Source organism: Micropterus salmoides, unplaced genomic scaffold, assembly GCF_014851395.1.
Source record: "Micropterus salmoides isolate LMB-PRFRI ecotype aquatic unplaced genomic scaffold, ASM1485139v1 Ms_hic_scaffold_2, whole genome shotgun sequence".
Classification (NCBI taxonomy): Eukaryota; Metazoa; Chordata; class Actinopteri; order Centrarchiformes; family Centrarchidae; genus Micropterus; species Micropterus salmoides.
The window spans coordinates 17,903,306-17,975,394 of NW_024041150.1; the positions used below are offsets into that span (position 1 = coordinate 17,903,306).

At 40.2% G+C, this 72,089-nt stretch overlaps 1 long non-coding RNA gene and 1 pseudogene across 1 annotated transcript; one reads left to right on the forward strand and one right to left on the reverse strand.

Annotated features, from left to right (window-relative positions):
* Positions 1-19,375: 19,375 nt before the first annotated feature.
* Positions 19,376-32,938, reverse strand: LOC119912488 (annotated as a pseudogene).
* Positions 29,023-34,645, forward strand: LOC119912489. Its single transcript, XR_005446167.1, has 3 exons — positions 29,023-29,237; positions 33,589-33,688; positions 33,779-34,645. It is a non-coding gene; the product is annotated as an uncharacterized LOC119912489 (long non-coding RNA).
* Positions 34,646-72,089: the final 37,444 nt, after the last annotated feature.

Consider the following 72,089-nt stretch of genomic DNA (forward strand, 5'->3'; position numbering starts at 1 on the left):
ATCATGTTTAGGTAAAAAACTAATAGCCTATCTAACCGGAATTTTAAGGTTTTTAAAGATGTAAATGTGTTGTGCTTTGATATCGACAGAATGACTGAGGAAATGAGACGGTGTGTCAGACAGCCGCCTCAGACTCCGCAGGAGGGGAGAAGTTACAGAGAAACTGACGGTTTTCCAGCTTATCCTGTGAACCTAACCTCCTCCCGAGGAGGAAAAAATCATCAATAAAATCAGACACAGACTTCAGTGTAGACAATACAAATATACACACAAAAACAAACAAACAAAAACATTATAGACATATTGACAAATAGTGCAGTGAGCAGAGTGCAAAGGATGCAGGAGTATGTACATGTCGGAGGTGGATGTGATATACAGGTACATATACACGTATACATGTACACAGTGTAATGAAGCATAGTGCAAAGGATGCTGGAATAAATAAGTAAAAGTATATTGTGCAGGAGTTATGACTTGACGTAGGTGGATTGGTATATAGTATCTACAATATGACAATATAACAGTATGAACAGCACTGAAATAGAGAATGGTGAGTAAATAATAAGTGTTAGCCAGTAAACAGGTTGCTGATTAGAGACAGAGTTACTGGGTTATTGCACAAGAATTGAAATAAGCTGTTCTTCAGAGTGATGGCTTGTGGTCCTGACTGCTCCTGTCCTTTTTGGTGGCGGATCCAAACCAGACAGTGATGGACGTGCAGAGGACAGACTGGATGATAGCTGTGTAAAAGTGGATCAGCAGGTCCTTAGGCAGGTTGAGCTTCCTGAGCTGGTGCAGGAAGTACATCCTCTGCTGGGCCTTCTTGATGATGGTGTCCCTGTTGGGCTCCCACTTCAGGTCCTGGGAAGTCAGTCAGGAAGTTTGTGATCCACTGACAGGTGGAGGCTGGCACAGTGAGCTAGGTGAGTTTGGTGCTGAGGATGTCCGGTATGATGGTGTTGAATGCCGAGCTCAAGTCCGCAAACAGGATCCTTGCATATGTCCCTGGAGAGTCGAGGTGTTGCAGGATGTAGTGCAGTCCCAAGTTGACTGCATTATCCACTGACCTGTTAGCTCTGTAGGCAAACTGCAGGGGGTCCAACAAGGGGCCTGTAATGTCTTTCAGGTGGGCCAACACCAGTCTTTCAAAGGACTTCATGACTACAGGGCGACAGGCCAGCTGGTCTGCACAGATTTTCAGGCAGGATGGAGACACACCATTGGGGCCAGGAGCATTCCTGATCTTCTGCCTTTGGAGGAGGAGGCTCACATCCTCTTCACAGATCTTGAGTGCAGATGAGGGGTCAGAGAAGGGGGGTGGCAGTGTGTCAGAGGGGGAAGGTGACTGTTTGAAGATGGTGTTGGAGTGGGGGAGAAGTGTGACTGTGGGCTTTTCAAACCTACAATAAATAAGATGAACCAGACAGTGATCAGAGAGTCCCAAGGCTGCATGGGGAACAGAGCGATAGGCGTTCGTTACTGTATGTAGCAGTGGTCCAGTATGTTAGTGTCCCTGGTGGACACTTAATATGCTGTCTGTACTTTGGAAGTTCATGGCTGAGATTTGCTCTGTTGAAGTCCCCAAGAACAATGAGCAGGGAGTCTGGATGTTATTTCTCCATGTTAGTTATCTGGTTGGCCAGGTGTAGTAACACCTCACTAACACAGGCCTGAGGTGGAATGTAAACAGCGACCAGGACAAACGAGGAAAACTCCCGTGGTGAATAAAAAGTTTACAGTTATAAATAATGTCTCTAAGTGAGGGCTGCATGATGGATTCAACATAACATAAGGTGTTCAAAGGACTTCATAACCACAAATGTCAGGGCGACGGGTCTGTAGTTGTTTTGTCCTGTGGGCCTTGGTTTTTTTGGGACAGGAATGATGGTGGAGCCTTTAAAGCAGGCTGGCACAACATCTCCCGTGAGGTGTTAAAATGTCCACGAACACGGAGACAGCTGATTGGCACAGTGCTTCAGGGTGGATGGGGAGACAGAGTCCGGTCCAGCTGCTTTGCGGGATTTCTGCCTCACAAACAGTCTGCTGACATCCCTCTCCAGGATGGTAAGAGAGGGGGAGGAGGTGGAGGGTGAGATGGTGGACTGTGGCCGATCAGTGGTGGGACGGGGGATGGTGTCAGGTCTGTCCAATTGTCTTTCAAAGCGACAGTAAAACTGGGTCAGCTCAAAAACAAGATGCGCTGCAGAGTTCTGAACCATTTGTAGAGGTTTCACTACACAAGCTGGAAGACCCGCTAGGAGGGCATTGCAGTAGTTGAGGCGAGCGGTAACCTTGGCCTGTACCAGAAGCTGGGTGGCATTTTGAGCGAGGTAGGACCTGATTTTTCTGATGTTGTATAGAGTAAAGCGGCACGACCAAGAGACGGCAGCAGCATGGTCTGAAAAGGACAGCTGGTCATCAATCATGACACCCAAGTTTCTCACCACCCTTGTTGGAGTGAAGGTTGAGGAGCCAATTTGTAGTTTGATGTTATGGTGGATAGATTGCTTGGCTGAAATGACCAAGAGTTCAATCTTAGGGAGGTTTAGTTGAAGGTGGCAAGCCTTCATCCATGCAGATATGTCCGAGAGACAGTCTATGATCTGTGCCGAGACGGTGGGGTCGTCTGGCGGGAAGGATAGGTAGAGTTGCATATCATCTGCATAGCAGTGGTAAGAGAAGCCGTGCGAGTGAATGATTGGCTCCAGTGAGATGCTGTAAATTGAGAAGAGAAGGGGCCCTAGCACTGAGCCTTGGGGTACCGCTGTGGAGAGGCAGTGGGAGGAGGATAATTGTCCTTGCCACAAAACATTGTAGAACGCCCTGAGAGATAGGATTGAACCACAGGAGTGCTTTACCTGAGATGCCTATTGCTGAGATTGCGGATAGGAGGATCATGTTATTGACTGTGTCAAAGGCAGCTGATAGGTCAAGCAGGATAAGAACCGAGGATTGTGCTGCAGCTTTAGCTGACCTTAGGGCTTCTGTTACGGACAAAATAGCTGTTTCAGTAGAGTGGCCACTCTTATGGATCTAGGAGGTCATTCCATGAGAGGAATTCTGAGACCTGTTTGAAGACTGCCCGTTCGATAGTTTTGGATAAAATTGGTAGAAGAGAAACTGGCCAATAGTTCTCAACTTGAATTGGGTCGAGTGAGGGCTTTTTAAGCAAGGTGTAACCCGAGCCCTTTTGAAAGTGGTCGGGAGGATTCCTGAAGTCAGGAGTTCTGATACTTCGTTGTAAACGAGGAGAGTGAAGTGCCATTGTCCTGGGAGGGTAGAGGAAATGATGTAGTAGGACTGCTACATGATAGGTTTTCCTGTGCCGGGGTCACACAGTGGGAGCTGACCGGGGGGAATAGAATAGTTGATTTTGAGAGATTTAGAGAATTGGCTAGTTATAGCCGCCACTTTGCCTGTGAAGAAGGCAGCAAAGGTATCAGCAGACAAGTTTGTTGGTGGAGGAGGTGGAGGAGTATTTAGTAGCGTTTTAAAAGTGGAAAACAATGTCCTCGAGTCAGTGGCAATTCTGTTATTATAGCACTGATGCTTATTGAGAAGGAGGATAGGATCAGTTGGTATCCCTTAAGGTTGGGTCTTTGGTTTTTCGCCATTTTCTTTCAGCAGCTCTGAGATCAGTGCGGAGCCCACGGATGGTATCATTTAGCCATGGATACAGGCTATCCAGGCACAAACTCAGTGTAGAGCAAAGAGATTGTGTGGTGTCATTGACCTCGAGTGAGGAAAATGTGTTGAGGGAAGGTAGAGCGAATGCTACCACTGAGGCAAAGTGACAGGTTATGGAGGTTGTGGCGGTGTGAGACCAAGGGTGCTGGAACAATGGGCTGTTCCTGCAGACTGTAAACTGAATAAAAAAGTGGTCAGACATGCGTAGAAGAGTGACAGTTAGGCACTCGGTGGGACAGTTTTGGACAAGAACAAGGTCCAGCACCTTGCCAGCTTTGTGGGTTGGGGGGCTGTGAACTAAACTAAATGATGATTCAGTATCATCTGGCACATTGAAATAAGAACTGTAGCCTTCTTAATTCAGATCACCTTGTTTTTCACAAGGTAGCGTATTTGATCCAAATTGCGGCTTGCAGAGAGCACACAAATCCAATAACAGCCATGTTTCCTTTTGTTCTGTTATCCAGTTATGCATGTCACATTAATTAGCAACAGCAATGACCTGCTGCTGGCAACAGACTTTAACTGGAAAAAGCAAGGGTCAGTGTCAACTAAAATGAGAAGCTACTAGCTGAATATTTTGTGTCAGTCGGTACAACCACATCATTTTTCACATTCACTCCTTTACTAGCATGTGGATCAAAATGGTCATAATGTTAGGTCATTAAGGTGAGCAGTGTGCTGCAACACTAGCAGGCTGAGGTGAAGTCGAGTTCAGTAAAGAAAGGATCATATTTTTATCTGCTTTATTGTAGTTGATATGATCCTTTTTTTTTAAATGCTCACATGGGCCCCGATACCGATCCTCAGGATTTGCTTGGGACACCCCAAAGAAAATACAGTGAAAGTAAAACAATTCAACATTGCAAGCAGCAGTGGTAAGATGCCCCAGAGTTGGAATGTGCTAAAGCAGAGATTTTCAATGGGGGATTTAAGCCTCCCCGGGGGGGAACAAACTGTTTCAGGGGAGCCTTAGTGAATGGGGTCAAAAAATATTATACTTTTTATCAAAAGGAGACCACACAGAATAGCTCAAAGATACAGTAGTTTTGGGGAAGTTTACTGTCTGTCCCACTTTCCCAGAGTCCGAAATTAATACACCCCATAGACCATTTTTATGTATTTGGTGTACAATTTATGTCAAACAGCAATATTATACGATCTTTGTTAAATTGTTGAGTGTCTCAGATCAAAGAACATAATCATCGTCCCTCACGTATCCAGGAATTGAGCAAAACTAAGAAAGCAAACAAAGGGTGGGTGAGGGGTCTCAGACTTTGAAAACCTCTGTGCAAAATGTCTTTGGGATGTTTTTTTTAATCCCTACACACAGACCACCAGGTGGTCATAATGTTATAGCCGATCGGTGTATATAAAAGATTATGTCATTGCAAACCCAATGTAGTCCTCCCGAGAAGATCTTATCGGGAAAATAACTCAAAATAATAACTCATATAATCACCTTTGTGGGTGAACCACAAGTTTGTAGGAGCTATAATGTCAAACAGTTCACTTAATTGATATACTGTATGTTTTTTTCACAATGAGGTTTGTGTTTGCATTTATCTATATTAATCCTCTTTTACATAAAATAAGATTTTTTGGGAAGTACTTTTTTTATAGTCCTCACTACGTTTGTTTTTCTTTTACTCACTTATGTGTGTTTGTCCCTTCGGTTCTTCATAATCCTCCCTGCAACTGGTTGGAATGCAGCTGTCCACTTCACCAGCAGGAGTGTCCAAATGCTGAGAAACTGGCTCACTGCTGACATGAGGCACTGTGGAAATAACTACATTTTTAATGCCAATAATAATAATGGTTTTACTTAAAGCTACTCACATCCTGCACAACATTTAGTGGCGTTCTGCTGAAAAATAGATTACTAAAACTGACCTTTACCACTTGCATCGTCAGTCTGTTGACAGTCACCCTTGCCGTCATGCCATGGTGTTGATGGAGTGTCCTCTGCTTCCTCACAGTTAAGTCCAGCAAATGAATCTTCATCACTGATGTCCTTGATAAATAAGAAAAATGAAATGTGATAAATCAACTCATAATTCCATATACATAATAGCACAGTATCTTTATTGAATTTCATTTATCTTTTGGAACTAGCAGTTTAGCTCCATTGTGGATACACGCTCAGTCACCCCACACTTGTTCCAGATTATTGAAACAGCTTCTCATTGAAAGCAATAAGAGTTTATTGCCCAAGAACTTTAATAATAATAATATAATAATAATAATAATCCTTATTTGTAGAGCACTTTTCAAAAACAAGTTACAAAGTGCTTTAACAAGTGTAAAGAATAATACAAAAAAACAAGATAAGAGCATGAAAACATTGAAAAGACTAAAATACAGATTAATATAAAGTTAGTAAAATACAATCAAATAAAAGGGATAAAATAAAGTCAAATAAGATCGGGAAAGGCTCTCCTATAAAAGTATGTTTTAAGAAGGGACTTAAAAGAGTTCACTGACTCAGCCGACCTGATTTCCTCGGGCAGGCTGTTGCAGAGCCTCGGGGCCCTGACAGCAAACGCTCTGTCCCCTTTAGTTTTCAGTTGAGACTCTGGAACAGACAACAGACCTCTGCCCGAGGATCTCAAGGTACGTGCTGGTGTGTATGGGACTAAAAGGTCAGAAATATAACAAGGCGAGAGGCCACGAAGAGCTTTAAAAGTGATCAATAGAATTTTAAAGTCAATTCTAAAACATACTGGGAGCCAGTGTAATGAAACTAAAATAGGAGTAATGTGGTCATATTTCTTTGTTCTGGTTAAAAGCCTGGCAGCTGAGTTCTGGACAGTCTGGAGTCGATCAATAGATTTTAGGTTAAGCAGGTGAAAAGGCTGTTGCAATAATCCAGGCGTGATGAGATGAAGGTGTGTAAATGTCTCGGTGTCCTTAAAAGTTAACACAGATCGAATTTTAGCTATATTTCTAAGTTGATAAAAACATGATTGAACAAGCTTTGTGGTGTGCTGCTCGAAATTTAAATTACTATCAAACCAAACACCAAGGTTCTTTGCCACAGGCTTAATGTGATTTACTAGGGAACCAGCAGATGGCAGTATTTGTTTTGCCATCTGCTGAGACCCGATGACCAGGATTTCTGTTTTGTCTGAGTTCAGCTGGAGGAAATTATTTGACATCCAAATAACAAACAACTTTAAATTTCCCACAAAGTTTAAAATACGTATAGCCCAGACACGTGCAGAGAGTGGTGCTATGGGTGCTTGAGCACTGCCCTTTGATACCCAAAGTGCCCTTTTGTCAATGCAAAATGTCCTTCATTTATTAATTTTTAAAGGCTCTTTTGTGATAAGTAAAATGAATAAATCATCATTTCACAGTAAATAAAAGGACGGAATAAAAGTGACGAGCCCTCCCGTTCAGACACCGTTAGTGATTCAGCAGCTCTGATTACAGGACACCTGCGATTCCGCCGGTAAGAGGGATTTGCCTCAATGTGCGTATTGTGGGTTGTTTTACAAGAAAGACGCAAAGAGAGCAGCACAGTAGTTGTGTATTGCTGTGTGTCGCCTGTAGAAGTAACGTTAGCTGCCGGCTAACACCAAGCCGACACCATGCCGAATGTTACTACTACACATAGATAAACAAAAGTGCTCTGTTCACTTCGTTCTTGCTGTTTGGAGAAAAGTTTCACGGGCGTCGAGAAGTGTGGTCTTTTTATGTAATTTGACTAAAAATGTTTCACTTGAACTAGGATTATTACAGTAACTTTATAATGAGTAGACATATAGTCAATAAAAAATATATATATAAATATATATATAAATATATTCACAATGCAATATATCATTACATACATACATAATCACAATATTGCATCGGCTACTGTAGACACACAAGCAAGTAAGAGACAGACAGACAGACACACACACCTCTGTCTATAGACTTGTTAGTCTCACTCTTACCCCTGCCACCCTCATCCTTTCCCCCATTAATGTTTCCTTCTCAGATTATTTTCCACACGTTGTTGAATCTGGTATCTTATTTCCTCTACCTGCAGCTCTCAGTGTGTAGCAGTCTCTGTGAGCATCGCCCTCTTATTTTCTCGTAGCAGTCAGCCTTGACAGCGGCTGCAGCACTACAGCAGGTCAGTCACTCTAAGCCGGTCCCAAACACTCAACAATCTTTACCCTGTAAGTTATGTCAGCCCACGGTGTTTTAAAGCTAGAGATGGGTTTCTTTTTCAAAACTGCATCACAGCATTTGCTGATGTATCGCTACAGAAGCATCTCAGCAAGCAATACATAACAATATATTTCTGTATGATATTTTGAGAACAGCCCTAAATCATTGTGCCCACCTGCCCTTCCAAAGGTCTCTGCACGGCCCTGGTGTAGCCCACTTGACGGCATCATTTTCCTAATCACAACCATCAGCTTATCAGTTTGTAGGATTTGGAAATGTGTGACTTTGGAGACTGCTGGTGTTACTACAGTATTTCAAAAAACCCACTTCCACCTCTCACAGTTCTATTTTGCCTATCTTTGTTCAGCTTCGTTGTCCTTGTGTTGAGCTGTACGTCAATTTCTGTCTCCCTAAAAATCAAACTGCGTGTAAGCATATTGATAGCAATGAGCTAATTATGATTCTCATGACTGTTTCTTGAAAATACAAAACAACCTAAAGAAGGTAAAGAGTTGCTTAACCAAATATAAGCGATAATACTGATAATAAAACAAATGAAACGCATAGTGCATTTTATCATATGCAGAGTTTATTGATTATGGTTTCTTTGGAAGATTCTGCATTACAGTAACCCTACCAAGCAGCGCCTTGTGGGAAACCCCCTCAACCGTTGTCAAGAAGTTTGAAATAAGACACGGGGAACAATCCCATACATAGGCCTGCATCTGATACATGACCTTTGCACGTTCAAACACACATATATTTCACTTTTCTAAATCCTGCGTTGGCAAAGCTGTCTGACAAACAACCTAGGTTTCTTAAAAATGTCTCTATTGGCCGTAAAATACGGACTTCACTGGACGAGTTTGTCAGCGCAGGTGACCACCTGAGAAAACTCTTTCACTTTCTTTTGCTAGGGAAACTAAAACTCAGGGACCACTAACTCCCTCACTACACTGACAGTGCTTCAAAAAACCTCTCATGCTTGTTGAGGGAAAATATCCACATGCCAGCTAACATTTTTTACTTCCTAAACATTTTTAAACACAATTTAGACTAAGCCCTAAAATACATTTTCTAACTAACTTCCCTAGACATAACTTAACAAAGGACTAGACTAAAATGGGCTTGTATGTTCAAAATATTTCTCCATATGCTATACTAAACAATGAAAATGCTAAATGATCTGCTATTTGTTAATAAACATTAAGATCTTCTTCTATAGCTACACTGTTAAATCCACAGTAATTTACCGTGTTTGTGCACAGTTACTTACAGTATATTAATGCACAGTAACATTGTGTAATCAAAGAGTTACTGTGAAAATCACAGTAATGATCGTTGTACTGTAGATAATCACAGTAATGATTGTTGTACTGTAGATAATCATAGTAATGATCATTGTACTGTAGATAATGACAGTAACCAAAAGTGTGCTGTGAAAATCACAGCTGTCAGATGTTGCAGCCAGGAGGCTAGGGTGCACACCTGTCCCCAGTTTGCAATCAGCGGGAGCGCAGGAGCCGGTATAAGGAGCAGTGAGCACGCAGACGGCATGGAGAGATGGGTGAAACTGCAGTGCAGCGAGTGAAGTCTGAACCTCGTGGTGGGGTTCACTCCCTCAGTGGAGGGAGGGTGGTATTCATTATTGTATCTTATGTTATTTTCTCATTCGTGGCATTTGTTTTCCTGTGAGCTGCCCTTCTAGTTTGCAGTTTGCTGACGTGTTGTCCCAACAGTATCCGGACTGGGCGCTTCCTCGTTTTTGGGAAGTTGTTTTTTGTAGACCCTCCCGAGGATACCTTAGCATTTTTCTTTATTGTAAATAAAACGCCAAATGTACTGTAAAATCTGTCTCCTGGCTTCCTTCAACCTGGAATGATTTTATTATTGTCACTAACCTCCTCCTCCACTGGAGGTTCGTAACAGTACTGAACAAAGCACAGTATCAATTTTGTACTGCCGAATCACAGTAAATAACAGTGTCATGCAAAAACAGAAAATCACAGATATGCTGCACCCGCGAGGGAAGGGAAGGGGACGGGTGGACAGGTAGAGGGACTGTGGCCCACCACGGGGCTGGTGTAAATTGCGGTATGGAGCGGCGAGCCCTGGTGCAGAGGGAATGCACTGACATGATTGGCGGTGGATGTAAAGGCGACAGTGGAGATGTTGGAGGAGGTTGGGATTCCCTAACCAGAGGAGGAAAATCACCGAGGCTGAAGATGTCGTATCTATTTCGCTGCTGGATCTCTTGTTTAAGCTGAGCTTCTTTATATTTAAGGGTGTCTTGAATTTATACACAGTACTCATCCACCAAGATACCCAATTCATGGGCAATGTCAGCCATCTGCTCAATCCCCATCTTCATCTTTGTGTTCTCAACTACATTGCTGACTCCGCAGATGTTTGTTTCATGTGCTTTTCCTTCAACAGGATGATTCTGTTAGTTAAGCCCAACCTGGTTGCTACCTTAGTTAGAGCATCTAAACTGAAGCTCAGGCTTTGATGGTTACCCACCAAGAAGATCTGTGCCTTGTGGTGTTGGTTGATAAGCAGCTTGAGTCCAAATTGTCAAAGAACACAAACACTGCTGCAGATGTCTCATACAGAATAGAAAATTGTTTCAAATGAAGCAATGTCCCCACAAAGGTTAGCTACAACTATTGGCTATCATGCAGGGCCGGCCCTGACAGTGTTGGAGCCCTAGGTGAGATTTGAAATTTATATACATGTCTGTGAAGATTCTTAGTTATCCAACAAGGTTAAGTCAAGGGCAACTGGACTTGGTTGAAGAGACTGGAAGACGTTTCATCCCAAGGGACTTCTTCAGTTCTGACTGACTGGTAGGGAAACTCAGCTATTTAACCTCAGTGGAGTCATTTGGGGTCTCACCACATCCAAAACTCTTTGTAAACAAAGTTCAAGGACTAAAACTGGACCCAGATGAAACCATGGTATCCTATGACGTGACTTCTTTGTTCACCTGCATCCCTACCATAGAAGCAGTAGAAACTGTAAGGAAACGGCTAACACAAGACAACACCCTGGACAACAGAACTAGCCTCAGCCCTGACCAGATCTGTAAATTACTTTTTAAACCCAAAAACACGCTAAGACAGATGCTGGTACACCCCAAAGACCGCACACCCAAACACAAGAAAAGCAATCTAGTGTATGCGGTCCAGTGCAGTGAGAATGCACAGACCTGTATATTGGGGAGACTAAACAACCACTACACAAACGCATGGCTCAACACAGAAGGGCCAACTCCTCAGGTCAAGACTCTGCAGTCTACTTACATCTGAAGGACAGAGGGCACTCGTTTGAGGACCACCAGGTGCACATTTTAGACAGAGAAGATGGATGGTTTGAAAGAGGTGTCAAGGAAGCATCTACACCAGGGTTGAGAAGCCGTCATTGAACAGGGAGGGGGTCTACACCACCACTTATCCCCACTTACAATGCTGTCCTTTCATCACTTCCCAGGAAACTCAACAAACGTAACCTATTGGCCTCAGTGAAGATACCAACGATGGTCGTTCAGTCTTCACCTTCGTTGGATATATACATACATGTATATCAAAATCTGCCATTGTCCATTTGAATCAGAATTGTGCAAATTAGAATGTGCTAACCGAATTTGCTAAAAACAGCCTACTTGGAAAGGTGTGCTAATCAGTCTGCCAGACAGGTGAGTGAGCCAGCCCCATGCCTACCCACCAGTCACGCTTCCTGTCAAACTGCAAGGGTAGAAACTAGGTAGCCACAAGGAAGAGAGAGAGAGAAAGGCAGAGTGACAGAAAAACCAAAACACACGAGCCAGCCTCACACACTCAGAAACAGAAAGTAACAAAACACAGACAACCACACACAGACCCTCCCAGCATAGTCATAGTTGAGACATGACAATAACTCAGAGTCAATTAAATGTTTGTGCGCAGACTTCTTTGTTTATTGGGAAGATGCTGCATTAAGTTTTACCTTAGCGCAGCGCTCCTGTTGGAAACATCGCTCAATCTTCAAGCGGTGTTCTCAACCCACAGAAATAAGACATTTCCCCATAGAGATTATGACATGTTTTTAAATTCTAACAAAGACATGAGAGGGAAAAAGGTAAGTGTGTATATTTAATCAAAAACATTCCAGCCTTCTCTGCTGTGTTAATAGCACATAGGCCTGCTTTATTTGATCGACTTTAACTTAACAGATTTTATTTGACACTTGATATTTACTTTTCCAAACTTAAAAACCTTATATTTAACAACATTGTGTAGTCTATGACTGTTTGAAATGAAAACATATTGATTAAGAACACTAGAGTTTGCCTTCATAAACAGGCCCATAAGGAGATTAATCACAGAAACCGCACTTCAGACCAATCATATCAAGGAAATGCTACTTGGGAGTTGTGAAGTGAACCTCACCACAGCTACAATGACACCACTGGAGGTTAAAACAGAAACAAGGTATTTAGTTTGGTCTGTTCTTTTCCCCTTGTCTGTTTTATGAGCTAACACTGGAGGGCGCCATCGTGACAGGGAACTGGATGTGTGAAGAAAAATACCAAACTGGGAGGCAGGACAGAGACAGACACACAACGTCTGGAAGAGGACAAAACTGTACATTTTTATGTGTAAGAAACAAACAGACAAGATATTTGTCAATATTAAGTTTTTTGTTTGTTGTTCTTTTTTTTGAGTGAATGAATGCTTATTTTGTGACAACATATGACAACAGGTGCAGTTTGCCAAAAAAGGCCACTAACTTGGTTTTCATATTCATTGTCGAGTATAAAATCCTTGCCACTGGTCACTTTTCATACCATCAGAAAAATACTTTGTTGTTTTTTTCTTATCATGTGGGCATCCTGTAGCATCATGGTTTCTAACCAGTAAAGTCACTGTAGCAGAAATTCATCTCCACTGCAGCCGCAAACACGACAGAAGGCCTAAGATGCTGCAGTTGGCATTTGCTAGTTTCGTTGTTCTTTGTTCTGGGGTTAAGATAGAAAAATCAACTACCATGAGTTTTTCCTTCTTTTTTGTTCAGGATTTAGCAAACTTTTATTTAAAAAAATGTCTCCTGATGAATCTGTATTTATAGAAACATCCCAGAGGGTACGAGTACTGATAAAAGCCAGCTGTGGCCAGCTAACTAATGTGATAGTGGTGTATGAAAGTGTTTCATGGTCGAGACTTCTAAACTTAGACTTAGACTAAATTAAGTCAGTCAGTTAAAAGTTTTGTGCGTGTTTGCATAACACTTTTCCAACCTAACTTTTGACTTCAGCACCAGTTCATGAGGACACAGAAATTGCAGAGCTGTCAAAGAAGTCTTTCGAGGGGTGGAGATATTACTTCATATTGTTTAATGAAAGGACAGTGATACCCTGTAGTGCGCCTGTGGCGAGGCTCTTTAGCCTGGGCAGTCTTGTGCAGGTTGTCTCTGAGAAATGATTTGAGAGACTCCTGCGAACTAAAAGCATGATTTATGATATTTTAGGGGGTCTCGAAAATATTGACAGCTTGCTTTATTGCTATTAATCTCTATATTTCTCTATCATCATGGTTCACGCGGAGCATCAGACTTCATCCAGCCAGAGGGAACGATCACCGACCATCCGCAACGATCACGCTCCATCGCCCCACTCCCTCTCAAACCCTACGGGTTGTGTCGCTGCTCCGACCGACACGCTGTGGTTCGTGATCGTTCCCCTCTGGCTGGATCAATATTAAGCATGATCCATGCACTACTGCAGTTGGGGGGTCTCCACAGCACCACACAACTTTCTAAATATCCTCCCTCTCACTGTTTTTCCTTTGAAGTCTTGATGAGGGCCAGCATCTTATTCTTGTAATTTGTATTATTTTCAACAAATTAATATTTGCACTAGATGGTTAATGGTGATAATAAGGATTTGTGTTGATCTGGGCATATATGGGGTGTAACTTTATAATAATAATAATCCTTATTTGTAGAGCACTTTTCAAAAACAAGTTACAAAGTGCTTTAACAAGTGTAAAGAATATTACAAAAAAAAAGATAAGAGCATGAAAATTTAATATAAAATTAGTAAAATACAATAAAATAAAAGGGATAAAATAAAGTCAAATAAGATCGGGAAAAGCTCTCCTATAAAAGTATGTTTTAAGAAGGGACTTAAAAGAGTTCACTGACTCAGCCGACCTGATTTCCTCGGGCAGGCTGTTGCAGAGCCTCGGGGCCCTGACAGCAAACGCTCTGTCCCCTTTAGTTTTCAGTCGAGACTCTGGAACCGACAACAGACCTCTGCCCGAGGATCTCAAGGTACGTGCTGGTGCGTATGGGACTAAAAGGTCGGAAATATAACAAGGCGAGAGGCCATGAAGAGCTTTAAAAGTGATCAATAGAATTTTAAAGTCAATTCTAAAACATACTGGGAGCCAGTGTAATGAAGCAAAAATAGGAGTAATGTGGTCATATTTCTTTGTTCTGGTTAAAAGCCTGGCAGCTGAGTTCTGGACAGTCTGGAGTCGATCAGTAGATTTTTAGGTTAAACAGGTGAAAAGGCTGTTGCAATAATCCAGGCGTGATGAGATGAAGGCGTGTAAAATGGTCTCGGTGTCCTTAAAAGTTAACATAGATCGAATTTTAGCTATATTTCTAAGTTGATAAAAACATGATTGAACAAGCTTTGTGGTGTGCTGCTCGAAATTTAAATTACTATCAAACCAAACACCAAGGTTCTTTGCCACAGGCTTAATGTGATTTACTAGGGAACCAGCAGATGGCAGTATTTGATTTGCCATCTGCTGAGACCCGATGACCAGGATTTCTGTTTTGTCTGAGTTCAGCTGGAGGAAATTATTTGACATCCATTTTTTAACTTCACAAAGGCAGTTGTTAAGTGAACTCAGCATTCCAGGGTCTGTGGATCTGACGGGCAAGTATATTTGTGTGTCATCAGCATAAATATGAAAAGAAATGCCATGTTTATGGATAATATGTCCAAGGGGAAGCAGATACAAGGAAAACAAAATGGGTCCTAAGACCGACCCCTGAGGCACACCATATTTAACTGGACAGAATGAAGAGACATAGTTGTTTACAGACACGCAAAACTTCCTATTTGACAGGTAGGATGAAAACCATTCTAGAGCAGTACCAGAGATCCCCACCCAGTGCCTCAGTCTGTCTAACATGATGTTGTGATCAATGGTGTCAAAAGCAGCGCTAAGGTCCAGGAGTACAAGGACTGAGCACATACCTTCATCAGCAGACATTAAAAGGTCATTGGTGACTTTAAGCAGGGCAGTCTCAGTGCTGTGGTACTTCCTAAAACCAGACTGAAACTTTTCAAATAATTTGTTATTTTCCAGCACAGTGAGCAGCTGTTTGGACACAATTCTTTCTAGAATCTTTGCAATAAAAGGCAGTTTTGAAATTGGTCTAAAATTATGTGGGAGGGAGGGATCTAAACCAGGTTTCTTTAAAAGTGGGTTCACGCAAGCCGTTTTAAAATAATCAGGGACACAACCAGTAGATAGGGAGCTGTTGAAAACAGAGATCAAATGGGGCCCAACAGAATCTATTACTTTCAGTAAAAATTTTGTAGGTATTATATCAAGTGGGCTGGAGGACACTCTCATTTGTGATACTGTTTTTAAAAGCTCAGACAAGTCGATGGGATAAAACTGGTTAAAACTCTGTTGTTGCTGGTGAGGGACCTCTGAGTAAGAGGCCACGGGGGTAATAGAGGCTCTGATTGACACCACCTTATTGGTAAAATAAGATAAAAACAATTCACAGTCATCATTACTTCCAGCTGAGGCACAAGGAGGGGTTGGGTTTACCAGCTGATCCACAGTCTTAAACAGAAACCTGGGATTGTGTTTATGTGTAGTAATGAGTTCAGAAAAATAGTGTGTTCTCGCATCCTTAACCATTTTATTAGTTAATTAATAAATCCTTCAGACTGAGGTAATGGACTTGGAGACTGGATTTTTTCCATCTGCGCTCTGCTTTCCTGCATTCCCTTTTGAGGCTGCGAATGCTGTCATTTATCCAGGGTTGCTTACTAGCTTTAGACGTAGGCCTAACCTTTAGAGGAGCAGTAATATTTAGTGACGACAAGCAGATATGATTGAAGTGATCGACCAGATTGTTGGTGTTGGAATCAGACAGGTGTTGGCTTTGGCTCTGAAAGAATGCGCAAAACTTTGAAACACTTTGTTCATTAAAGATGCGACAACACACGGAGCTTGGTGAGGCGGCATGAGTAACAGGCGAATCGCAGCTAAAAACAATACATCTGTGGTCAGATATGGTCATGTCCACCAATTCCACAGAGGAAATGCTGACACCCAGGGTAAAAACCAAGTCCAGTGTATGACCACGGTTATGTGTTTGCCCTTTGACATGTTGTTTGAAGTTAAAAGAAGTGGCCATATTTAAAAAGTCAGTTGCATTAACATTGTTGGGGTCATCAACATGAATATTAAAATCGCCACAAAGAACAATTCTGTCATAATTTAAAACCAGAGTAGATAAAAATTCAGGAAGTTCTGATAAAAATCCTCCAGGCGGTTTTGGGGGGCGATAAATTATAACAAATATGATAGGTTGCAGCCCTCCAACTTTAAGAGTGAGAACTTCAAAGGAGCTAAATTCATCACAGCGTACTTGATGACATTTAAAATTTTTCCTATACACGCTCACTAGCCCACCACCACGACCACTGACCCTCGGTTGACTAAAGCAATCATATTGAGGCGGACACAGTTCAGCTAGCTGGCTATAGTCATTCATTTGCAACCAGGATTCAGTTAAAAACATAAAATCTAGATTTGCAGACAAGATAAAATCATTTAAGATAAAAGTCTTACTTGAAAGTGATCTCACATTGAAGAGAGCCATTTTAAATGAGTTTGTTCTGGGTGCTGGAGTTGGTGCAGTTGTCCTAATCCTTAAGAGATTACTAATATTTCTGTGTGGGATGTGCACATTTCGGTTTACTGGTCTATGCGTGATGATGACAGGAATAGAAGTCTGTGGAACAGCGCTGGGAGCAGACGGCTTTACATGCCAGCAGGTGGAGACAGTTGTTTGTGGCAGTGAGGCAGAGATCTGTTCAGTGAGCGGTGGTGTGTCCAGGTGTGCTGCATGAATGATTAGTCATTCACGTAAGTCATGTGTGGACCGCACCACATGCTGTATGTGCGCAGCTAACATTTCTGAGCCCCGTTTGTTTGGGTGAAGTCCGTCTGTCTTAAAAAGGGACATTCTTTGCCAGAAAATATTAAAGTTATCCACATAAAACACACGGTGAGCCCTGCAGGCGGACTGGAGCCAGTCGTGGAGGCCAAGGAGTCTAGTGAAGCGGGCAGCACCGCGACCGACTGTGGGAATGGGACCAGAGATAAAAACGGACTTTCCGCACTGCTTTAAAAAGTTAAGAAGACGGTTAAAATCTAATTTTGTCAGCTCAGACTGCTGAAGAGCTGTGTCATTTGTTCCGACATGGACTATCACTCTTGTGATGGAGGACGGGAGCGACGGCATCAGGTCCTGGAGTTTTTTTAAAATGTCAGCCGTGGTGGCACCGGGGAAGCAGCGAGTGGTAGCGTTAAAGAAACGGATGTTTCTGGTTATGGAGTCACCAATTATTAGTGTGGTTGGGGAGAAAAGAGGACGAGGAGATGCCGGTTGTGTGGTTCCAGAGCAGGACTGAGCAGAATTTGCTTCAACACTGCGTGCGGACTGAGGATGGAGTTAGACATTGTTATTGTCCATCACAGGTGATGTTGCGCAGTAGGCCTAATCCAAAAGTAATGTAACTAGTAGTGTAACTAGTTACTTTCAGCAGTGAGTAATCTAGTAAAGTAAGGCATTACTTTTAAAAAAAGTAACTATGAGACAGGGGGCACTTGTAACACACTCAATTTCTCTAAACAGAAACAAGCTAGAGTGATGACACTTAATCTGCACATGCTCAGTAGGATTCTTTCTCTGCCTGTGGAAAAGGAGCAGGATCATTTCACCTCAGCAGAAGTTTTTAACAAAATACTGATTTTGAGGTATGAATAACTTTTTAGATGTACAGTATATTTCTTCTGGTGTCTAAAGTTTAAATTACTACAAATTTAAACATACATAGATTTCATCTGTAGGTTATTGATTAACAATTAACACTAACAAACTATGCTAATATAGTTGTGGCTAGCGGGCATAGAAGATTTTATCATGGCTGCAACGTCGGGGGCAATTGTAACACTGTGTTCACTGATGTTCCAAGCCACATGGCCCAATGTAAGCAGCTTGTTTGTCCGTGTTGACGTGTTGAAAATAATGTGTGTTTTATATGTGTTTAACAGAAAGTGTGAATGTTATATAGGCCTGTAAAAGTAAAGTTCCTTTCAATTTCAGTTTGTCTATATAGTGGATTTAAAGTAGTTGATTGTATAAGACCCAGCAAAACGAAAGAGAATGACTAGTTCACTTGTGAAAAGCAATTTTACGAAGTTAGAACAGAGAACTTAGCAGAGGATGCCTGACATCTAAAATAATTTTAACCCTATAAAAACACTCTTAAGTAACATTAGCAGTAAAGTAATTACTTTGAGGTAGCCTAGGCCTTTAATTGACATACAGTGGGTTAATATGACTTATTTTTCAGTGTTGTGTACAATTGCCCCCTTGCCTTGGGCAATTGTAACACTCTGACTTCTTGCATTTAATTAAATATTATAGTATTTTTCTTACAAGTGAAAATATATCAATTATATTATCAATTAGTGCACATACATGTGTTTCTTGTATCAAAAGATGACTTGTATATCTCAGGTAGTCTGTAAGTTATTAAGGAAAATGTAAAAAATGTTACAATTGCCCCGGTCTCCCCTAATCCATTACCTTTTTAGAGTAACTACCCCAACATTGCTGATGGATGAAAGTAAATCTGAAAAGTCGAGTTCACTTTCAGACTCTGAGAATGTGTGTTTAACAGAGGATAAGACGGGATGTTTGTGGACACACACTAAAGCCTCATCTGTTTTACAAAGTGACTTACTGCAGCCCTGTGCTTCTCTCAGTTGTGGCTGAATTTTGGTTTATTCTTATTTCAACATGCCCCAAAGCCAAGCAAAACAAGGTTACTTCATATCACTGAGGTCAGATCCTGTGTCAGGTCGGTGGTGCATGGATGCACATGATGGACACCAACAATGGCAAACACACACAGAGATAAACACTTAAACAGATAGAAACACTTACACACTGACTCACATAAACCTTCAGCTTGGTCTCCATTGAGAAGTTGCACCTGTTGTCTTATTTTTACATTCTTTGTTGGATTCAGAAACCCAAGACTTGAGATGAAGAAAAATGTTAAATAATGGAATTTAAAAAAAGATTATTATTAAAAAAAGGTATAGTAAAACTATATAAATAAATGAGGTGATGATATTTCTGTTTACTTTAGAAGTTATTATACACTGTATGCTGTGATTCTGATCTGGGAAACATTAAAGACATTCATAGCCAGTCTGCTGATTTTTTCTCTTTATTGAATCAGTTAACACAAGGAAGTAATGTGTACATGTTGACAACACCACATATGGAATGTATGATCCATAATAAATGTTAAATATTTCATTTTAATTAATTCCAAGTAAACAATCTCAAATCATATTATGACAGAACCACACAAAGATCGATTTAAAAAAGAATTATGTAAATATGTGACATTAGATATTTCACAAAATGAAAGATTACATATCAGATCATACTTGGTAAAAGAAAAATGAAAAAAATATGATGACTTCATCTGTCACACAAAATTGATAAATTCAAACTCAGATTTAATCAAATTGGAAACATTTAGTATGTTTATAACATGCACCCCTACATTGATTAAGAGTATGAAAAAGTATTTTAAAATGTCCTCATCAACATTTACACAGAGGTAAAGCAGATTATTTTTGTTTAACATGTTTAATGTGATATCAGTTTAGGGAGAGGACTAATTGGAGTTGATATTTTCTGTATTTCTTGTAAGTCACTGATAAAATATGTGGAATACTGATAATATCTTCAACCATGTCATATTATATACAGCATGTTACTACTTGTAATTTTCTTCTTGTCATATAAAACAAGTGAGATCAAAATATCCGTGAGAGGATGAATGTAATGAGTAACGTGCACCTCTGTAATCACAAAGCATGTGTTCTCTCACTTGATGTTAAACGACTCTTTGAGGCTCGCTTCTGCTTGTTTACGTGTGATTTTTTTTCCAAGTTTCAGGAATATCAGCAGGCTCTGCATTATATGATTCAGCAAACTCCTTGTTGAACTTTGCCAGTACATATTTCCAGTAGTCTGACGCCTCTAAGCTTACATCTGACTGGATTATCCAGTCTGGGAAAATTTCTCTGTAGTTCTTGTAAGGGTGCCATTCACCTTTTGTACCATTACAGCGAAAACGCATGTCACTGTTCACCAAGGACGAGCATATGTCAATGACTAGTTTTTCTGTCCCATCCCACTTGAATCTACCCAGACCCTCTGGCCGATGTAGTTGAGCAAAGTGCTCTCCATGTTTACTTGCTCCTGCGTCACAAGGAGCTTTGCAGAATGGACACTGTTTCCCACATCCAATAACTTTAGAGAAAAGCTCGCTCTGGGGCTTCACAAGAAGATTTTCCAGTTTTTATTTGGATGGTTTCTGTTTTAAACTTCTCTCTAAGAGCCTGTGCCATGTCCTTCACACACTCAGTGAGCCAGTGAGCAAACTGTTCCTGGTCGGCATTGTTCAGGATCATGAAAGCACCAAGAGCATCCTGGGAAATGACGAGTTTATCACCAAGTTCTTGACAGACATCTTCAACAAATGTCTTCACGTTACCACTCTTTTCTGTTTTAGCTTTGTTGATAGCATCATTTATGCTGTTGATACTTGACAGAACATGTCGATCCTCAAACTCAAAAACTTTATCACCCTTTGAGAAGTGTTCCTCTATTTGTTTGTGTGTCCATTTCTTTACATGATCTCATATGAGCAAATGTAGCTCTTATAGTTTTCAAAGTCATCCTTTGAGAGCAAATCCAGTAAAACTGAATACTGGAAGAACATTCGTGTGCTGAACTGGAATCTTGTCAGCATTTCACCAATAATATCAGGACCCAATGAACGGTTGACAAAGTCTTCGACTGCAGGCCTCAAGCAGCGGCTTGTGAATTCTTCTGCCTTCTTCTGGCACTGGTCTCGTTCATGGAACAAGTCTTTGAAATCAACAAAACTTTTCTTTGTTTTGATTCAGACATCTGTAAGGATCATTAGCACGTATGAAATCTTCATGCATTTTCTGAAACTGTCTGGCTGCAACTCCACAGATGTGCTGTTTCAGAGAAACTTCAAACTCAATGGCTATCTTAACACTCTGACTGTTCTGCAGCCGCTCATCAATCATGTGTAGGATCTCCTGGATGTAAGTGTCATGGTAATTGTTTTTCCTTTCCATTTTTTCAGTCACAAACTGTGTGCAAGCATCTATGATGCTGTCAGCCATGTTCTGTGAAGCCATCACATGATCTTTAATGTTGAACAACTGGCAGGCTTTGTGTTTTAACTGGTTCCAATTTCCTTCCACTGTATATTTGAAAGGAATCAGTCCACAATGTTGCAGGCTTTTTTGACTTAATAATTCACATGCATGACTCCCCTTACGTGATAGATTTTCTCTGAGGTAGTGGTCCACATTTGTGAAGACATTTGTGGCCTTTTGTTTAGAAAAAGATAGTTCCTTTACTGTTTTATTCCACATCTTATCAAATTCTTTGTCTAGCTCTTTGTCTGTCATCTGGACTTTTTTCCCCCGACATTCCTCAATCAGCTGACGCACTCTCCCCTCTAATTCTTTTGTGTGGTTTTCTTGATTCTGTCAAGTTCTGTCATTCCCTGTCTGATGTCAGCTGCTGCTGTGAGCTGATTATATACAGAGCTCTCCATTTCTCGACGAAGGCTCTTTGCACTGCTTGCAAATTCCTCTTTGTATCCTTCAACTAGATACACATGACCCTCTGTTTGCTCAAAGTACTGTTTCAAATTTTCAAGGACCTTTGTCTCCCATTTAGTCAGCTCTGTGCAAGCTTCACTTTTCAAAAGAGTGAGAAGTTCTTTCATGTCAGATAACTCAGGTTTTCCAGCAACTGTGCCGAAATTAGAAATTCTTGTTTCAGCATTTGTAGCCCATGTGTACATTTCTTTTTTGAATTCCCATTCCCATTTGTTGAACTCTGTGCACAGCCTCATGTATGCATCAGCCACTAGGCTGTTTCGGAAGCTGAAGATGAAGTTTTCATGCTTTACTGCATTCCACAGGCTTTTCATCCACTTTGTAAACTCCAACATATTATAAGCAGATGACTCACACCTTCCCAAAATTTGGATGATGTTCTTCTTGAGCTCATAAACGGCCTCACTGTACCCTGCATTGACTGGTGCCATTGGTGGGTTTCCATTCCAGAGTCCAGGAATGTACCAGTTCCCAGTGTCAGGACTGTACTCCATCACATCAGTGAAGCTCTTGTTCTCCTCTTTCTTTTCCATCTTGGCTGCTGCCTGGGTCATCTCGTTTAGCTGCTGCAAGAGCAGTTTCCTGTCTCGTAAGTTGTTCTCATGGGCTGAAACATCTGACACATTCTGGTGAACAAACTGACATTTGGGCTTTTTGCCCACCTCTTTCATCCTGAGAAAAGCATGCACAACTATTTGTAGGATGTCCTTCATTTCTGTTGAATTCTCCATTGCAATATTGATGATGGTGATATCACTCAGCCCCACAACAAGTGTTGCAAGCTCGTTGTCGTGCTCATGGCTATTGTCCAGTTGAGCAAGCTCTGGTGACTTTAAGCCCTCAGTGTCAATGATCACCATGAAGTCACAGTTGAGTTCTTTTTTGACATCTTCATTGATTCTGATCAGCAACATAAACGCACCTCGAGTGCATCGACCACTGCTGACTGCAAACTGCACGCCAAACATGGTGTTGAGGAGAGTGGACTTTCCTGTGCTCTGAACTCCAAGAACTGTGACTACCCGTATCTTGCTCTTAGGAGACACCAAGTCATTGAGCTGAGAGAGAACGTCACTCACCCATCTGAGAGGTATGTTGGATGCATCTCCATCTACAAGCTCAAGGGGAAATCCATCAAGCAACAATTCAGCGCATAGTTTGGGCAGATGCTGTAATTGTTGACGTGATGGGTCTGTTTCTGGAAGGGAAACTGAAGCTTCATAGATCTGACCCATTTCACGGAAGAAGTGTTCAGTCCCCAGTGAGCTGTTGGAAAGTTGTCTGTCAATTTCTTTGATCTCCTCTTTGTTCTCAGAATTTTCACATTTCTTTTTGTACAGCTCCCTGAGGCCAGACAGTTTTTCTCGAGACAGGTTATCGAGGTTCATTCGCATCCATTTCAGGAAATAGCTCCTCTCTATCCCTGGACTTGATATTGCTTTGATGAAACATGTCATAGCGTTTGACATGTCATAAGAGTTCTGTTTTTCCCGAAGTTTTATTTTCTGTATCTGAAGATCACTTTTGTACTTTGCTATGTTTTCAGACCCAGCCTTTCGAAGGCGAAATTCTTCCTTCTCTAAGACAGTCAGTTCCTTCCATATTTGGCCCTGCAAGGGAAGCTGAGCTTCTTTGTATTTAAGGGTGTCTTGAATTTCTGCAGTGATGGCATCTGCATTTTTCTTGGCAGTCTGGCACTTTGCACAGTCCTCATCAACCAAGATACCTAATTCATGGGCAATGTTAGCCATCTGCTCAATCCCCATCTTCATCTTTGTGTTCTCAACTACATTGCTGATGGTTTTCTGTAGATGTTTGATGAAGTCTGCATCATTCATGTGCTTAGCCTTCAAAATGATGTTGCTGTTAGTCAAGCCCAACCTGGTTGCTACCTTTTTTAGAGCATCTAAACTGAAGCTCTGGCTTTGATGGTTGCCCACCAAGAAGATCTGTGCCTTGTGGTGTTGGTTGGTAAGCAGCTTGCACTCAGAGTCCAAATTGTCAAAGAACACAAACACTGCTGCAGATGTCTGACACAAAAAAGAAAATTGTGTTTCAAATGAAGCAATGTTCCCACGAAGGTTAGCTACAGCTACTGGCTCACTGAAAATATCCATGTTTTTGTTTCCACAAGGAAGGTACCAAGTAACTTCAGCCAATCCATTGGATATTGTTCTTGAACTGTCACCACACTCCATGTTACGGTGAATAAAGGTGTCATGGTACTGCTGAGAATTGCTCAGAAGCTTATTGAGGGTCTCAGACTTAGACAATGAGCACTCACCCAGTCTCACAAAAGATATCATTGGAAGTTCAGAGACAACAATCCTGTCTTCAATAAAACCCTTGGATTCTAACAGTTTCTGAGGTCTGTACTTTTTAACAATGTCTCTCATGGCCCAAAGCATGAGTGTGCACTGCTTTGTGTCACAATTAGGAAGCAGCAGAGGCACAGAAAACTGACACATAGACATTTTGACTGCCATTTCCTGCCGTACAAAACCATCAGAACACAGAAAGAGAGCAGTGATTATGTCAAGGGGGTTTATCACGTCACCTGAATGTAGACTATCAAACAGACCATCAAGATCTAACCCTGCATTTCCTGAAGCAGCATCACAGTTTGATTCACATTCTGATGTACATTTCACATTTCTAGCTGTCACGTTAACCATCATCAGTTTCTTTAGAAAGTACAATGGAAGATCTGAATTACACTTGGCAGGTTCTTCAGTAATGGTCGTCTCATCAATCTGAAGTACTGTGCCCAGGGACAGCTTCTCTGCGTGGTAGTGCTCCAACCCCAGATCCTTCAATAAGCTCTTCAGTTGTGTCTCTGTGGATATGAATACATGTGTTATTTCAAACCAATCATAGGTGTTTTAATAAAACATGCATACAAAGTTAAAGGGGACCTATTATATTACATTTCCAGCCCTATATTGTAGTTCTGTAACTCCTGTATGGTGGCTTTGCACGATTCAAAGTTCAAAAAATCTTATACTGGCTCTTCATGCAGGCCCTCATTTCAGCATCTGTCTGAAACAAGCTGTAGATGCTTCTGTTTCTTTGAGACCCAGCCCACCATAAGCCCACTTTCTTCTGATTGGCAATATTTGGAAAACCAGCTCGGAATGACATTAGCAGAAAAAACTGTTCAAAACAGAGCATTCGGAACAGGGGGTATATCTGAGGTTTTTGCTCACAGGGATTTCTTTTTAATACTTTTACCTCATCATTTGAAACTTTGGTCATGTTTAATATGAACATCTGAGATTGTAACATTAAAGAAATGGTAGAAAATATGAAAAAGCATAATAGGTCCCCTTTAAGTAAATACGAAGGTACGGTTTAAGTACTACCAATAAATCATAAAAATTTGTAATTTCATTCAGTGAAACATTTGCATATTTTATTACAAAATGTAAAACAAGTTATTCGGAATTTTATCTCTTAAATCTAAAGCACTCCCGACAGATTTTGTTGCCTCACAGCAGGGCCTGAAAGATAAAATGCTGGTCAGTCACTTGGGTAATTAATCTGCCCATCCTCTTAACACTTGGGTACAGAGCAATTAGGATAGTCAAAATAAATAAATTTTCTTATCAAGACAACAAAATAAATTTTACAATAAGTAATGAGAAAACATTACAGAAAACAAACTGTATAACAATATCCAAACAATACTGTGTATATTAGGGCTGACCCCAAATTGTCAAAAATTCAATGCTTCAATGGGCAGAGCCTGATTCAACTGTCAATCTAACAGTCAAAGCTTCGCAGCGAAGTGTTACCATATGCCATATTGAAGGACATCTCAATTCTGATAATGCACCTCATATAGCTATAAGCGAGGATACACCGGTATATCCTTTACAGAAGTGTTTTCGGCAGCCGTGACGTATAAAAGAGGCGTGACACGCAGCTGGAACACGGCTTGACTAACCATGGCGGAAGCAGGACTATACAAATGTAAGTGGTCATTTAGTTTTTAGTAAGGCGCTGTTCTAGCCACATTTCTTAAAGACATATAACCAATTGCTCATGTTTTTATTGCTGAATGTAAACTATACCCAATTTAGCTGCTACAATTATTCCTGATATTCTCTTCATATAGCACTAATTTGCTGGATTTCATGTTGTATTCAACTGCCCATTATGTAGTCTGCACATGTCATTCTAAAAGTAGGTACAGTGTTGTGAAAACATGTCACTGTTGGAGCTGTAGGCTACATTTGTGATCAATTGTACATTTTCATTTCACACAGGGAGTGATGAGGAGACTGTGACCCTCATCAAGCTAAGAACAGAGAATGACAACCTGTTTACAGGGAAAAGGCACACTGCCAAAAACGCGTGGGAGTGAGTTACATAAATTAGCGCGTGATACAGTAACTGTTATGTTAAAATGTGCTATGAAAGTTCATTGCAACCTTGAGATGTCTCTACATGTTGCTGTCCTAATGTTGACTCAGACATTTTTGTGGATTGTGAAGACATGATCCATAAGCATACTGTATATGTTTTGGTGCCAACAAATATTTCAATGTCTCCTGAAACGTGTTAATTCAATAATTTCCTATCTATGTAAGTTGACATCTTGACACGCCAAGGAGTCACGGCTGAGGCGGTAATCATGAAGGAGGTCTTGTTGCCCATCAAAATAAATTTGGAGCACAGGAACAGTGCTGTTGAGGCATTTGTAGATGGGTACCGGTGGAGCTTCAGCCTACTGACAGAAAACATACTGTAGCTGTTACATGTGTACATGGACTATACCCTTTAGCCAGCCAAGTTTGCACAGTAAAATGTGCTGTCAACTTTCTCATCACAAACACATTCTATGTCTGGGACATTAATGAAAGTGTGTATCCATTATCCATTATCTCCCAGCTATCTGTGGTAGGTTTTCTTTACTGTCAATCAATAAGCTGTGGGGAATTCAACCCGGGTCTCTCACACCAAAGGCATGTTTCTTATTCACTGTACCATCAGCTCACTTACGAAAATGTATTCTGTCAAGTCTGTTCTTCCAAATGTGTGTTTTCAAATATTTTTATTAGGGGGAACTGCTCATTAAGTCAGGTCATCAGAAAGGTAAATTTCCTCCATAATGTTGGAGAATAATCTAAAATCTTTGCTTAATTTTCCTATATGGCATCCTCAGTTCCTTCCAAAGGTCACACTCTTTCAAGTCCTTCCCTATAAGGTAAATGTATTTGTGTTTTGTTTTTAGTGTTTTAGGCTTACGTTACATTTTTTTGTTTCTTGTTTCTCTCAATTTTCAAGTGATAAAATTATATTTAAAGATATAAATAAAAACATTCCAGTTCCTAATAATGAATATAAAATGAAATTGCATTCTTTACACGAATAGCTGAATATGTTTATATTGAAAAAGCAAAATGGGCATTTGTCAGATCAACGGCAAAATGAATTGAATTTAGAGAAAAAATGCATCGTAAAATGTAGTAAAGATTTCTTCAGTAGTTAACAACATTCTTACTACTCACGAGAAAACAATCTCATGATTATACTTTTGACCCTCAATCTTGCTGCTCTTTCTTTGATAAAGTTTGTCGTAGTAGTGTATTTCGCACTTTTAATTTAAATGTACTACTGTATACATAAAAGTGCAATAAGGTGGTTTGCGAACACTTTAAACAAATAAGGTGCTTTTTACCAGCAGTATCCCCTTTACATAGTAGTAATAAAATATTTCTTGTAGCCTAAATCTCAACTTAGCCTAAACATTAATGTGATTAAATCAAATATGAAACCAAAGCTATTTGCCACTGCCAGAGCATTACCTTTTTATCTAGCTTGTTAAAACAAGTTACCATCAGAGTCCAGTTTTCTTGTTTTTTTTTCTGAACAGGTATCAGCAGAAACATTTTTGTTTTATCAGGGTGCAGCTTAAATATCAGTAGCAAGTTTCCCTGTTAGAGTGAGGTGAAGTGGTAAGAGTGTTGGCCTTTCTCATTTCCCAAATTTCTGTCTCCTCAACTCCTCGATCCTGCATCTTGAAGGACATCTCGATTATTAAAATGCACATCGAGGGTCGAGAATCGAGGATCGAGGATCGAAGAGGCTTGCTAAAGGAGCTTTAAGCAAGGATACATCGGTGTATTCAACCCATGGCCGGAGCAGGACGCTGCAGTGTTCCTGTTGTATTCATACCTTGTATCAGTTAAGCCTATTAAAAATAATCAAATGCGCGATCAAACTTTCTGCCCTTCACTGTTTGTGTAGCGCCTAATAAAACACTGTTCTAACCGCATTCCTTAATGTCATTTCACTTTGATATCAGGATAGTAAAAATTAACATTAAATAGCACTGGATGAAGCGTCTCCCCAGTGACACTGTGCGTATTTACACACGAGCAACAGTAACAAAATTAATAATAAAAAATGAGCATTCTTTGCGCATGCGCCTATATGAGTATTCCGTTAATGCCCGAGCTGATCCACGCCTCACATGAAATGCTATAATCGTGACAAAACAGTGCAAAGAGCTGCTTAAGTCAAATTATTCGGCTGTAATATCAACCACAGCGTTCAGCACTGATCTGCTGTGTTTCATGTTTTAATAATAGTGCCCATGTAGTCTGCACAAGTCATTCCAACAGTAGAGTCCTGTGATGACAGTTTTAATTGGGGCTATATGAGTTTAATGTTACTGTGTCATTTTGTAAAGGGACTGATGATGAAACTATCACCTCATCAAGCTGAAGGCTGAAACATCTCCTTACAGGCAAAAAAAAGTGGTAGGCGTGTAGCCTAGTGAATGATTAGGCTTTTTTCAACAGATGCTATAATGTTTATTGGAACCTTTCTACGTGTTAGGCTATAATGTTAACAGACATGTTTCTGGATTGTGAAGAAATAATCTGTAGCCTTTAGTGCCAAATGCTGGTCTGCAGCTCTGACAGCGATCACAGCTCTAACAGTGGACAGATGATGCAGCGGTGCAACAGGTCATATTTAATGGACGTCGCTTTAAAATGACGAGGAAAGGACATCTCATTTCGTTAAATGCCCGTTTCCTCGACTCCTCTCTCCTCGCGTCTCCTCCTTGACTCTTCGAGCTCGCATCTCGGGTGGGCGGGACTAAAATTCGACCCGAGGAGTCGAGGAGGTGTATAATTTGGTAAATGAGAAAGGCCCTTAGCGACAACAGGGATGCGTTCCCTGAAACTGTCGCGGACCTGCTCGCCTCAAACACACGCCGCCGCCGCTGAAGTTGAATTGTTTTGAACTTTTTGTACGCGACGCGCAGCACAGCATTGGAAGAGAGACTGATCCCCACTGTTTGTGAGTGACATTGAGGTTTGTATTTATCCATATTATTCCACTTTTACATAATAATGATTTTTGGGAAGGACTTTGCGACTTAGCCTATTGCCTCGTTTATTTACATTTATTAATTTAGCTGACGCTTTTATCCAAAGCGAAATACAATCGCTATATATGTCAGAGGTCGCACGCCTCTGGAGCAACCAGGAGTTATGTGTCTTGCTCAGGGACACAATGGTGGACGTGGACGGGTCTCCCACACCAAAGGCATGCATCTTATTCACTGCGCCATCGCCACCATAGTCCTAGCTATGTTTTTTGTTTACTCACTTGTGAATGCAGATGTTGTTTTTTCCTTTCGCTCTTCATAATCCTCCCAGCAAGTGGTCACAATGTACTTCTCTACTTCACCAGCAGGAGTGTCCAAATGCAGAGAAACAGGCTCACTGCTGACATGATAGACTGCTGAATTTAAAGCAGGGCAGGGCACTGTAGAAATAACAAAAATTACAACGCTGATAATGATAATAATGATTTTACTTAAAGCTACTCACATACTGCACAACATTTAGTCCAGTTCTGCTGAACAATAGATTGCATAATGCTGACCTTTATCACTTGCATCTTGACAGCTGCTAGGCCATGGTGTTGATGGAGTGTCCTCTGATTCCTCACAGTACAGTTCAACAAATGAATCTTCACTGATGTCCTTGATATATAAGAACAATACAATTTAATGTGGTAAATTCATTATGCCATATATATTACCTTATTGGACATTATTTTTATTTTATGTATCTCTTGGAACTAGCAGTTTACCTCCATGGATTCACTCTCGATCACCCTCCACTTGCTTGAGATTATTCAAACAGCTTCTCACTGAAAGCAATTAGAGACAAGCGCATAAGGTTTTATTCCCTAAGAGCTTTAAATATTCCACAAAGTTTAAAAAAAAAAACATGCAGCTGAGTTGACTGCATCATTTTTCCAATCACAACCATCAACTGTCTGTCTGTAGGATTTGGAAATGTATGACTTTGGCAACTCCAGATGTAACTTTGTAAAAAGACCCCCACTTCCACTTTACATTAAGAGGAGCCTTAAGATAAGTTATGCAATTTTTTAGAGAGAAAGATTTGTATAGTTTTTAGTTAAAGTAGTAAAATGCTAGTTTATTTTATCTGTAATTTGCACCTCTTGAAGTGATTTCACACCATAGGGGAGGGCATCTTACCCGAGTGGAAAATGCCTTTTCCCTAAAATTCATTTGATTAGATCTAAATTAATGTCAACTTTAGCTAGTTATTCTACTTTATAATATATTAACTTAAGCATAGCCTTTAAGATACGTCTTACCCCAGTAGCTGGGGAAAATGCCTTTGTCCTCCTAAAAATTACATTTGATAAATTTACATTAATTTGTCAACTGTATGTATTTAGTTTACTTTATAATATGTTACCCTAAGTATGGCCATCTCCAAGATACAAAAAAAGAGCTTTAATAAAACTATAATTTTATGTGTCGGCAAATACACATAATTGAGCTAAACTCCAGTTTTGCTTTGCAGGCGATAGTGTCATAATTACAGGCTGTAAATTATGTGATGCCATGGGGGCCAAAAAGACTATTTCTCCCTAGGGAACAATCCCATACATAGGCCTACATCTGATATATGACAAAAACAGTTTGAATCAGAGTTTACGGTGAAAGCCCTGAAGGCCCTACATCACATTACATTCATAATCGGATTTCCAAATACTGATTTACCTACCAAGGTTTTAATGTCCTCCTATCAGGCACAAAGCCTAACAGAAAAAAAACACTGACAAATGCAGAGGCTATAGAAACCTACCTTTTGAAGAAGATGTGCCCATGTCAAATTTGCATTCTTGCATCCAGGAGCTCTTCTCTGTGCTGTATACATTGGTAAGCTCAATGATTTGTTCTGTAGATGACTTCCCCGCAAACCAATGAAGTCCTGCAGTGCAGACCCGTCTTTTATTCTGCTGGTTGAAACCAGTTTCACTTTTGGTTTACAAATGAGGATGTGGTTTCTCGGAAATTAAAACTCTGTTTATTCTCCATTATACTTTACTTACATAGGCCTGGTTCCTCTTTATTTTCCACCTCAGGAAAACACATTGTCCAGTAGAGAATAATGAGTGATCCATCATAAACCATTCCATATTTTTCACGCCTGCAAATGGTACCTGTTGTGTAACTTGGTTTTTGTAATTCTTTAATTGAGTTTTAAACTGTATTAGATTTTTCTAGTCTTGATTTAGCAGCTGTGCATGTGATTCAGTCTCACCTGACAGCAAGTTTAACCTCAACAGATTTAAGTCATTCAAACGTTCTTGTAGAGAGAGTTCAGAATTTTCGGGAAAAAATTATGGTTAAATGAGAGTGGGAATGAATGAAAACTGCTGTATGAAAGGTGGGCCATTTTATTTATCTTACTGCACCAATTGTGTTTTAATGAGATATGTAAATTAATGTAGCTTTTCAACTTCGACTTCTGCCTTCTGGTGGGCTTTTACAGAGCACTGCCAATGAAGCAGCTATGCAGATTTGTAGTCTCCCTCTCCACTGTTCACAGACACTACCTGCAGACTCATTTCAATGAGGTGAAGGCATCTTCAGCGGATAAATGCAAAACATCAGCACTGTTTCGTTAGCTACATCAGTTTCTGATTTAGAAAGGTATGTTTGTGATCTGCAGCCCATTCTGGGCATATAGACAGTACAGCCGTACTACACTCTAAAAAATAAAACATTAGACCAACAAAAAAAAATACCTTAACGTTTTCCACTAGAATTGTTAAGTTAAGACTGCTGGCAGAATTACATTAATTTAAAGCAATGTTTTGAGAATGGTGAATTACCTTTTATGCCACAATAAAACACATTTCTAAGTAACATGAACTTAATAATTAAGTTGATCTCTGCAAGTGGCTAACTGGCTAACATAGCTACTTTTAGTTTATAAACATAGCTAGCCTACATGCTAACCGGAGCGGTGGCTAATGGGTAAGCCCATATTAAGTTAGCTTGCCAAGACGTTTTCCCTGGCTACCTGGCCACCTATTACTACTGCATTTTAGCCTACTCAAATCGGTGACAGGCTACAGCTACTAGCTAACTTTACCTCGGCACACAGACTGTACTAACACTGCTCAAATTTCAGAGTAAGGACTTCCAGATTTCGGTATTCGGTTACAGTAGGCTATCACCAACAGAATCCTGAGCGAATGCAAATATGTGTAATTAAGCATAAAATTACTTACCATTCACCATGTTACAATTTAATGAGTTCCAGCTGTGGCCCTGTGGTCACTTGTCTGGCCTTGAACATGCCCGCACATGAAGGAGAGGGAAACTGTGAGCTGTTTACATGTCATCAAATTGTATTTTACATTAACAGAACTTAAAATTTAATTATTTTTTGATTAACTGAAAATGTTAAACTCTCACAAGTCATGATAGTATATTGAGTCAATAGGCATAATTTGTGTGTCATCCAAGCTAGTAAAAAGTAAGTATCTCAGAACTTGATTTTTTATTTCATAACAATATATATGTAAGTAATGACTAAAGGTGCCCTGAATTAGTTTTTAGAGTGTATGGCCTGTACTATTTAGAGGCCCATGATGGCCAGAATCTGAGGACTGTGGACAACATCCAGACTATTGTATTTCCATTCACCACACACGGCTGATCTTCCAGACTAGAGTAACAGAGAGTTCAGTCAGGCAGCATACAGTTTGTAGTGTGGCAATGTGGAGCACTTGGACAGAGCCATGATACTGAGTTTCTGGAAGAAATGCAACTGTTATCCTGATCGACTAGGACAATACAGAGGTTTAATCCTAGCAGGGTGTAAAATATAATGTCACTAACTGACACAGTGCTACACAAATAATCCCATCCACTGTGTGGATGAATACCTTTACATTGTTTTTGTTTTATTCAATGGAGGGTAGAGAAAATACAAAGATATTTTTTTCTGTTCTGGATAATATTTTAATTCTTTTTTAAATAAAAGATTGAGAACATTTTTAAAAAAGTATTCACACCCCTTGGATGTTTAACCCTTCTGTTTCTTTTACACATGAAATCATGGCCAATATAATTATGCTTTTTTGACAAGAATTTGCAAAAAAACCCTCTTTAATATCAAAGTGCAAACTGGGGCTGATTGTTCTTATGTTGTGTGTATATATGATGCTTTGGCAATGTTGTTATTACATTCATGCCAATAAAGCTAATTTGGATTGAATTGAAACTGATTTTAAGAATTGTCATTGTTAACAATGTTAAGAATTTTTGCAGAAGTTCTAATCTGAAGCTACAGTAATGGTTAAAAACTTTTTCCCCCTGCAGTTTTTCCCTAGAATACATTGCGCTCAAGAGGGACTGTGTCCTCAGAAGCCTGTGTGTTTACCTCAGTGAGGACAGCAACATTCTCATCAAGGAGTACTTGGTTAGTAATCAAAATTGATTGTGAACTCTCAGTGTTAAACATGCAATGCTTTCTTTATTTTAAAATGGTAAATTTATGTTTCACCATTAGGATGTCAACAGTGAAGAAGGTAAGAGAGAGACCATACAGACCACCATGGGGCTAAACATGATTTGCAGAAGTAGAAGACAAGCCAGCGGATGTTGGAGTGGTGGTCGAGGGTGTGGAACTGCTAAGTGAACTAGGAAGTATTTCCTTTGGTTGTGACATGCTGTTTGGCCTGATCTACACTCTCAACCTGAACTATCCACAAATGTAAATTTGAGTTCTTCCAGAAGGTTTTAATGCACTTGGATGGCTACAAACTGTCCCCAAAGGTGGAAACATTAAAATTAAGAAGCTTCAGTGAGCTCTTAAGTGCAATGCTGGAAAGTTTGGCTAGCCACATTTTGGCTTAATGGACTTTACCATTGTTCACGTGGTTTAAAAACACAAACAACAGAACAGCTTATTGTTCTGATTATTTCTGGCATCTTCTATAGCCACTTTGTGTTAACTTGCTTATTTTGCTGTTGGAGTGTAATTTTTGCACTGAGATTGCATACTGTTATACTAGATAGAAAGAACCTTTTTTCCTGCAGGTATTAAGGCCTTTTGCCCTTTTCATTTGACACTTCTATGTTATCATCACTATCAGTATTTGATAAAAGAGTCTTTTGAATGGCAATCTATGTTTTTTTAAGATTATTTTAAAATGTATTTTAAGTTACCATAGTAGAAATACTTATTCCAGTGGAAATAATTTCTTTTCTTTATTTTTTGGCCTTTATAGTTTATTATACACTGGAAAACCTTGTGCCCTTGGTCGTTGTTTTTTTGCAATAGCAGGTCTTGCTGCTGTAATGTTAAAATTACTATTGGACTACCATTGTTGTAATGACTTATAATAGATATGCCAATAAAATTTCCAGAACAGTTCTTGTATGTGTTGCTTTCTGATTTATTACAGGAAATAGAATTACTAAATTGAAATGTGTAAGTATAATACATATATAAACACATAAGGTTTATGTAGAAGTTTACATGAATTTAATTCAATCAAATCAAGTTATGTTATTTATTTAAACTGATTAAACATAATAGAATTGCCTTACATGTGACCCTTTACATTGAACGTATGTAATAAAATTAGATGGAAATAATACTTAAAGTTTTTTGAGTGTGTATTGTTTCCAAATCTTAAGTTTCTATTTCATCACGTGACAAGATGACAGGACTCTGTTGAAAGCTAGGTGAAACGCAAAATACGACAAGCAGCCTAGCAGAGCACACCTGCAAGCTAGCAGTCATGCCATTCAAACATAAACGTTGTTGCAGGAAGTGACAGAAGTGAAAAGAACAGGTGGAGAGAGTCACAAAGCTCCCAAATAAAAATGTTTTGAATTTTGCTCTATGCAAGCTCGTCGGATGCCTTTTAAATTGGCGAGTACAAGTGCTTTTCCCCCCAAGGGATATAGTGAATGTTATGGGCTCCCACACCCCTGTTTGAAAGGATGTTAACATTTCGAGGTTAGGTCGCCGCCAAGCACCTGTTTTATGGTGTGTAGGCCTATGTGCTTGTGGGTATTAAACTGTGTGCTGTAGCCCGGCCATGGTGTTGTTGTTAAGTAGGTCGCATTTCAGTCTTTTTTACCATCATCTCTTGACAGTGACAGCGCTGTCCATGATTCTGAAAACTTTCTCTCTTTGACTTCTGTAATTTGCAAATACAATAGTCTAGGTAACACATTCCGACTGTAAAATTCATCACATGACTGGTGGGCTACTTTCAGCTGCTGCGGCCAGGTGCGTGTTGGAGAGAGACCAACACAAAGAGAACTGTTCAATTTAATATGTTAATGTGGACAAGAAACTGATTTTAGGAGCATGACATTTAGTAGGTTTGCCATTTACTGCATCTAAAATGTGTTGTTAAAGCGTGCAAAATGAGGAAGGCACACACATTTGCCGAAATAGTTCCCTTCTAGACAAGAACGCTGTGCGTGTGTGTGCGTGTGTGTGCGTGTGTGTGCGTGTGTGCGCTTCATAACCGTGCACAATGGCCTGTTATAAAATCCTGCACAGGGGCCCTTCCTTACAACCTTAAGCTGCTGAATGGTAGGGTCAGAATTTGGAATAACAACATGAAAGCATGGATCCATCCTGCTTTGTATCAACAGTTCAGGCTGCTGGTGGTGGTGTAATGGTGTGGAGGATATATTCTTGGCACACTTTGGACCCCTTAGTACCAATTGAGCATTGTTTAAATGTGACAGTATTGTTGCTGACCATGTCCATCCCTTTATGACCACAGTGTACTCATCTTCTGATGGCTACTTCCCGCAGGATAATGCACCATGTCACAAAACTCAAATCATCTCAAACTGGTTTCTTGAACATGAGAATGAGTTCACTGAATCTTTGAGATGTGGTGGAACGGGAGATTCACATGATGGATTCTTTGTTCTGGGGTTAAGGTAGAAGAATTAGCTAGCTTGAATTTTTCCTTTTTTTGAAGATTTAGCAAACTTTTATATTAAAATATCTTCCAACTATACTCCTGATGAATCTGGAATTATGGAAACAATTCAGGGGTATACTGACACTGTGGCCAGCTGACTAATGTAATGGTGGTGTAGGAAAGTGTTTCATGGTCAGGACTTCTAAACTGAGACACTAAACGAAGTGCAGTCACTTAAATGTTAGCTCACCTCACATGTAGCAGTGTTTACATGTAGCCACTTAATCACATGTGCGACAGACATGAGGGCTTTGATACCATAAGATGCCTCATATCCTCTTAGATAAATGAGATCACACATGTGGTCTGACTTTTATTCCTTCTTCACACTGTGTTGCATTGTGGGTATGAAGGCTGTGTTGACTTCATATCACTGAGGTCAGATCCTGTGTCAGGTCGGTGGTGCATGGAAGCACATGATTAACACCCCACAATGGCAAACACACAGAGACAGTGACACTCAAACATCGATCTATGAATTCTTTTCATACAATTTTTCGCATTAAATACTTCACAGAAACAAAAACTGATTGTGAATTCCAAATAAACAGTCAGATATATATATATATATATATATATATAGATATAGATAACCACATATTGACTTTTTAAAAATGTAATGTAAATATAAGACAGATACTACACAAAAGCAATATCAGATCATATGTGACAAAAGAAAAAAAATGTCACTTTGCTGCTTTAATTAATTAACTGATCTTCTCAGTGACAATATGATGACTTCATCAGTCACAAAATTTATAAATTCAAAGTCAGATTTAATCAAACTGGAAGCATTTAATTTATTTCTAAATTATGTTAAACGACTCTTTGAGGCTCACTTATGTGTGATTTTTTCCCCAAGTTTCAGGAATATCAGCAGACTCTGCATTATATGCTTTAGCAAACTCCTTGTTGAACTTTGCCAGTACATATTTCCAGTAGTCTGACGCCTCTAAGCTTACATCTGACTGGATTATCCAGTCCCCACCCTCCATCCCCCTTTTTCCCCCTTCTCTTACAGGTCTTGTCCTTTCTCTGTGCTGTCTGTTTGTGCCCCCCCATGCCCGTGTCTGCCCCCCTGTCCGGCCCGGTGACAAATCAATACATAATTAAATAAATAATTAAACAGACAAAGGAGTATATTAATACTCTCTTGTTAAAGTAAAATCTGTCTGTCACAATATGGTATCCAGGTCATCATTCTCTATACCAGGACAGGTTTAAAAAACAAAAAAAAAACAAATAGGCTATAAGCTTCCACTGCATGCATAATAAACAGCAGGTGTGTGTGCGATGTTGCAGCCTTGTTTCTCTCATAAATGTGTGACTATAATGTCAGAGAATATTGGAAATTCATATTTTTACCCCTCTCTGCTGACTCCATTTTGTTTACAATGGACCTTATGTGCAGTTGTACCTTTATATCTTAATCATATTGCACATAAAAGTTCAGTCCATAAAATAGAAAGTTATGGACTGAACTTTACTCAATGTGATGCCAACAAACCTCCTTGGCTTTGTTGGCCGCCACGGAGTTAGATGTGGCCGTTATAAAAAAGAACATTATCAGCATTTCACCAGTGGTATCAGGACCCATTGACTGAGGAGGTTTTGGGGGGGAGCCAACAGGGGCCAGTGCCCCTGTAACACAGACCTTGGATGCAGTGGCCTTTTCTCCCAGAAGCCAAGGGAAGCCAGGCTTCCCCTGTTTGTATCAGACTCTACTTCCCTGTTTCTTTTACACACAGTTTATTAACACAAGATATGGTGAAATAGACTTGATGGTGGGGGTTTAGGTTCCTGCCGGTGTGGGGGTGGCAGGTCAGTGTGAGGCCAGGCAAGGCAGGTAAACAGGGCGGATGGAGAAGTGAGTCTGCAATGGGAAATCTCCAGCCAGGCGTTCTCCGCAACAGAGCGGCACGAGGGGGTCTCCAAGGACACTAAGTGGGCTAAGAGGTAGCCTATCAGAGCACACATTAAACCACCAGCAGATAAGCTGTGATCACCATGACTGTTCTACAACAATATAAACCTATTTCTTCATCATCTACAAAAATAATCTTACGTTTCTCTCTTCATCAGATGTCAGAAGAAATTAATAAGATAAACATTGTGAGATTTGAAGGGGTGGTCATGGCACAAGGATAACCCACACTAAGCATGTTGTGAGTCAAACCAACATTAAAGATGTTCAAATGCTGAAAGGAAAGGAAAAGGACAATTACACAGTTAACTGCACTTTTCTAAAGCTGTATTATATTCCAATGAGTTCAGTTTGCTCTCCTCTTCCTCTTCATCTGCGAAGATATGAGGAAGTTTTATGATCAGCAGGCTGAGAAAAACAGGCACAGAAACCGGTTTCATGACAACAACTGACAACAGTTCTCAGAATCCCAACGCTGCAAACCCTAAAGTGAACAAGAAACACTGCATTTTCTACATTCATGTTTTTAATACTTGGAAACTCAAGTTTCTTCCTCACATTATTATATCAGTCATTAGCAGGTAGCTTATCAGAGCACACGTTAAACCACCAGCAGGTAAGCTGTGATCACCATGACTGTTCTACAATAACAGTTAACTGCACTTTTCTAAAGCTGTATTATATTCTTCCTCTTCCTCGGCGAAAGATATGAGAAAGTTTTATGATCAGCAGGCTGAGAAAAACAGGCACAGAAACCGGTTTCATGACAACAACTGACAACAGTTCTCAGAATCCCAAGTTTCTTCCTCACACTGTTACATCAGTCATTAGCAGGTTGTCTATCAGATTACACATTAAACCACCAGCAGATAAACTGTGGTCAACGTGACTGTTCTACAACAACATAAACCTATGCTACAACAAGAAACTCGCAACCTTTCTCTCTTGATCAGAGGTCATGAAGACTTCCGAAACAGGCCACAGTTAGTCTTTCCAGCTCCTGACCGACTGTGCTAAACCAACTTATCCCGAACAGACACAGGTGCAGTTAGTGAACCACTGACATACACCAACACCCCCATCACTGGTAATTACCAACACATGTGCAAAATCAACTTTTATCTAAACACCTCACACACATTGTTCTCTCCCAGCAGCTCATCTACTTTTTAGTAATAGTTTGACTATTCCAGTGTCGTTTATTATCAAAGCAGACTCGTGAGGTTGTGATTGTCTTTGATACATTCAGCTATGACCAAAACATTAAAGCCTTAAGCATGCGGTTAGGAATGTATTAGGAATAAATGCAATAAATGCACATTTGCCAACCATTTTCCTAGATGAGTTTATTTTTCATTTAAAGGGTACTGCACCCTCAAATTCTCCTTCAACCCTTCCTTCCATGACATTTGAAAAATGCAACAGAGGAGTGAGGAAGAAGCAACCTTGTGGCTTCAAAGTGTGTGACGCAGAGGGTCAAGGACACTGACTGAGCACCACTCAGTGTAGCACAGACAGAGACATATAGCTGTAGTCGGAGATAACCAGCCTTGAGACCCTCTGTGTCTGTGCTGGAAAGTCATGCAGTCTGCCGGAGCTGACAGACACTAGAGGCATTTAAGGGCCCTCTGAGAGTCACTGCGTGGGTACCTTTGTTGCAGCTCAGTTAGCGACTCTACTACGAATCTGGTGCTGCAAATGGCAAGTTCAAGCTTGAGCTTTGAAGAGGTCAAATTCAGAAATCTGAATCAGTTCACTTTCAGGGTTTTGTTTCTCAACACAGCAGCTAACCAGTTTAGTAAAATTCTTTTATGTACAACAAACCTCTGTTGGTGGTTCTCGGTCCAGTCGTCTGGTTTATTAATTCAAAATGCTGCTCGGGATTTAAATCATTATCTCCAAAACTCCTAAAACATAAAAACAACAACGTTCTTTAGAAACCAGGGAGGTCGCGTTCTATTTTACTTTACTCTGTAGCTCCTTTGTATACACTTGAGCAAGGTTTCACTTTGTACAGAGTCTTACCTCAGTCAGTGATAAATGACATTAATCGATTAGAAAAATTATAGATAAAAAGGCAATTGGTGAGATAAATGAAGAAGCTAAAATCATGGGATTTGAAGGAGTGCTCATGGCACAAGGATAACACATTCTAAGCATGTTGTGAGTTTTTTGATAGTCATCCCAAAATTAAAGATGTTCAAATACAGAAAGTCCACAGTTAACTGCACTTTTCTAAACTTGTATTATATTCCAATGAGTTCAGTTTGCTCTTCATCGGCGAAAGATATGAGGAAGTTTTATGATCAGAAGGCTGAGAAAAACAGGCACAGAAACCGGTTTAATGACAACAAGTGACAACATTTCTTAGGAGCCCAAGGCTGCAAACCCTAAAGTGAACAAGAAACACTGCATTTTCTACATTCATGTTTTTAACTGCTGGAAACTCAAGTTTCTTCCTCACACTGTTACATCAGTCATTAGCAGGTTGTCTATCAGAGCACATATTAAACCACCAGCAGATAAACTGTGGTCAACGTGACTGTTCTACAACAATATTAACCTGTCTTCATCATTTCTACAAAAAAAACGTGCAACCTTTCTCTCTTGATCAGAGGTCATGAAGACTTCTGAAACAGGCCACAGTTACCCACAAGGTCTCTTGAGTCCGCCAATGATGCAGTTGCAGCTGTCCAAGAATTATCACTATCAAACCATCATCATCATTTATAGACAAATCCATACAAACACATATCTGCGTTAAAAACATTATACATACAACAATGAGTCTGTGGTAGAAGCTAATAATCTCCTTCTGCTATGACACCCATATGACTCAATCCAATCTTTCTCAGAGTCATCAACACCTTTATTTTTCAAGTATGAAAAAGAGATGAGTAACCAGCCTAGAACAGAAGGACCACCTGTTCATGACCTTTAACCAAATAAAAGATAAATACAATATACCCCACCACTGCATCTTTCAATATATTCAACTTAAAACTATCGTAGCATTTTCTGTAACCACATATTTTATCAAATATATGAGCATCTATCCCATGATTGTACAACATTGATTCCAATAGATAAATGAACCTTCATTCTCAATCTACAGGACACTACAATAGACTGGCAAATACGATTTGCTCTTGTCTCCTCTGTTTCTGCGTCTTGACCCTTGTTTAATTCTGTGTCTCTGTCATGCTTGGAGTGTTATCAGTTATATATATATAGAGAGAGAGAGAACAATATATATATAGAGAGAGAGAGGCAGGAGGTATGTCAATCTTGAAGAAATAGTCAGATGTCTGTAAAGCACACACCTTTAAAAAAAAGATAATAAAACATCACGCAAAACCCCGGCAGGACTTGGACCTATGGAGATAAAACAAGATTCTGGGGAAATTGACTTGGAAATCTAGAAACTTGAAAGAGAAGTAATTATTTTCAATGCAAACTGTAAGCAAGACTTTAACACACTGTATTAACAATTGTTAATTTTTTTCTCCCAAGCTCCCAGCTGATGAATGATCCTAGGAAAAAAACATTGGTGTGTCCTCTCCTTGTTGTTTCATGAATGAACAGTACACTATATATTTGGTCCAGTGAACTGGGACTATAATTTGAAAGGATTATACAATAAACCTAATAACCACAATCTACTTAAAAAATAATGACACTGGTCTCTGACCAGTCATTGATGTTATCAGGAAATATAGCATTATTGTCCCAATCCATCTGCAAAGCCACTCTAGGACTGCCAGAGAATTCACCCGAGAACCCAAAATGTAGCCTAATTGTCTTTGTAATTCATGCAATTTGGTTGAATTCTTCTGTAATGTAGATCATTCTTCTGCGGCCGGGGAATGTAATGAAGATGTGAGAAAATCCTTTCAAGGTCAATTAAGTATTCTAATGAATACAATCAATATGTAGGCTACCTGTGTTTTTTTAATGCAGGCTAATAAATATTATGCACACAAATAAGAAAACAGAATAACTGAAAAAACACATTGGTTTCTGATCAGAGTGACTGCTGATGGAACAGATACATGTAATGCCAATACACAACTTACAGAAGATTCTACATAGAGCACACATCAGTACAGACAATAAACAGATAAAACAGACAAAACAATGAAAAACAGACAAAAAAACTACTTCATCATAGTAGAAGCGCAAAAAGCAAGTACTGATTACCAAATCAACAAAATCTAAACATATCAGCAAAATCAGACAGGCAAAACGGTCTGATTCTGAAATGCTCCCTGTGGGATATCCAGCCGTGTAGACAAAGGGTCGCAGAGAGCTGTTACGAGGACAGCCCCATGTAACCTTAGGGGGAGGCTAACTTTGTCTTTAAACATTTAAACATGTTTTCTTTCATCTTTTATAAATACATATGTGCAAAAATGAATGCAACAACTGGATGGAGTTGTACTTTGTTTAGTTTGGGTTGCAGGTAGTGAGTCACTGTCTTGGTAGTTTTCTTTTTCTTGTTTTGTTCTGTTCTGTTAGTCTGGCCTAGAGTTCATCCTGCATGTGTGATGAACTTGTCCCTTGCCCATTGATTGTGAGCTCCCCTTGCACTGGGTTAAGGTTTCTGCTGGTCATTATATTTACTGCATGTCAGCTGGTGTGTGTTTTATGGGCTCACTGATGTCTCAGCCAAACTGTCTCTTTGTGCTTCACATTGTCTTAATACCTAAGCAAAGCTCGAATCATTTCAAATTGGTTTCTTGAACATGACAATGATCACCTTTAGTGTAGGGCTTTAACCTACAATTATTTTCACCAATTAATCCTCTGATAATTTTTTCGATTAATCATTTGGTCTATACATGTTTAGAAAAAAGGTCGATGTCACCAAATGTCTTTGTCTTTGTGTTTTGTCCAAAACCCAAACATGAAAATGAGGAAGAGTGGCAAATCAGACAAGCTGAAATTTAATATATGGTCATATTATATGTATAGGTATATGTGCTTGTAGGTATTAAACTGTATGTGCACTGTAGCCGGCCATGGTGTTGTTGATAGGTATGTCGCTTTTCAGTCTTATTTACCATCATCTCTTGACAGTGAAAGAATTGTCCAAGGTTCTGAAAACTTTCTCATTTTGACTTCTGACTGGTGGGCTACTTCAGGCGGCTGCGGCCAGGTGCACGCAGTGCAGCTGCAGCAGTGTGTATTCAATTTAATGTTAATATGGACAAGAAACCTCTAGACACGAACACTGTGTGTGTGTCTGTGTGTGTGTGTGTGTGTGTGTGTGTGCGTTCGCTTCATAACCGTGAAGCAAAGGGCCCATCATTTAAATTGATAAATTCAAAGTCAGATTTAATCAAATTGGAAACATTTAGTTTGGTTCTTACATGTGCCCCTGTACATTAACAGTATGAAAAATCGTGTTAAAATGCAAGCCCCTGAAACCCTAACTGCTTGTTGCTATGGGTCCTGTTCTGCATGTGCGTGTGTTTCAGACCTGTGTGTGTATAATACTAACAATAATAATAACAGAGAGAAAAAACTTTGAATCCTCCCTTGCGGGATTAATAAAGTATATCTTCTTCTTCTTAAGTGATCTCAGGTTAAGACGTGATTTTCTTAAATTTCTACTGATAATATCTTCAACCATGTCATATTATAAACAGCGTGTTACTACTTGTGATTTTCTTCTTGTCATAAAACAAGTGATGTCTATATATCCATGAGGAGGATGAATGTAATGATGTAATATGTGGACCTCTGTAATCACAAAGCATGTCTTCTCTCACTTGATGTTAAACGACTCTTTGAGGCTCGCTTCTGCTTGCTTATGTGTGATTGTTTTCCAAGTTTCAGGAATATCAGCAGGCTCTGCATTATATGCTTCAGCAAACTCCTTGTTGAACTTTGCCAGTACATATTTCCAGTAGTCTGACGCCTCTAAACTTACATCTGACTGGATTATCCAGTCTGAGAAAATTTCTCTGTAGTTCTTGTAAGGGTGCCATTCACCTTTTGTAGCATCACAGCGAAAATGCCTGTCACTGTTCACCAAGGACGAGCATATGTCAATGACAAGTTTTTCTGTCCCATCCCTCCTGAATCTACCCAGACCCTCTGGCCGATGTAGTTCAGCAAAGTGCTCTCCATGTTTACAAGCTCCAGTGTCACAAGGAGCTTTGCAGAATGGACACTGTTTCCCACATCCAATCACCTGGGTGAAAAGCTCGTTCTGGGGCTTCACATGAAGATTTTTCAGTTTCATTTGGATGTTTGTTTTTTTAAACGTCTCTCTAAGAGCCTGTGCCATGTCCTTCACATACTCAGTGAGCCAGAGAGCAAACTTTTCCTGGTCATTATTGTTTAAGATCATGAAAGGCACAAGGAGCATCCTCGGAAATGAACATTTTATCAACAACCTCCTGACTAGACCATTCTTTTTTGTTTTAGCTTTGTTGATAGCATCATTTGCTGCAGATACTTGACAAAACATGTCGATCCTCAAACTCAAATACTGCGAAGTGTTCTTCAATTTGTTTGTGTTTCCATTTCTTTACATAATCCTCTATTGGCAAATGTAACTCTTACAGTTTTCAAAATCATCTTTTAAGGACAAATCCAGTAGTCAGAATGAGTTTTTTTTGCCAGGTACATCTTCACCTACAAAGAATTTGCCTTGGTATTTGTCGTTGCTTAACAGTACACATGAACAGAAATGGACATTTTAATTTAGAAAATAAAGAGATCAAAATGTTCAAGTATACAAAATAATACAATAACTTGAATACTAATGAAAAAAAGAATGCAAAAAACAAATAAGATAATTAACAAGTAACAATTCACAATATGAGCACAGAACACAGTTCAACGTCGAGTGTTGTTGTAACATGTGGGATCAGTGGCCTGTACTACGAAGCAAGGTAACTGGCTTATCCAGGTAATGTCAGGAGAAACTTTGTGATGTCGGATGTAACTTCCCGATTAACCCGTACTATGAAAGGTGGATAGGTGTTACCCGAGGTCTGATGCCATGGCAATTTATGCTGCATGTCTAAACTGCTCCGAGCAGGTTTTGTTCGTGGTTAAATGGAGGTTACCCTGTATATGTGGACTACACACTACATGTGTACTCAGTGTTAATGATGGGAAGTAGGCTATTATTACACACCACTTGATAAAATATTTTTAGATTTCATCCTGACTTCCACTACGGTTGCAGCTGAAATGACGTTATTCTTAACACAACAGCATTACGTTCATACTTCGAGCTCGGCAGCCTCTGTGATTTAGAGAAAAGATTCCATCTGGAAGCTATAACTGAAGAGTTTTCACAAATTTAGATTGATTATTTTACAGGTCCAAAAGATACAGAGCCAGGGTTAATAACAGACAAGAAATTCCAAGATGAAAGTGGCAAATTTACAAAAACAAAAATCAGAAATACCATAAAATTAAAGTCACAAAAAATCCAAGTCAATTTGGTGTTTTCTTCTGAATATGCCCAATCTACGGCAAAGTCTCTAAGGTGCATAATAATATAGTGATTGTGGGCTAAACTCACGAGTATTTCCTTAATGCTAAATCCATTCACAAAGTCTAATGGGCTATAATTTCCCACTGCATGCATAATAAATGGCAGAGTTGTGTGTGTGATGTTGCAGCCGTGCAAAGTGAAGTTTCTCTCATAAATGTGTGACTATAATGTCAGAGAATATTTATGTTTTTTACTTTTAGATGAATCTTGGAAATTCAAATTTTTCTCAGATTCTTACACCTCTCCGGTGTCCTTTTTGTTTTATTACAATGGACCTTATTTACCTTTACATCTTAATCATATTACACATAAAAGTTCAGTCCATAAAATACATATTAGCGAAATAGCCTACAATAAGAACACTGTGAAGATAATTACAATAATTATGTTTCTGCAAGTGAATCGCATTTCTGACAGCATCAACCTGCTCAAAAACTCATGAAACTTTGTCCACAAGTCAGGCGGGGCGAAAAATTACATATTTTATGGCTCCTAGGAGGTTGGCCAGATCCACTTCAAAACTGTCTTAAAAAAAGCCTGAACACCAGTGTTTGGCAAGTTACTCAGAAATTGTAACTTGTTTGGCTTCTAAACTAAAAAAAGTAATAATATTAATGTACTTATACTGGGTGTTAAAAGTAACTTTGTTGTGACCTGTGACATATATAGCAATTGTAAGTTGCTTTGGATAAAAGCGTCAGCTAAAATTTAATGTGATGTAATATACATTATTTAACAAAATAAAAAACAAAGCAGTCTCTCCTGACTTTTTAACTAATATCATATTCACAACAGCAGCAAGAAATATGTTTACGCCACTCTCTCCCGAAAAGTGCATGTATCACTGGCAGTAGCGCCCCAAGCATGGGAGTTTCTTCCTACAAGTTTCACATTGCTGTGCTGCTTCAGCAGATACTTCAGTAAATTTGATGTAGAATAATTAGCTGTTGAAAGGTTTTTGCTGATCGCACAAAGTTAACAATGGACGACAATGTTCCTTGCACCTTTTACTGTGACACAATGACAATATTTACAATAAAGAACGTCTATCTCCCTCATTCTTAATTCTTCCTTTAGCTTTTTGGCTAGCAGCCAACTTGAACAACAAAGTCTCTGTGTCTGTGCTCGAAAGTCATGCAATCTGTTTGAACTGCCCCTGACCTGCCACGCAGTTGTGCGTTCACATCAATGATAGTGTGTTCAGGTAATACAGTAACGCAGTTGTAACAGGCCCCGGGCGTGAGGTTTGCAGATTATGATTTTCTGTAGATAACAGGAAAATTATGAGACAGGTAACAGGTAGTGCACTTCTCTTCCTCGCTTCTGTTGTACTTTAATACACATGTATATTTTAACTACATTCTTCACACCACATTTCTCCTTTTTTCCAATTTCAAGATCACATCACGACAAACCAATATGACAAAATTCCAGTTTCTGTTACATTACACACTTCGCTAGTCTTCATATAGAAATAAAATAAAATACATTGTTCTCCAAATGTCTTTGGTCTGCTGCTCACAGCTATAATAACTGAATTAGTACTTGCATAAAGGCTTCCAGCTAACCTGGCTGCTAGGAAATAATACATGTTTAGCATAAAGCTAACAAAATACAATGGCCTAAACCCACAGGTGAACAACATGAGTATCTTAGTTAGTTTACTAATAGATTTGACGAAACAGTAAATATGCATTATAAAAACCAAACATCTCCGAACACATTCTTCACAAAGCTGCTGCTGCAAAGAGCCTAATCAACTGAATACAATCACGGAGCGTATATTAGCACTGGAGAAAATCAAGTTCAATACACACGTTATACACAAGGTGAGCCAAGCTAGCTTAACATGCCAAGTAGCGTTAGCATCCCTGACTACGTTATATTCACGACACTTAAAAACAACAAAGTAGAGGCTCAGATAAACAGAGCACAACAAGGCAATAAAATATACAGTTTTTTATACCCCATGGATTTTTTAACACTTACTATCCTGTAGATAACAGGAAAATTATGAGACAGGCAACAGGTAGTGCGCTTTTCTTCCTCGCTTCTGTCATACTGAGGACGAAATTAAATTAGGCTCTGCTACAACAATAAACACCTGGAAATTACGGACTTTTAAAAATAAAATCACATAATGTGACCATACATTCCTGTGTGTCACACAGTGTTACTTCAATTAGTTAATGTTATTACTGTTTTGGAAATAGTAATCCTTTACCCAATAGTTCCTGGGAAAAGTAATGATATTACAGGAACACGTACTGCCCTACATTGCTTAACATATTGATGATGCTGTGTTGTGAAGTCTTTTAGTTCAACTGCATGTTCGTGTTGTGGCGGCGAAGTTCCAAGCTTCGCCATGAAACAGGAAGTCATCATAACTTCACTTTACATGCTTAAATCTGCACTCGACTGTAGATTGCAGATTTGCGTGCCTACAACAGTCCAATCCTAAACACATCTACACGCCAAAAGACAGTTATAATGATAGCGCCAACTGCTGGCAACACTTGACATACTAGGACATAAACAAATAATTACAGGTATTCTCTGGCGCCACCTAGGGGACACAGGAAGCGATGTTTAAGTCCTTCGTGCACTGTCCCAAGTGTGTAACAATTCAGAACTGTATCCACTGGTAGATTGGCCGTCAGGAGTGTTGGGACATTCCCCAGTAGCCCGTGGGCTGTTTTGGCCTGTCACCTTGACCAGCATAGGAGTATTGGCACAACCACCGTGTCCTCTCTCGCCATAAACCGAGGTAGCTCAGGTGCATAAAGACAGTCGACTCAGGGCCCCGGCTGGGAGAGAGACTCGCAGTTGACTGTAGACATAGCTGTGCGAGGAAGTTGCATGCAATTCATTTCTAGCAGCTGCAGAAAAAATTAGCTCTTCTTATCAAATGAAACAGTCCTTTCACTCCTGGTTTCAGTGGTAAACAATTACCTACAAAAGACATTATATTCTAAGCAGACACGTTTTAAAAATACGTTAATCATAAAGTAAAATCTGTATTTCAAACAAATGGCAAATTTATTAGCAAATTTTAACAAAACTCCCTTCATCGGAATTCTGAGAGGCGGACTTAGGCTAATGTGTATCACCCCGCACTCACAAAGGCTGCGTGTGACCCGCAGTTTTGTTCCATCCTCTGACCGGCGTCAACTCCCTCTGGAAGCCCCTCAGCATTTAAGCAGCAGAGTGTTTAACCTTCCCTTTGTTAACGACTTGTTTTTAATTTATCCTTTTGTGCTAATGCCTTCTTCACCGCTCGGTTCATCCACTCTGTGCTGTTTGACAGAAGCAGATGTGAAGCATTCCGATCTGACAGCCGTGACACAGACAGACTCAGTGGACTTTCGGAGTCCAGGGTCATATAAACTTGGTATTAATGACTTCGTAGCAGGTGGGCTCTCTGTCTGTTTCTCTGCGGGTGTTAAAAGTTTCTACTCAGTTGACCACATGTTTTAGCGTTTGTGTGTAAAGCCTTTTCAGACAGGCAGCGACCCTCCTCCACGGGGTCTCACTGCGCCCTTCATGTGAACAAACAGGCAAACAAGCGCTCCGCAAGGAAACACCGCTGTAACCATGGCAACGGCTTCTGTGTGCTATTGAATCTCTTTATTGACCAGGCCAATAGAAAACATTAAATAGCCTATAGGCTATCTAGTAGAAATTATTGAAAGATAGATGTGTTTATTTTTGTGCTGTTTGCTCTATGGATTTTGCATTATAGGCCTACTTACTTTCATTGTTGTAGGTTATATTCAAGTTCAGTGAACATGGGTGTGTGTGACGTTTTCTTATATGATTAATGCTTGTTTATAAAGATAATTTCAACATTTGAGCAAACTCTTTATAGCTCACTCTATTCTGTAAAAGCCTAGGCTTATTTTTTGTGTCTAGCCATGTACATTTGTATGTGCTATGGTCAGTGTAGCGAGCCTAGGCTATTTCTCTGGAGGTTTTGAGGGTGCACCCACAGCCTTAGAATACCTTGAAAACTCAGTGTTCACATAGGCTACTTTAATAATCAGTCCCAAAATTCAGTAGATGAACATGGTAAACACTATGCTAGGTATGGTTACATCAACAAAGAGGGTTAGTCCACAAAAATTTGCGTTTGTGTGAACAAGGTGGCCTGGGGTCGAGTCAAATTCCTGACCTGAATTATTGTGCCAGTCTGCCCCTGGCTGTATTAGACATGCCTCCCATGTGAGCGTTTGCCCAATGCTGCTTGCAGCTTTAATGGTAACTTTTTCATTTTTTCAACTCTGTGCAAGCATCTATGGTGCTGTCAGCCATGTTTTGTGAAGCCATTATGTGATATTTAATGACGAGCTTTTAGTCTTTGTGTTTTAACTGGTTGCAAAATCCTTCCACTGTATATTTGGAAGGCATCAGTCCATGTGGCGGCATCTAGGTAAAAACTATGATTACTGAAAGAATCATAATTACTGAAGGTCATGACATAACCAACATTTGTTAAACATTGTAAATAAAATTAACTCCTGATCCCTCGCCGGCCACTCTGCATTTCACTGAGAAGTGCAGTAACATGTAGTATGTGGCTGTCTGCTTCTGTCTTCTCCCCCCTGCCGGAAACTCAAGTTTCTTCCTCACATTATTATATCAGTCATTAGCAGGTAACCTATCAGAGCACACGTTAAACCACCAGCAGGTAAGCTGTGATCACCATGACTGTTCTACAACAACAGTTAACTGCACTTTTCTAAAGCTGTATTATATTCTTCCTCTTCCTTGGTGAAAGATATGAGAAAGTTTTATGATCAGCAGGCTGAGAAAAACAGGCACAGAAACCGGTTTCATGACAACAACTGACAACAGTGAACAAGAAACACTGCATTTTCTACATTCATGTTTTTAACTGCTGGAAACTCAAGTTTCTTCCTCACACTGTTACATCAGTCATTAGCAGGTTGTCTATCAGATTACACATTAAACCACCAGCAGATAAACTGTGGTCAACGTGACTGTTCTACAACAATATAAACCTATTTCTTCATCATCTACAAAAAGAAACTCGCAACCTTTCTCTCTTGATCAGAGGTCATGAAGACTTCCGAAACAGGCCACAGTTAGTCTTTCCAGCTCCTGACCGACTGTGCTAAACCAACTTATCCCGAACAGACACAGGTGCAGTTAGTGAACCACTGACCCACACCAACCCCCCCATCACTGGTAATTACCAACACGTGTGCAAAATCAACTTTTATCTAAACACCTCACACACATTGTTCTCTCCCAGCAGCTCATCTACTTTTTAGTAATAGTTTGACAATTCCAGTGTCGTTTATTATCAAAGCAGACTCGTGAGGTTGTGATTGTCTTTGATACATTCAGCTATGACCAAAACATTAAAGCCTTAAGCATGCGGTTAGGAATGTATTAGGAATAAATGCAATAAATGCACATTTGCCAACCATTTTCCTAGATAAGTTTATTTTTCATTTAAAGGGTACTGCACCCTCAAATTCTCCTTCAACCCTTCCTTCCATGACATTTGAAAAATGCAACAGAGGAGTGAGGAAGAAGCAACCTTGTGGCTTCAAAGTGTGTGACGCAGAGGGTCAAGGACACTGACTGAGCACCACTCAGTGTAGCACAGACAGAGACATATAGCTGTAGTCGGAGATAACCAGCCTTGAGACCCTCTGTGTCTGTGCTGGAAAGTCATGCAGTCTGCCAGAGCTGACAGACACTAGAGGCATTTAAGGGCCCTCTGAGAGTCACTGTATGAGTACCTGTGTTGCAGCTCGGTTAGCGACTCTACTATGAATCTGTTGCTGGTTCTCGGTCCAGTCGTCTGGTTTATTAAATCAAAATGCTGCTCAGGATTTAAATCATTATCTCCAAAGCTTCTAAACTACAAAAACGACAAAGTGCTTTAGAAACCAGGGAGGTCGTGTTCTACTTTAGTTTAATTTGTAGCTCCTTTGTATACACTCGAGCAAGGTTTCACTTTGTACAGTCTTTCCTCAGACAATGATAAATGACATTAATCGATTAGAAAAGGATAGATAAAAAGGCAATTGGTGAGATAGATGAAGCAGATAATTGTCATGGGATTTGAAGGGGTGCTCATGGCACAAGAATAACACATAATACGCATGTTGTGAGTTTGTTGATAGTCAACCCAAAATTACAGATGGTCAAATACTAAAAGTTTAAGAGGACAGGTCCCTCTTCATCTGCGAAAGATATGAGAAAGTTTTACAACACCGGAAAACCGGTTTCACAACAACAAGTGACAACATTTCTCATGAACCCAACGCTGCAAACCCTAAAGTGAACAAGAAACACTGCATTTCCTGCATTCATGTTGTTAACTGCTGGAAACTCAAGTTTCTTCCTCACACTGTTACATCAGTCATTAGCAGGTTGCCTATCAGAGCACATATTAAACCACCAGCAGGTATGCTGTGGTCAACATGACTGTTCTACAACAATATAAACCTTTTGCTTCATCATCTACAAAAAAAACTTGCAACCTTTCTCTCTTGATCAGAGGTCATGAAGACTTCTGAAACAGGCCACAGTTACCCACAAGGTCCATTGAGTCCGCCAATGTTGCATTCTGGCTGCGGCCATTCTGGTCAATGCTTGTGAGTCCACCAGAAGCTGCTGCGTCCACTGCGCTCCGCCTGGAATACACAGCAGATCTATTTTAGATGGAGCCAACTCAAGATGAGTGGATTGAACCGGGCAGGAAGTCACACACAGAATGGCACAGAGACAATTTTCCGGTCAATTTTCAAAATAAAACACACCGTGCATACTCTCGATCGTAAATCAACAACAAACACAGATCGCATTTCATCTATTAAAATTCTTCCCAAAGTTAACTACTTCTTAACAATGACTTCTGTCACTCCACAACATGGTTAGACATTGTACAAACAGCTGTCCAAGAATTATCACTATCAGACCTACCATTTAAAGACAAATCCATACAAACTCATACCTGCTTTAAAAACATGATACATACAACAATGAGTCCGTGGTGGAAGTTACGTTAAGATCCTACACAGCAATTCATCTCCTTCTGTTTTGACACCCATATATAAGGCTCAATCCAATGTTTCTCAGACTTTCGTGAAGGCCAAACCAGGCTGAGGAGGAGCAACTATGTCAAGCCAGGTGTAAGTAATTCGTCTGAAATGGAGAGGATGCCTACAGCATACTTTGATCACAGCGGGAAACCGCGATTGAAGGAGGTTTAGAAGGAATAAGAACACTGGCCCAATTTAAAAAAAAATAGACATGGCCATTGTAATAAAACAGCAAGAAAAGTGTGGACGGAATATTAAGGCCACATTGAGGAGGTAAAAAATCTGAGATTATGAGAATGAAGTCTTAATATTGCTAGAATAAAGTCATAATATCATGATAATAAAGTTGTAATTGAAAACAAAGTTAATATGAGAATAAAGTTGTAATTTTACGAGAATGAAATTAAGTTGTGAAAATACTTTATGAAAATAAAAGCCTATTACCAGCGACCAACAAAACGGGAGAGGACAGCAACCTGAGCTTGCTTCTGATTACTGCTTGTTGTGCAGTACCACACACATCAGTCAACAGGTAATTTTACTTAATTATATTATTGTTAAACGTTTGATAAATGCGGTTTTGCATTGTTAGCAAACACTAGTGACGTGCGATACCACTTAATTCCTATATGATCCAATACCAAGTAATACCCAGGCTGGTATTGCCGATACCAATACTTTTTACATATTTTATTTCTAGTTTAATGTGACCTCCCCTCTCACGTTTCTGTATGAGGGCTGTAGCCTTACCAATTCAAAATAATAGCTGTATAATGACAAGACATCAAACTACTGTCCATCCATCCATCCATCCATCGTCAACCGCTTATCCTGCGTACAGGGTCGCGGGGCCCAAAACATACAGCTTTACAAAGTTTACATAGTCAGATACATAAATTCAATCCAGTACATCACAATTTTTCTTCCATACATAACTCATTTTGTTACTTAAATAATTTAGACTTATTTTGTCTTTACTACTGACTGAAAATGTTCATTTTACATTCTGATTGTCAATTGAAAGAACCAGCTCATCATGCAACACAGATAAAACATTGAATATTAATGATTAACTCTTTTGCTAAGGGAGAGCAGTCTAGTATAAGTAGAAAAGTGAAAATACTTCTGACCTTGGTCAGAAAAGGTCAGAAGACAAAAAATAGTTATGCAGTTTTTTAACACTGTACCATATTCTTGAAGATAACATAGGAGCCTTACACTCAGCAACTAGAGCCAGAGAAGGTTTTGAAGAGTGCCTTGTTTGCTGCTCTCATGTACAGTAAGTCTAGTTTAAAGACGAGTGAATGAGCACAAATCCAAACTAAACTGGGTAAAGTGCTTAAACAAAGAATGACCTGCTAACTGAGAAATTAGGAACCCCACTAGATGTATCATTATTTGCAATGTTGCAAACTCTTGAGGTATTCTCAGGCAAGTAGCCCACACAGAGCAAAAACAAACAATCAGCTGATTGAATGCACTTGTAGCAAATATGTCTATGAAGATTCTCAGTCATCCAGGTCATAGTTATCCAACGAAGGTTAAAATGAAGGGCAACTGGACTTGGTTGAAGATACTGGAAGGCGTTTCGTCCCTTATCCAAAGGACTTCTTCAGTTCTGACTGACTGGCAGGGAAACTCAGCTATTTAACCTCAGTGGGGTCGTTATCCCGGGTCATCGATACCGCTGGTTCGTTAGTGTTCCTGGTTGCTGTAACGACAGTCGTTACAGTCGTTAAGACTACCTGTGGCCAAGACTGAACAACCATCGTTGGTATCTTCACCTGAGGCCAATAGGTTACGTTTATTGAGTTTCCTGGGAAGTGATGAAAGGACAGCATTGTAAGTGGGGGATAAGTGGTGGCGTAGACCCCCTCCCCTGTTCAATGACGGCTTCTCAACCCTGGTGTAGATGCTTCCTTGACACCTCTTTCAAACCATCCATCTTCTCTGTCTAAAATGTGCACCTGGTGGTCCTCAAACGAGTGTCCTCTGTCCTTCAGATGTAAGTAGACTGCAGAGTCTTGACCTGAGTTGGCCCTTCTGTGTTGAGCCATGCGTTTGTGTAGTGGTTGTTTAGTCTCCCCAATATACAGGTCTGTGCATTCCTCACTGCATTGGACCGCATACACTAGATTGCTTTTCTTGTGTTTGGGTGTGCGGTCTTTGGGGTGTACCAGCATCTGTCTTAGTGTGTTCTTGGGTTTAAAAAACACAGGGATGTTATGTTTGTTAAAAATCCTCTTGAGTTTCTCTGATACTCCAGACACGTATGGAATCACAATGTTGTTGCGTGTGACCTTCTTTTCCTCCTCCCCTGTAGTTTTGTTCTTCTTGGATTTTGTGGCTGTCTTCTCAAAAGCCCATTTAGGGTATCCACAGGCTGTAAGTGCCCCCTTCAGGTGGTTCTGTTCCTTCTCTCTGGCTTGGGCGCTTGTTTGAATGTTTTCCGCTCTGTGGTGCAGTGTTCTCATGACCCCTAGCTTGTGCTCCAGTGGGTGGTGTGAATCGAAGAGTAGGTATTGGTCTGTGTGTGTGGGTTTTCTGTAAACACCAATCTGCAGGCTCCTGTCCTCTTCAATGTGTACAGCGCAGTCCAGGAAGGCCAAACTGTTGTTGTGAACATCTTCTCGTGTGAACCTGATGTTACTGTCCACAGAGTTGATGTGTTCTGTGAAGGCTTGCACTTCCTGGCTTTTGATTTTGACCCAGGTGTCGTCCACATATCTGTACCAGTGGCTCGGTGCTATTCCTCTGAAGGAGTTGAGGGCTTTATTCTCCACTTCTTCCATGTAGATGTTTGCCACAATCGGGGATACCGGTGAGCCCATGGCACAGCCATGCTTCTGTCTGTAGAATCCACCGTTGTACTGGAAATAGGTGGTGTTTAGACAGAGGTCGAGTAATTTGCAGATTTGGTCAGGGCTGAGGCTAGTTCTGTTGTCCAGGGCAAGCAGATATGTGCTTTCTATCAGTTAATGTTTTTCACCCTTTTGCAACACTACACACTAAGCCAATAAACATGTAATATCCACAAGACCTACTCAAAGGTCACAATAAATGACACCATCTATTGAGCTTCAAAACTATTCAGTTTACAGATAATTCTTTTTTTTATGTAACTTCTTAGTGAATGTCACATTTGTCTCTTAAAGAATTGCTCCTTCTCTACACTATAAGTTGTTTATTGTCAAATTAACAGTAACTTACTGGCAACAATTATCCAGTAGTTGCTGTATTTCATTCTACGAAAAAATTACTGTAAAACCAACAACAGTAGTGTTTAGCATACCGTAAAATAAAGCACAGTATATGTACTGTTTTTTTGAAGTACAGTATTATACTGTTACTTTTTTGGTATACTGTATAATGAAGTACAGTAATATACTGTTATGAAAATATTACTGTATTTACTGTTTTTTACAGTACTACTGTATAACCAATAAAATATGGCTATTTAGCTGTTGATGTAAAATAAGAAAAAGGACATTTGAAGACTTAACTGCACAAAAAGCAGATTGTATATTGCACAAGTACAACAAAACAGTCATGATAACACATATATATATATAAAGAGATCTGTTTTGAAACTGACAGTCTAACAATGTCATAGGCAGTCTGTTATCAAATAAAATGGGGTTCTCTGAAAATATTTCCCTATAACTAGCTACAGAGACTAGAAAAGCCAGGTTGAAGATAAGAAAATACTGAAACGGATGTTTTTCCATCCAACTAGTAAAACATATGAGTCATCAACCATCTTGCCTACATGCTAAACATGATATTCTCCATAAAAATCATCTGAATAAATAACAAGTAACAACTGATCAAAACTCCAGAAAATTGGCTGAACATTCAACCAAGCCACAGTTATCTTGTCAAGACACATTGCAATACACAAAAGAATCTTCACAAAACAATTTCTCACTGTAGGTGGTCTGGGTGGGGATGTCAGCATTGGAGAAGTAATGTTGGTGAAGTTAGACAGGTGAGGGTGGAGGTGGTGGGGGAAGCCAGGTGAGGAGGTTGGTGGTGGGCAGAGGCAGTGGTGACAGCAGTTGTGATTGTCCTGCAAAAAAATTAACAACAACACAACAAATCAATCACTGGGACAGAAATTCATCTAAAATGCCGAACTCACGTTATCTAAACACCTTTGAGTGAATCTATGAAGGCTGCTCTGCACTCTGATTACACAAGACAATCAATACTTTTGAATGTGACTTAATGAGAATTTAGGTGTACGGTGGACTCTATCAGAATACTCAGACACAGTATGGGACACTTACATGACTTCTGTTAGTACTGTGTTGTCAAGTCTTTTTTTATATTCAAAGAAAAAGGTAATCATCACCCTCCTATCTATTAGTTAGAGTACAGATACTGTAGGAGTATTTTCAGAGACTTTTCCCTATCCAATTTTACTATGGGAGTCAATGGAAAAATTGGACACTTACTTACTCATACTTCTAGTGACAGGATGACCAAGGCACACAATTTTGGTGATATTCACAATTATTCTCTAAGACTTTCTGAAGATGGATAATAAATTAAACGTTCTTAGACCATCATAACTTAAACTCATAATACAGGTCTGTTTTACTCATTACCAACCAGCTGCCACAAGCAATCATTTTACTCACTTTACTATTCACTTTAATGTTAACTAAACGTTACATGCAAACACCCAAGGTCAGACTCACAGCTCCATTAAATAACATAGAAAGTTCCAGTAATTTTGGCCTTCAGCCTAAATATAAAATAAAATGTGCAAATCAAGCATTTTGTTTAAGCTATTAACGTCAATTTAATCAGCTTCTAACTTACTGACAGGCTCACAGGAAAGCTTTGCTACACCAATGTTAGCTGCGGCCATTTACCAGATACGTTACAGAACATCAAAGCCACGGTAAGTTCTTCTAGACTAACGTTAAAGTTATGCACTTTTTGTTTCTTTCACCACTCACCAGATATTAATGATGAAGCAGCTTCCAGGTCAGCAGACGATCCCCCAGTACAGGCTCTAGCAATTGTGCTCTCATACAGCTGCACTCCCCGAACTGAGAGCTACAATCGAAGAGTCCGTGTAAAACGTCACACAAAACTTAACGCATCCAGTCCAGTCCGGAAGAGTTTGATGTGAAAGTTTTAAGAAAAGTTTCATGATATCTGATGTTAAACTAAATATTGTTAAGTCAAATCTTATACAGTAAGAAACTGTTGGAAATACAGTAATACTACTGTGAAAACAACAAAACTCATTTACAGTGTAGCTCTGCCAGGAGTCTGTCTGGTCAGCGTGCGCCTCCCTATGGCGCCTCCCAGTGCTGGTGTGCTGGCATTTGATAACTAGCAGTGGGCTAAAGCCAACCCATCTGATTAGTTTGAAATTGAGCATATACTTTGGAAGAAATCAAACTATGCGCTGATGCTTGTCAGAAGCAATAAACATAATGCCGTTGTACAATCAACAGTTGTTCGCTTGTATTGTGAGATGTGTGCTTTTATTTAAACAACTTCCTGTTTAACTGAAATGCCTTCCTGTTCAACTGAAATCCTCTCATACAACGTACTGAAATGCTTCTATACAACATACATTTTAGTTGAGTATGTGAAAGCGTTTCAGTTGTATGTGTGTGAGCGTTTCAGTTGTGTGTGTGAGAGCGTTTCAGTTGTGTGTGTGAGAGCGTTTCAGTTGTGTGTGTGAAGGTAATATTTTCAGTTGTGTGTGTAAAAGCATTTTACTTGTATGTGTGTGAGCTTTTCAGTATAGTATGTGAATGAGTTTGGTGTCATATGTGTATGTGAGAGGAAAAGTACATGTATATGCATGTATGCACCTCATATAATACACACACACACACACACACACACACATATATATATGTATATATGTGTGTGTGTGTGTGTATATATATATATATATATATATATATATATATATATATATATATATATATATATATATATATATATATATATATATATATATGATAAGGACTAATCATGGCGGCACAAGAACAGGCACTCAGTACAAGATCAATAGAGGCTGGGGTCTACCACACCAGGCAGGACCCCAGGTGCAGACTGTGCAAGGATGCCCCTGAGACAGTACAGCACATAACAGCAGGATGTAAGATGCAGGCAGGAGGTGCGTACATGGAACACCATAACCAGGTAACTGTCATAGTGTACAGGAACATCTGCCATGATTATGGGCTGGAAGTCTGTGACTGTGTTTATGAAGTAGTTGGCGATTACCTTGGGGTCACTGTTAGTGGTATATGCCTCCATCCATATTATGTGGTGACTAAATCCGTCAGTGCAGCCATTAATTGCAATACATACAAAATCAATTCATATTAATCAATATGCCCTAAAGCGTTGTTTCTAGATGTTTTCACTGTTGCTTATATGAGGATTATGTGAAGAAATGGACACACTAACAAATAGAAGAACACTTTACGGTATTTGAGTTTGTGCATCGACATGTTTTCAAGTATCTGCAGAAAATGATGCTATCAACAAAGCTAAAACAAATATGAATGGTCTGTCAGAAAGTTGGTGATAAACTGGTCATTTCCCAGGATGCTCCTTGTGTGATCTTGAACAATAATGACCAGGAACAGTTTGCTCTCTGGCTTACTGAATGTGTGAAGGACATGGCACAGGCTCTTAGAGAGAAGTTTAAAACAGAAAACATCCAAATGAAACTGAAAAATCTTCTTCCCAGAACGAGCTTTTCACCCAGGTGATTGGATGTGGGAAACAGTGTCCATTCTGCAAAGCTCCTTGTGACGCAGGAGCAAGTAAACATGGAGAGCACTTTGCTGAACTACATCGGCCACGGGGTCTGGGTAAATTCAGGAGGTATGGGACAGAAAAACTTGTCATTGACATATGCTCGTTGGTGAACAGTGAGGCACATTTTCGCTGTGATGCTACAAAAGGTGAATGGCACCCTTACAAGAACTACAAAGAAATTTCCCCAGACTGGATAATCCAGTCAGATGTAAGCTTAGAGGCGTCAGACTACTGGAAATATGTACTGGCAAAGTTCAACAAGGAGTTTGCAGATGCATATAATGCAGAGCCTGCTGATATTCCTGAAACCTGGAAAACAATCACACATAAGCAAGCAGAAGCGAGCCTCAAAGTGTCGTTTAACATCAAGTGAGAGAAGACATGCTTCGTGGTTACAGAGGTCCACATATTACATTCATCCTGTCATGGATATATAGATATCACTTGTTTTATTCATATTATATTGGACATGTGGCAGTATGCCCGCATGCCCACTGGTAAGTATATGTCACGCACCTGAGCCTTTAAAAGGAGGTCTCCTCACTTGGGTTGACCCTTTTGCCCGCCTCTGACGTCACACGCATGTGGAAGCAGTGTTGGGAGCGGCGCACGCGTCTGCCCGGCCTGAGCCCCTCCAAACTCAAATACATCACGGTGTAGGCCCTAAGCCCGGTGATCTGCACCCATCTTGCATGTTCCATCGGTGAGTACAGAGAAAATAAACCGTACTTTCATTCATCATCTCGTGTGTAATCGTTGCGTCTTGGTTTGTAGACACCTGGCACATTGGTGCATTCACGAGTGGTATTTTATTTATAAAATTATTCCACGCTAATCTATTGATTCTTTTGGACCTCCAGTGCGCAGCGTGCATGCACGGCGCGGGTGCACGGCGCGGGTGCACGGGGCTCAGCATTGTATTCCCCAACCTGGTTCAATGTCTAAAATTGGTAAGCGTTCTTGTTGTTGTTTAATGTGCATTATTGGTTTTCGCAGTTCATAAAGTGTAATTTTTATTACTTGTAGCGTGCGGCGGCTAGGCTGAGGCCTTAGTTGGTGCTCGCTCGTCTCCAGCGCGGGGGTGTGCATTCATTCTCAACTGCGGTGTGTATTTCTTTCTCCTTTCTCTTTCTTGCTACATATGACTGGGACATTCCTTACATTATATTGTTTCCCAATTTATAGGCATTGACGTTGAACTTTTCCTCGCGGGTTTCCCCTTCTTTGATGGTCCTTACAAGTCTGACGGCCTTCTTCCTTCTCGTAATCCACCAGAGTAACTTCACATCTCAGCCTATCAGCTCATCATCCGGGTGGGATACATAAACTGGGAATAGACTAACGGGTAGGACTGATTGTAACCATATTGGAACAGTTTTACTGCTGCTGTTATTGGGACTGATATAGTCTACAGGTATTGGTTCTGTTAATCCCTTATGTGGTTTTATGTGAATGGATGAGTGTGTGTGTGAGGCCTACGTTATTTAAAATAGATGAAGTATATTTTGGCAAATTGAAAAGTATAAATAAAGCTTTATATTTGTGGATGCATGTCTCTGTTCACTCAGTTCTAGGACCTGTTACAATGTCCTAGGATAGTGTTGGCGTAGTTATTCTTGCTTATTTGGTCCCCTAATAAAGGTATTTTTAGTTTTTTTCAGTTTGTAGGGACCTAATTCTAGTTTGGTTTATATATAACCCCACCCTCGAGTCACTACATACATATGCATTTATAAAAGATAAAAGAAAACATGTTTAAATCCCACCAACTACACAGCCGATCCCTACCTGGGTCTCCCCGACAAAGTTAGCCTCCCCCTAAGGTTACATGGGGCTCTCCTCGTAACAGCAGTTGCCACCTGGTATGCTGCGGCCAGACACTGCCCTGACCCTGGGCTCTCTTGACAGTCTTAGCCCACCCCCTTGTGAAGCGTTTTCTGCAGGGCGCCTCACTGGAACTTGCTGGAGCAGTTCTCATTGAAATGCCATCTTTCAAGACAGCCTTGATCCTTGCTCTCACCTCTGCAAAGAGGGTGATTGAGCTGTGTGACCTGTCGGTTCTACCCAGCTACATGCTGCTTTGTGGTGACCAAAGTGCAAAACCTCCCCTTTATTCCTAAGAGCACAAGGAGCCCGTTCAGGAAAATACATCTACCCCCCCCCCCCCCCCCCACCACTTAGGATATAGGGAGGCGGCATTGCATGTGCGCAGCTGAAGGGTTAGCCGGTCGACATGCATAAAGTCAGTGACTTAAGTTTAGGTAGTAACATTTCTGAAGGTTGTGGTAAGGGTAGGGGCTTCGGGGGCTGTCAACACCTTTATCACGAATAAAGGTGTTGACACCTAGCTAACTAGCACTGCCGGTCTGCACGGGACGCCCCAGAGCATCTCATCAAGACGCACTGGTGTCAAATAATTATGCTTTGTCATTCTTTCTCAAATCGTCGGTATATGACGCCCTGAGATAAAGTGCAGCTCACAGCCGCTTCAGGTGAAGCAGAGAGGTGAGAGAAGCTACAGCTGGATCATCTTATTCTGCCGCTATTTTGCAGGAGACTAAATAATAATCTCTCTCTCTGGCTCCCTCGCTCGCACGTAATGTTAGTTAAGAGAGTAAAGTAAAATTTTTGGCCTTTTGTTGTTTGTTTTTTAAAAATTCTTCTGAGATCCGGGACTTTTCAAAAAACATCCGGGGCTATAGCGGCTAACAACGCCGCTGTTCATTAGAATACTTAATTGACCTTGAAAGGATTTTCGGTGGAGCCGGTGCCGGTCAGACTGCCGACGGAGACCATGGAGCAGGTGTCAGTGGGACCACCGACGTGGGACCAGGAGTCGATCGGACCACCGGCGGAGGGCTGGAGTTCAGAAAACCTTTTGCCCACCTTGGCAGCCGACGCCGCAGCCATGGCCTTGCGGCTACCTCCCGTTGAGCCTTAATGAGGGCAGCTTGCTGGGATTTGCGGCTTGATGCGAACTGCCAGATAGTCCACAATTCGGCCAAGACGTCCAAAAACATGTCCATCTCCATTTTTAAGTCTGCTGGGTCCACGTATGTTCCGGTCATTCTGTCAAGGTGGGGGTGGGTTGAGGAGGTTGTTGGACCCAAAGGCAGGACGCAGAGCAGAGGAGGTACAGTTCAGAAAGGTTTATTAAACCAAAAGCGAGCAAACTTACAGGCAGTGGCTGAGTCCAATGGAGAATCCACAAGGGCATGGGGTAAACACAAATCCAAAGTACTGGCAGACAAAGTTACTGGCATATATCCAAAACCACACAGGAGACGGAGCAAGGCTGGCTAAACTAAAACAGACAGAGCGTCTACACGCAACAATGACCGGACAAGGGCTGAACAGAAACACCACACATATATACCAGGGATAATGACAAGGGCGGGAGCTACACAGGAGAAAGACATGAGGCTAACGAGACACAGAGAGGCAGGGAAAACAGACTGAATTAAGATTATACAGAACACAGCACAGAACAATGGCAAAGCATAGAAACCCACAGGGAAAATATACAACTCATAACACTCTCTTACTCTGCATATATATATATATATACACATACACATACACACACAATGTTGTGTGTCAACCAAGCAGACTAAATAGTTGATAACACTCTGATGGGTCACAAATTTGTTTAGAACATTACAGCCTGAATTGTTATTAATTGTATTGCCATCATTCCATTATGTACAGCGTTCATCATTTAAAGTATTATTTTATAGGGTAAAAGTTAAGATCACAACGCTGAAACTCTATAGCTCTGAGAGTGTGTGTTCCTCTCTGTGTCTAGCTGCCCGGAGGCAGTAACAGTAGCACGTGTGTGTAAGGAGCAGGATGAGCACAGCAAGGCATCATCAAAAACCCCAGCAGAGGAAAATGTAGGAGCAGAATTAGAGACACCAGCTTATTCCACAAAGTCAGGGTTTTGGTTAAAATAGCGTGATCAGCAGAGGGCATGCCTAAGACACAGAGAGGGGGAGCATTGCAGACAAAAAGTTGGACATCGGGCAAGAAATAGTCATCATTGATTATCCTTAATCAATATTAATAATTATTATTAATCATTTTAATCAGTTTTATCATTAATCAGAAAGTAATCATTCTTGTATCATCATTTTTTAACCATTTTATTAGTATTAATCATTCTTAATCATTTTTACCTAGATGTGCTTTGGGTTTTAATTATAAGTAGTGAATTGTAGTCATGAACACAGAAACAAGCTCACTGTGTTTAGATCCTTGAGTGGGAGGAATGACTGCAGGATGTGGCTGCAGGTGGTTTGCCTTGTCCAACTGTCATCTACTGTAGATTATGACCATAGGAGAGGCTGCAGGTGTGCAAGATCTGCTGACACTGTGACAGTGCATGCTTTGGTCTACTGTTATCTGCTGTTGTTGTGATTACATGAGGAACTGCTGAGATGTTAATCTGCTAACATTAAGACTATAAGCTTAATTACTGATTAAGGGGGGGTTGATTTTCAACTTCCAACCTCTGGTTATTATAGCCAGTATGAGCTTTGAGTGAATTTGCTGAAGGAATTCATGCTTTGCAAAAACACGGCAGAGGATGATCAAAAAACCGACAGGCGCTTGGCAAAAACACGACAGACAGATGATAAGCAGAAAGCAGCCAGCGTAACATCAAGAATGCTGTAAGAAGCAAAGCATTAATGGGAAATGCAACTTTACTTATGTTATTCTTATATTGTTTAAAAAATACAATTATGTGTCAAATTAAGCATGCGTAACCTTTAAAAAACACGGTGAGACTGAAGTTGAAATGTAAATGATGAACTTCTTATCCAGTAGTATAAAGATGTAGAAAGTCTACAATACAGTAATAAATGACAGTTGGGGAACAGTGTTAATTGGTACAAACAACACAAAAACAGAGGAAAAGAAGTTCATCATGAGGAAAGGAGGGGGCAAACCAGCCCAGAAGAGATGTATATAAGGCTGTCTGCAGACCATAGGATGGACTTCATCCTCCGGCCTGCTGGGATGTTGTACTCGTTTATTTGTCCTCTTTTGGAATAAACTCTGTTTGCACTGACTCTTGACCGTCTCCAGAGAAGTTCTTGTCTGCAAGTTTTTTGACTATTGTGGGGAGTATTTTTTGACGAAGTTTTGTTAAGTTGGTGAAGGTGGGGACCAGGCCTAACTGGCCCAGCCTGGTCATACATCTGACCCAACAACTCCAAACATGAATTAAACAAGGATCAAGACACAGAAACAGGGGCGGACAAGAGCAAGTTGTGTTTGCCAGTCTATTGTAGTGTCCTGTAGATTTAGAATGAAGGTCCATTTATCTATTGGAATCAATGTTGTACTGTCGTGGGATAGATGCTCATATATTTGAGAAAATATGTTTTGTGTTTTCAGTTTATGGAGATTTTTAAAAAGAGTGGGGGGTTGGTTACAGAAAATGCTACAATAGTTTTAAGTTGAATATATTGAAAGATGCAGTGGTGGGGTATATTGTAATTATCTTATATTTGGTTAAAGGTCATGAACAGGTGGTCCTTCTGTTCTAGGCTGGTTACTCGTCTCTGTTTCATACTTGAAAAATAAAGGTGTTCTTTGTTGATGACTCTGACAAACATTGGATTGAACCAGAACAGTCATGTTGACCACAGCATACCTGCTGGTGGTTTAATATGTGCTCTGATAGACAACCTGCTAATGACTGATGTAACAGTGTGAGGGAGAAACTTGAGTTCCCGGCAGTTAACATGAATGCAGGAAATGCAGTGTTTCTCGTTCACTTTAGGGTTTGTAGCGTTGGGCTCCTGTCATTAAACCGGTTTCTGTGCCTGTTTTTCTCAGCCTGCTGATCATAAAACTTCCTCATATCTTTCACAGATGAAGAGGGACCTGTCCTCTAAAACTTTCAATATTTGACCATCTTTAATTTTGGGTTGACTGTCAACAAACTCACAACATGCTTAGTATGTGTTATCCTCGTGCCATGAGCACCCCTTCAAATCCCATGATGATTATCTTCTTCATCTATCTCACCAATTTTTTTTATCTATCCTTTTCTAATCGATTAATGTCATTTCTGAGGCAAGACTGTACAAAGTGAAACCTTGCTCAGTGTATACAAAGGAGCTACAAATTAAACTAAAGTAGAACACGACCTCCCTGGTTTCTAAACCACGTTTTTGTAGTTTAGAAGCTTTGGAGATAATGATTTAAATCCTGAGCAGCATTTTGATTTAATAAACCAGACGACTGGACCGAGAACCAGCAACAGATTCACAGTAGAGTCGCTAACCGAGCTGCAACACAGGTACTCATACAGTGACTCTCAGAGGGCCCTTAAATGCCTCTAGTGTCTGTCAGCTCCGGCAGACTGCATGACTTTCCAGCACAGACACAGAGGGTCTCAAGGCTGGTTATCTCCGACTACAGCTATATGTCTCTGTCTGTGCTACACTGAGTGGTGCTCAGTCAGTGTCCTTGACCCTCTGCGTCACACACTTTGAAGCCACAAGGTTGCTTCTTCCTCACTCCTCTGTTGCATTTTTCAAATGTCATGGAAGGAAGGGTTGAAGGAGAATTTGAGGGTGCAGTACCCTTTAAATGAAAAAGCTTCCTAATCTAGGAAAATGGTTGGCAAATGTGCATTTATTGCATTTATTCCTAATACATTCCTAACCCCATGCTTAAGGCCATGTTTTGGTCATAGCTGACAATCACAACCTCATGAGTCTGGTTTGATAATAATAATAATAATAATCTTTATTTGAAGAGCACTTTTCAAAAATAAGTTACAAAGTGCTTTAACAAGTGTAAAGACAATAATACCCAAGAGACAATAATACAAAAACAATACAAGATAAAATCATGAAAAAACTGAAAAGACTAAAATACACGTTTAAGATAAATATAAAATTAGTAAAATACAATAAAATAAAAGGGATAAAATAAAGTCAAATAAGATTGGGAAAGGCTCTCCTATAAAAGTATGTTTTAAGAAGGGACTTAAAGAGTTCACTGACTTGATTTCCTCGGGCAGGCTGTTCCAGAGCCTCGGGGCCCTGACAGCAAACGCTCTGTCCCCTTTAGTTTTCAGTCTCAGACTCTGGAACAGACAACAGACCTCTGCCCGAGGATCTCAAGGTACGTGCGGGTATGTATGGGACTAAAAGTTCAGAAGTATAACAAGGCGAGAGGCCACAAAGAGCTTTAAAAGTAATCAATAGAATTTTTAAAGTCAATTCTAAAACATACTGGGAGCCAGTGTAGTGAAGCTAAAATAGGAGTAATGTGGTCATATTTCTTTGTTCTGGTTAAAAGCCTGGCAGCTGAGTTCTGGACAGTCTGGAGTCGATCAATAGATTTTTGGGTTAAACAGGTGAAAAGGCTGTTGCAAAAATCCAGGCGTGATGAGATGAAGGCGTGTAAAATGGTCTCGGTGTCCTTGAAAGTTAAAATGATCGAATTTTTGCTATATTTCTAAGTTGATAAAAACATGATTGAACAAGCTTTGTGGTGTGCTGCTCGAAATTTAAATTACTATCAAACCAAACACCTAGGTTCTTTGCCACAGGCTTAATGTGATTTACTAGGGAACCAGCAGATGGCAGAATTAGTTTTGCCATCTGCTGGGACCCGATGACCAGGATTTCTGTTTTGTCTGAGTTCAGCTGGAGGAAAATATTTGACATCCATTTTTTTAACTTCACAAAGGCAGTGAACTCAGCATTCCAGGGTCTGTGGATCTGACGGGCAAGTATATTTGTGTGTCGTCAGCATAAATATGAAAAGAAATGCCATGTTTATGGATAATATGTCCAAGGGGAAGCAGATACAAGGAAAACAAAATGGGTCCTAAGACCGACCCCTGAGGCACACCATATTTAATAAACCACACTATAGGTAGGTGACACATTAGACTAAGTCCGCTCCTCAGAATTCCGATGATGCATAGCGAAGAGAGTTTTGTTTATTATCAATGACAATGAATGGAATCGACCATGTAGGAACAATTTCATCACAACTAAACAGTCAGTTTTCCTGTAATCAAGATACTATTGAAAAGTGTCTCAGATCAGTCTTTTCTATTAGATGAGAAGGTCTGTGTGTTTGAATGTTTATATTAAGCATCTGTGTTTAATGAATGCATGTGTTTGTTTGCACACAGTGTAGGGAGATGTGTGAATTGTGTCACTCGCACTGTCGGTGAGCCAGTGACGCACCCGTGCGAAACATCATGAGCGTGCTGTAAATGCAGCGTTAGTTCAGGCTGCGAGACAGGCTGCATCATGAAGATTATTGCATATTCACACAGAAAAAAAATGTGGTTGTTGTTCTCGAGGTACATTCATGGCTACTGTCAAAACATTTGGGACACAAGGCCCAGAAAAATGACCTGGTCACTGACAGTCACTCTTTCCCTTTGCTTAACTGTCACAAGCCTCCTCCTTTGTCAGGCAGTGGCAAAGGCTATCCTTTAATCAATGCTGGAGGCTGCACAATGTCGGGTAGTGCAGCTGATGTTGAAGCTGCTGCAGCCCCGTTATCAGAATAAAAAAATAAGTTTGGACCGCAACACAAGAAACAGATGGCAGAGGGAGAGGCAGTGGGGGCTAGTAAGAGATTGGGTTGTAACATGTTTTACCATTCTGCCTGTTTATTGGAGCTCTTTTAAGCCACTGTGTTCAAAATGTGATACAAACTAGTTATATGTGTCTGCTATTAAATGGAGTTATCTCAGCAACAGAGACAGAAAATGCATGGTTTAGTCTCAAACACAAGGAGTAAAAGGTTACAATTCGCCCCATAGTCTGAGTTAGTTGTAACATACTGTGAAATGTATTAAGGTATTTTGGTGTCTTTTTAATGCAAGCAAAAAAAGTTATGAGAGCATATTAATTGCACTGCAAACAAAAATCAAGTAATTAAAAATAAACAGACCTTTTTTATGTCACAAAAAGTTTTAATTGCTAATATTGTTATGAGTCTGCAGTCCTCCTCCCCGACCCCTTGTGTTTATGTTCTCTTCCTGTGTCTCCTGTTAGTCTGTCTGTCTGTCTCTCTGTGTTGTCTGGGCGTGGCTTCTCACTCTGGGCCTGGCTCTCCACCTCCACCTGCACACCTGATCCACATTCCACTAATCAAGACTCTGCAGTACATCAACCCGCTTCTTCACCTCACTCGTTGCCACAGCGTCAGCTCACCTCAGTGGTATTTGCGCTGTGACCCACAAATCTCGAGTCGTATATTCTGTTGTTTGTTTCTTGTGAGATTACTTGCCTTGTCTCTCTGTGCTCAGGATCACTGCCTGCCTGGAAATTCTGCCACTGCCTCACCCAGCTCCCTACCTGCCTGGAAATCCACTCGCTGGTCTCCATTCCCTGGTCTGCCCTCTGCTGCACTCTCACACCCCGTTTCAATAAACTTTAAATTCCTGGATTTAAACCTGCCCTGAGTCTGCCTCTGAGTCCGTTCACCTAGTCTGCCATAACAAATATGTCATCTTTGATTTCAAGTCAAAAGATTTCCTTTTGACAGAAAGTTTTGCGAGTCAAAAATGGTCAAAATAAGAGATTCTATTAGTGGGTTTGACTAACAAATTATGGGTTTGCATTGGCCGCATGACCACGCCCACAATGCCCTCATCATTAAAAAGGTTACAAATATTAAAGTTGTTTTGCATGACTTGAAATGCTCCCAAAAAGCTCTCCTAACAGCGGTCCACCACCTGCTATGCTGCGGCCAGACGCCGCTCTGACACTGGCTCTCCAGACAAAAACTTATTAACTTGCAAAACTTTCTGACTCGCAAGGAAAACTTTTTAATCAATAAGGACAAATTAGCAATTAAAACTTTTTCCTGTTTATTTTTAATTACAAAATGAATTTTTGATTGCAGTGTGATAAATATGCTCTCAAAACATTTTTTTTTGCTTGCATTAAAATACACAAAAATACCTTCATAAACCAGCAGCAAGTTGTAATATACTACGAAAAGGATACTACTACTATAGCTGTAGCAACGAAAAAAACTTGATTTTGATGTTTGATGTAGTTCTGCCATTAAGAGACCAGAGACACCGGCTTGTCTAGTGGTTCTCACAAAGGGGGGCATAGAGTCACTTCAAGGGGGTCATGGACGTTGAGCAGACCTAAAGTTGCATCAATATGATTCATGTGGAGACATAAACAAAAAAAGTGCTCTGATGGTATCAATAATTTTCCGTTGTTTACTTTTAACACAAGTATCAAAAAATTGCCTTAAATTAATTTCCCTCTCATTTGTAGCATGACTACTTTTGATCTAATAAACTTATGAGAATTAATGCAAAATTATGAATTTTAATATTCAGAGAATATTCCTTCATAAATCTCTCGCGGGGCACCTCCAGAGTTTCCGTTCGCCCAGGGTCTCGGGATTCCTTGAGTATGGTTAATAATTAAACAATTATTCACTAGTGATCAGTTAGTTAATAATCGCTCAATTATCTTAAATCAGTCAGTCAGTCTCATATTGAAGGGGGACTTGGACATAGGAAATACACACACAATTCCTTTGATTAGGGTTAGATTTAATAATTAACTAAGGTGAATATAAATGTGGTTACATATACATCAAAGAAATACACAATGGCTAAACAATGAGAATGTGGGTGCTATTGTGGGAGAATTTGATTCACACGGGCAGCTAATGAACGCAAGCTATGAGTTTTAAGACTAAAGATAATGCATTAACAAACTATTGGACATCACTGATCACAGAATGCAGGGTTTTGGTCTTACTGCTTGTCGTTTCTCCCAGCCGGGTTGCTGGTAAACGGCCTCACACTGGCGGCGTTCCATGCGTTCTCGGTTCGCTTTCTCTGCCAGGGAATTGCTCCAGAGGTCCTTCTTTTGTCGGCTCATTGAAGAAACTTGAATTGGGGGCCTTTTCAAATCCTGGCTCGGGTCAGAGGTTTGGTCGTCCTTTGTTACTGCTGGCGGGCCCACGTGATTGGGATCAGTGTAAGTTAGCTCGACGAATAAGGCTTTAAAAGAACTTGGTCGTTCTTGAATTAAAATGGTGAAACTTACGGTCTTTTAAAAGAAAGAAAAAGCAAGTAAAGTTGCTGGAAACAAGGGAAAAAATCGAGGTTGCGGCGCTTCGCGTGTGTGGCTTGAAAACGAACAAAGGGCCTTCGTTGCACCGGGTCAAACTTCTTAGGGCATTGCCAGGAGAGGGAGCTCGCTGGGGGCGTGCCGAAGCCCAGTTGGAGAGAGCCAGACCAAGAGAGCAAGAAGAGAGCGAGACAGCGTGGGTCTCTGCTTTTGTCTGTTGGGGCGTGGTTCCCAGAGGGCAGTCCTTGAGACCGTCTTTCTTTAGACATATTAAAAGTTAATCAAAAATCTATTTGCGCGTATTGTAATCAAAAATCTTCCCACAATCAAACCTTAATTGTCAAAAGGGTATACCGTTCTTAGATTTAAGCACTTGATCAAAAGGAAAACAATTGTCAGTAGTTAGACCTTAAAAGGTTAGCATTTCATAGGAATGTGTGCTGTGTGCATGGTTTACTGTGTCCCTCTGGGGACTAAGCCCTGTTTGGTCCGTTTTCTCCATTTATACATTTGGGCTTATAAACCATATGTAATGGAGATGAAACACCATGTGTTTGGTATCTATGGGTTCAGAAGACCCTAAGCTAACATAATCATGCATGTAATGTGCTTATAAAGGAAGTATGAGTGAAAAATGCACAATAAACTTTCATAAACAAAAATTAGATTTTTGTGATTTATTAATAAAAATCACACCTTATACATCAATAGTGAACAGTTTTGGAACTCAAAACATGTTTATTCAACCCTTTGTGTCATATCCATATGCAGGTTTTCAATAAAATGTGCCCAGAACAATGAAATAATGCAGCCTTTTGTGAAAATGTCCAAGGCGTTTTTCTCATGCATCCCCCTAACCAAAGCAAGGCATCTAAGAAGATGCAGTGGGGCTCCTGGCATGCCCCACACTGCCAGGGGGTCTTGTTATAGGCTCTGCTTGCTTACAGAGTGCTCAGAGTACTTGATAACATCTGCAGTCCTGTGTGCATGGTTTACTGTGTCCACAAGTCAATCTTCTGGTCTGCAGCCACTGTAATCTATATGGATGTGTTTCCAAAGTCACTCTAGATGATGATCATGCAGATCATGTGCTGTGAAATAAAGTCACAGGAGAGAGCAATTACACATTTAATCAGTAAACTTCTTTCTGTGTCAAAATCCAATGTAGGAAAACAGCATCTCCCCTGTAACCTGACTCTTGTATAAACATGCAGCTCACTGCAGACAGAAAAGAGGGGGCCAAAGTGTGAAAATGACGACAATGACGCGGCCCCTACGTATTCAGAGAGGAGCGAGCACAGCCGACACACAATGGAAGACAACATACGTCGATTCTAACTAAAACAGCCCATTTACGCACATACATCCAAAACAGCTGACAATAAGCTATAATGATTACACTTTATTACATTATTTTATGATAAAGATGTTATATGAAGA